The 72,089-nt window shown below is 39.9% G+C and overlaps 2 pseudogenes; both read right to left on the reverse strand.

Moving 5' to 3' along the window:
- Window positions 1–12,944: 12,944 nt before the first annotated feature.
- LOC129238579 (alcohol dehydrogenase class-3-like) lies at window positions 12,945–45,359 on the reverse strand (annotated as a pseudogene).
- A 283-nt stretch (window positions 45,360–45,642) lies between these two features.
- Window positions 45,643–45,761, reverse strand: LOC129236596 (5S ribosomal RNA; annotated as a pseudogene).
- Window positions 45,762–72,089: the final 26,328 nt, after the last annotated feature.

Consider the following 72,089-nt stretch of genomic DNA (forward strand, 5'->3'; position numbering starts at 1 on the left):
TTTTTCTGGGAGCAAATCCATTTTTTCACACCTTATCATATTTAAATATTGCGGAAGTAAAAATTTTAGTTAATTATCTTTTATTTGCGTTATTTCAATAACAAAATTAGCCTAGTTAGGATTATCCAATTCTGATCAAGTGTGCATCGTTTTGTTCGATTTTTTTAATCTATTTTGAAGACAGTTTGTGAATTCCGCGATTGAAGAACTTTTTCTCTGTATCTGCAAGGAACTTGATCAACTCCTTTTCACATGGCCTCAAAAGGAGCAAGTTTGGACTACAAGAGATGCCCAGGGACAAAGAAAATTTTGCAAATACTTAAAAAGGTTTTAATCGTTTGGTGCCAAGTTTGAAGTAAATGGCGAATGCGATAGAAGTTCCCATCGAAACTCGCCAAATCTGGCTGCTTCTGATCGATTTTCTACTTCACTTTGGCCAGTTGTTGACAGTAGGGATCCGAATACTTCGAGTATTCGGCTCAATGATAGCAGCTCATAGTTGATGATTGGCTTCCAGTGCACAGCAAAACCTTCTTAGTCATTAATGTGGGTTATCCAATTGTTTGGGCCGACTCATTGTGATTTGACTTCGATGTTTTTCGGCTGATGTACTCTCGTGGCATCTATGAATCGAACTTTTTGTTGGAACCAGCCTCTTGCAAATGATTCCGCATCGTTTTGTGGATGATAATCAGTTTAACGTTAATAAAAACTTTGACTCCCTTTGATTTCGACGGCCTAAGTTGTATATATTTAGCGACATTTTCGAATGGATTCGTTCAAGTGAAATTGGTGCTGTGCATTCCACGCTATGTTGGACAGGGTTGGGTATTTTGCACGACCACTAAATTTTTAATGGTAGTTAAAAGAAGGGTTTCATTATCACTAAATCTTCAGTTTTTCAGTGCTTTATCAAGCCGTTTAATGCTTTATTTTTGGTGCACTATGCCCAACCCTGTACAATGCATCGAATGTACAGCGACACTTTCATTCGAACGAATTCGTTCGAAAACGTCACTAAATATTTACAACTTAGGGAGTCGAAGTGACAATTTTTTATTAACGTTAAAAACACATTTTTTTGACCGCCTTTTCGGACATTTCACTTTGGCCTTAGTGGTAGAGAAGAATGTAGCAAATTTTCTCTTTTTATGTAAAATTTTCGGTAGCGCCTTAAACAAAATTACCAAAGAACTTTTTTGTGGCTTAAAGTACCTGATGAATAGCTCATTACATGGGATAGGTTAGGTCAGCCTGGTGGACAATAAGCCACGCACAGACCTTTTGGTCCCTAGCGATACCAGATGGAGACAAATCTGGGATAGTCACATAAACTGTTTCCCCTATAAACCCTAATTTTGTTGAAACTATTCAAAGGCGCAATTATAATATTTAATATCAAATCCTTCCATCAACAGTTCAAGGCACTCTTTCCGCAATAATTTTTACGGTGTGACAGCTTTTAGTGTCCAACCCTTTTCAATCCTCCGACCACATATTTCAATATCCACATTTTGTAAGTACATGTGTGTGTCTGTGTGTGAGTGTAACCCTTTCTGAATATGAATAAATGACAACAATGGCTTTAGACATTTTCATGCAAACACCCATCCATATGCGTAGGGCATAGCGAGCGACTGGTACCAGCGGACATTACAGCAATTTTAATAAAATTACACAAATCCACGGTTGCTGGCACGCGTTGCTATTCGCTGCGCCCTCCATAAATGTCTACGCAATTTTTTTCTATTCAATTCACATTGCTTTTGTGGAATTTTAAAACATTGTAAAATTGAATAAAATTTGCTTGCAGCACCGAGGCGCGCAGTAATATCTTGAAGTATGTAGGTATCTGTAGCTGTGTGCGAGTAGTGGTAAAAAGGGTTTTTTCCGGTTATACTCGCACATACATACCTATAAGCCTCAATATGGAAATGTTTCGCTGTTAGAATGCAGGAAGGCAAAGAGGGATAGGCGCGCTGCGCTCGTCGGCTTAAACAACTTTGATCTTGGCAATGGTGCTGAAAATTGTTTTCAAAACATCAACACGTTTCTATTCGAATAGTTGGGTGAGAGGAATATGAAAGCATAGATGGTAGATGATAAAAATATTAAAGTGTGAATTGAATGGATTAGAGGATTTGCATAGTTTGAGAGGAGTAGTTTAAGGTAGACGAGAAAAAAGGGAAAAGAATATGGGTAAAAGAAAAAGTAATAATGAAATATAAGAATTTCTTAACAGTTTTTTATTCAACTTAAAAATAGATTCTGTGGAAAAAGTACCGGAAAATGTTCAATAAAACGCAAAGTAACTGTTTAATCATCATAATTTATTTTGTCGCCTTCAAAATAGGCTCCATTCGAAGCACTACACCAGCCAAATGGCAACGATTAGTCCAGTCACCAAAGCGCCTTTCAAATGCGTTTGAAGAGATCTTCTGCCCCTTCAGCGAATTATCCTCAATGGCTCTATCGACACAAAACGGCATACGCGAAGTGGCAATTTAAGTGTTTGGAAAAGGAAAAAGTCAGAGGAAGCTAAATCCGGTGAATACGCTGGTTGGTCGATGATATTTGTCGAGTTTTTGGTTTAAAAAGTGTTCACAATATGAGCCTTGTGAGGCGGTGCGTTATCATGGTGCCAGATCCATGAGTTTTCTATCCACAAATTGGGCCGTTTCCTGCGCACATTCTCTCTCAAACGTCGCATAGCTTACAAATAATATTCTCTATTTACCGTAAAATCATTTGGAATGAATTCCGAGTGCACAACACCATGATAATTAAAGAAAACGTGGAGGATGACTTTCACTCTTGACCGACTTTGACGTGCTTTCTTGGGCTTCGGCTCATGTGGATAGCGCCATTCAGCTGCCTGGTTGCATGTTGACTGGTTTGCATATCAAACTCATATACCCACGTCTCATCAGCTTTTATGAAGCGCTGGATAGACATTGGGTCCGAATTTACTTGCTCATGCATGTCTTCAGCCACCTTCTTCCGATGAATTTTTTGAAATAAATTCAACGCTCTTGGAACGAGTCGAGCACCAACGCGCCTAAAAATGTTGCGAATTCATTCGTGAGACACTGTAAGATTACGAGCTACCTCACAGCCAGTCACCATTTCTTGTGACTTTGTCGACGTTTTCATTCGTTGATGGGCGACCAGATCATGGCAAATCTTCCACGACTTCTCGACACTCTGCAACATTTTCAATGATTCGGCACACAAAATCCCCTTGAAACACACAAAATTTAAGACAAATTCTTTGTGCGATATTTCTATCCATAGTAAAAATCGCCGAAAACACCTGCGGTTGGCTGATATAATTAAATGCCAAAAACCAGCTAATTGACTAATCACGCCCAAACTCTGCGGCACTATAGAGGACAGTTGTACCAACATTTCAGCAAAAAAAAAATAGACGCATGTGTGACGCGCGCTTTTTCAATGAACAATCCCCTATTATTTGAGTGTTTGGCCAAGCGTATCTTCCTATTTGTGGAGTGAGTCTTGATGTTTTTCAACAAACGGGGGATATACAGCTTTATGCCGCTAGAAACTTAACAACTGAAAAACGAAATTCTTTCTCGACGCACAAAGTCTCTCATCATACCAGTTCGTAATAAAATGGTTCACAGTTCACAATTTAAACTTCTTCTAAGAAGAAATTGAAGCTATGTCAGTGGAAAGTTCATCAATACTAGGTAAGTAGAAGTGCTTGCGACATTAATAAAAGCTACATGCGACTTTATGAAACATAAATATGTGCTTCAAAATTAAATAACACTTTTAACTACACTGCATAGCCTAACGATAGTGCCACAAAATTTGTGAAAATTTAAACAAAATTTCCTAAATTAGAAGTATTCGCCTCGATCGATGTTATTTAACATTTTTTAGCCAGCATTAGCTTAACGAAATATTTGAAAAACTCATTTATAGTCATCGTTCTTAACAGTAATGCAGCCAAGGCTTTGAGTATTTGAGTTTTCATACCTCAGCTAGTTGTTACAGGAATATCATGACGATCTGTAGCTTACGACAAGCAGAGACAAAGTAATGTCCTATGGAATTCAGGAAATGGGATCATCGACAAACTGGAAAGAGTTGATTCATGAATTGTGTCAGTGGTAATGTAACCTTTTGGGGTTGTTTTGTTGTAGCAGTATAAAGAATACACAATAAATTTTTGGGGAATGCTACTCAAGTGAAAACTTTTGGGAACTGCCTGTCGGAGTTAAGTTAGCTGGGAAAATTAAGGCAGGTTAGGGCTGCCGTGTATTGGAGATTATGAGACAAGCAAAAATTTCGGGTCATTAGAAATAACGCAAAGCCATTAGTTGGAGTTGACTCCTAAGTTTGTTCGTAGATTATCTCAACATTGTAATAATACTTGCCAACAATGGTTACTCAACACGAACAAACGCGAATAATGATGAAAGAAGATATCTTTAGTATCACTTTCACCGAAAACAGCACTAGTTCAAGGGGTTGGAGTTTTATTTCATGGAGGGTTAAAGTTTTAAAACGAAAGTGCAATTAGTTTACTAAAATTGTTATTAACTATTTTGCCACTGTATTTCGTCGTTGAAGAAGCGTTCCGCAGTCTTTTACGCGACTCGTTTGACAAACAGGTATTTTCTAAGATTCTGTTGTAGAGCAAGCCCAAATACGCAAGCAAAAATTTTTTCTTGAAGAAAAAGGGAAAACATCAAAACTTAGTTTTCATTTATTCATTAAAAAAAAACTTAAATACTTATTCATTTAATTAAAAAAATTTAAACGCTACCCGAATGGTTAAAAAAAGTGTATTATATATTGTAGAAATGTCCGGAAGGGCTGCTGATGAAAATTTCTTTGAGTGGCATTTTCCAGAACATGACGATAAAAATCAACCAATGAGGTGTAATAATTTGGAATAGATTTGACGCACTTATTTTACATGCTTCAAGCGCAATATCAATCTCTGCATCGCTCACAAAAAAAAGGGTGTTTTCACAAGGTATTAAAGTAGATTTTTCTTGAGAAAACTTTTATTATTAGTTTTGAAGTGAAAACACAGTGAACTAAAACGTACATCAACCTATGCAGAGAATGAATAGAAAAAGCCAGAAGATTCGCACTCGACTCTCACTCTTACTCTCGGAGAGTACTACCCAATAAACCGGCATGCACGAGCAAAGAAGCAACATTTCTCGTTATTTACGTACAGCCATGGAAGAAGAAATCGGTAAGCGGCGAAACCACAAAAAAACCATTGGTAAGGTGAGGAAAGTCTCGTTGCCGCGCAAAGAAAGGATGCTATCTATAAGGCCACGACCTATGTGGGTCGCTACCGCGAGCTGAAAAAGAAGGGAGACGTATTATCAGAGTGAAAAAAACGAAAGCCCGAAACACCTGAGTACATGGAGCTTCAGATGTTGGCCAATAGGAAAAACTCCCGAAATTACTTCAAGCCCGCGGCGTTTTCTTAAGAAACACAAAGACGACGATCTGGTCACTGACATCCAGAGCATACATAAATTATGGAGGGAGTACTTCTCGAGCTTGCTAAATAGTGTCAAAAGCGCATGTCACAGATAATGGGAAGACCGACCGTGACGAGGTGAGAGTAGTTATAATGCACCTAAAGAATAGCGGAGCCGCGGGAGGCAACGAACTGAGCTATGCAAACATGGCAGCAAGGAGCTGGTAAGATCCTATGCAAAATATGGTCGGATGATATCATGCCTGCCGATTGGAATTTAAGTGTGCTCTGCCCAATCCATAAGAAGGGCGATCCTGCAATCTGTGCCAATTACCGCGGGATTAGTCTTCTAAATATCGCCTATAAGGTTCGAGCGAGCGTATTGTGTGAAAGGGTGAAGCCTACCGTCAACCAACTGATTGGACCTTATCAGTGTGGCTTTAGACCTACCAACGACCAAATATTTACAATACGTCAACTCATGGAAAAGACCCATGAAAGGAGAATCGACACGCACCATCTCTTCATCGATTTCAAAGCTGCATTCGACAGTACGCAAAGGAGTTTCTTGTAAACCGCGATGTTTGAATTTGGTATCCCCGCAAAACTAATACAGCTATGCAAGATGACGTTGCTCAACACCAGCAGAGCCATTAGAATTGGGAAGGACCTCTCCGAGCCGTTTGATACCAAACGAGGTTTCAGACAGGGTGAGCCGATATCGTGCGTGGCGCAGAAGCGTGGACGATGACAACATCCGATGAAGCCACGCTTGGAGTGTTTGAGAGAAATATTCTGCGGCAGATTTTAAAACCTTTGTATGAGTTTTACGACCACGCAGACATAGCGTAGCGAATGGATACAAACGCTACGGCTTTGAAAGTATTCGATGTGGTACCAGCTAGTGGTAGTAGAGGAAGAGGAAGGCCTCCTCTGCGTTGGAAAGATCAAGTGGAGAAGGACTTGGCTTCCCTTGGTGCGCCAAACTGGCGCCGGTTAGCGCGAGAAAGAAACGACTGGCGCGCTTTGTTAAACTCGGCCAAAATCGCGTGAACGATTATCGCGCCAAATAAAAAGAGAAAAATACACTTTGGAAAGGGTCTTTATATGTAATTGTGAGCAAATTTTACACACCAATAATCATCAGTTTGGAAAACTGATCGATTACCTTCCGTTCCAGCAGAGTTTAGGTGCAGAAAATGCGGTCAGTGAACATTTTCACTGCTAAGTCACGCGACCGATTTTCTTTTGAAATATTGGGTAAAGGAGGTGTGGCTGCTGATACTATTTTTGTGTTTGCTCTAGTAATAAATATACTGGTGATTGGATGTTGTATATGTGAGATCCCGATCGCTGTAGATGACATGCCTTTGAAGCGTAACGATCTTTTTCTATCTGACACCAAAAATGTCTGCGTTCGTTCCGAAAAACAGCACCCTTGATAATACTTGTATGTCTAAAGAGTTTGATGTTGACAGATCGACCGTCGGTAAACAATTACACACGATGGGAATGCTCCAGAAAGCAGATAACTGGCTGACACATCAATTGAAGTAGAGACGTTTGGGATATTCAGAGACGTTTGGGGACGCATGAGAAGCTTCTTGAACGGCAGAAAAGAAAAGGTTTTCTGCATCACATCGTCACTGGCGATGAAAAATTGATCTATTACGATAACACTAAGCGTCGAAAAAGATGAAGCCCGACAGGTGAACCAGGTACGTCGGCACTGAAAAAAATATTAATGCTTCAAAGGTTATATTGTGCATCTGGTGGGATCAGAAGGGTGTCATCTATTATGAACTCCTTAAACCATCTGAAACCATCACTGGCGATCGCTACTGACTGCAGCTAATGCGTTTGAATCTAGCTCGCAGAGAAAAGCGGCCTGAATGGGACGGTAGACATGACACACTGATTTTGCTGCATGACAACACCAGGCCACACGTTGTTACGTCGGCCCAGAAATTTATAGAGGAAAAGATTTGGAAAATTTTGTAGCACCCGCAGTATTCTCCAGCCATTGCACCTACGGATTGGCATCTGTTCCGATCAATGCAGTCAGCTCTTATTGGAGAGCGGTTCACTTCTTATGAGAGCAACGCAAACTGGCTCAATGAATGGATCAAGTCAGAAGAGCTCGAATTTTTCGTCAGAAGAATCCGTATGCTGCCTAAGAGATGGGGTAGAGTTTTAGCTTCCCATGGCACATAATATCAGGTATTATTTAATTTTTTAAATAATTCCTAACTTTGGCTAAGAAAGGAAGGAAACTTATTCCCATACCCAATAAGTAAATTAAAGCAGTACAAGAAAATTCAAAGAAAATTATTATATTTAAATACAGCACACGCTTTCATATCAGTACCACATTCGTACTATTTTTTTCCAAAGGAACTACCCCACATTGTGCCGGCTTCACCATTTGATTTCAGGGTAACTGGGCAAGGTTTTGACTTCTTGACCGCCACATTATGCCGCGCATTTGGCCCCAGCAAGCAAGCAAGTAAGCAGGCGAGCATGTGTTTTACGAAATTATTAAAATCCTTAATAGGAACATAAATAAAACTTAAACCGACCCCTTGTCGCAGCAACGCGCATACAGGAGGAAGTACATGCAAAGAGATACCCGCAGATACCCGCTGATATTAGCAATGTCATTAGCGCGTATATCCCTCTGAGTTTTCTCACTTCAGGCGGCTCAGTCGGGGTGGCTTCGGGCATACTTCAAAGCATGAATACATATCTATATGAACATGAACGCACACGTGCATATACATACTTACATGCAAATACATTCCCATCTGTTTTCAAGGCTAAGCCGACTATCCCTAAACTTTTCATCCCCTACGCGCCCAAGCGGCACCAAAAGGCACCAACAGCCATACAGCGTAACATAGCGCGTAAGCCAGTAATTTTGTAACAGCTGACTGTAGAATTGTGTGATTGTGTGATTGTATGATTGTATGACTGTATGACTGTATGACTTTCGATGTGCAAGCGTGTGTGCGCGTGTATGTGCGCGTTTCATGGCCTCCTGCTGGGAGATAAATATCGCATGCGTACTCGTACATTTGTTTATCGTCTACTGGTCATCTTGAGAGAGAGAGGGCTATCAGAATTCATTGCATTTGTTGTTGCTGTTGTTTTTACATTTATTGTCCCTTAACAAATTTGTTTGCTGGTTTATTTGGCGCTAATGTCGTGCGTACAGCTCATCTATTAAAATTACGTAAAAAGAGAAAGTACAAAAGCAACAATAAACAAAATTTGAATCAACTCGAAGAAAATCCATATAATAGTAAGTGCCCTTCACATGGCGCGCACACACGCACAATGGCATGCTTTTGCTAAGGACAATCACACACACACACACACTCACACATAGACATGTACATTTGTGTGTATGCCATAACATTCGTCTCATATCCCCTCATTCATCCATCCACAACTACTTAATATCCTTTTGTGCTGCAGTCAACGCAGTTGCAATGCATCAACTTGCTGTCCTCTGCCCTCGTTGTTTAACGCTAAATTATTTCAATATTTTGACAATCCTCCCTCGGCAACATTTTCACAACATTTAAGCGCGCACTTTAGCGCATTTTATAGTTTTTCATCCTTTAATTCGTAATCTATTTTTTTTTTTTTTTTTTTTTTTTCATTCTATTTTTCCTTGCAAGCCACTGTCGGCAGCTCGTCTCATCGCTTGGACTGCTGCATCGTGGCTGTCCGCTTTGCAACTATTTTGAGGGTTGAAACTAATTTTAAGTAGGTGGACAGCGCTGACCGCAATAATTCTTAGCGCGGGAATTTTTGGCGAAAATTTATGGCAAATTCCGCCCCTCACTCAGAGTTTGATAATGAATTTTTATTATGCAGCGGAAGCGCTTCGTGAGTACTGGACTGAGTGACTGGCGCACTGTGGGTTGCGCGTCCTGCAGCATACTTTGGATGCATTATTTTTATCTCAGCCAACAGTCACACACAAATGTGCGCTTGGAGTAGTTGTTTGTTGTTTTTAAGTTGCATAAGTATGCGTGCGTGTGCGTGTGTGTTTGTATGGATACATTAGATGTTGAATATAATTAATTGCTTGGACCTTCAATGAGTGCTGAACTATCAAGACACTGCAGTTGCGAATAAGAAGTTAAGAGTAATAAAGAATTTAATTTTATTTCCACACCACAAATTCACTATTTAACAAAATCCAATAGTGACAGTATTTATGCAGTTGTTTATAAAAAAATGTATAAAAATTTAAATTTATTTTTTCAAAATTAATACACGCGTTAAGTAAGACTACAACAACTACTATAGTTTCGGTTAGGTTAGGTTGCTTCTCTAAGACCAGGCACTCGATGGTCCTAAAGCCAATAGTGACACCTGCATTGGATTCCAAACCCTAACTAAGTTGCTTGAACCACTTGAGGACGGTAACGACCAGGTCAGTCCACAAGTTCGTGCGTTTTTTAAACTTGGTTTTAAAATTAATAAAAAAAGATGTTTAAAGTATTTATTAATCAATAATATATTTTCCTTCATTATTTACAATGTCTTCCCAACGTTTAGGCAAATTTTTAATTCCCTGCTCAAAAAATTTTTTGTCCTTGGAGTCAAAGTACTCTTCGATATCCCTTTTTATAGCTTATTTTGAGGAGTAGTTCTTGTTACTCATATGGGATTGAAGTCCACGGAAAAGGTGATAATCACAAGATGCAATATCCGGAGAGTATGGTGGATGCGGCATTAGCTCCCATCTGAGCTCCTTCAGCCTGCCTAATGTTTGCCTTGCGGTATGAGGTCTTTCGTTGTCGTGGTGAAACAAAACTTTGCGTCTATTCACTAAAGACGGCCGATTTCTATTAAGTACCTCATTCAGGTTTGATTGCTGATGGGAATAATAATCAGCAGTTGTCATCTGGTTTGATTCCAGAAGTTCATAATAAACAATACCAGTCATATCCCACCAAATAGACAAGAGAATCTTCTTGGGGTGAAGGCCATCACTAGGGGTCGGTTCTGGTATTTCATCTTTATCTAACCATTGGCGTTTGCGAACAGGATTATTGTAAAGAACCTATTTTTCATCACCAGTAACGATACGGTTCAAAAAACTTTCATTTTCAAGCCGTTGCAGCAGCTGAGAACATACATTTACCATCTGCTGAAGGTTGGCGACGGAAAGACTTTCCCAGCTTTGAAACCTCTCCCAACTGAACCAGGTGTCTGTGAACTGTTCCATGCGATGAATTTAACCTCTGAGCTATCATATTGACTGTCAAATTTGGCTCAGCTTCCACGAGTTCGAGCAAGGCGTCGGAGTTAAAGACTTGAGGACGACCAGCGCGCGGGGCATCCTCCACGTCGCAGTTACCACTTCGGAATTTTGAAAACCACTTTTGCGCAGTCCTTACACTCACGGTATCTTCTCCGTGAACATTGTTTATTTCTGCAGCAGCAGTTGTAGCATGTTTACCACTTTTATAAAAAAAATACAAAATATGCCTCTTTTACGCGTTCGAAGATTCCATTTTATTTTTAAACAACACGTGCTTCTTCCGGGATTAAAATCACTTGTTGAATGCACAAAATATCAAAGAAAATATATCTAGTTCCGTTATATTCCGCGAATAATTTTTTGTGAGCAAAATTCGTACAAAAGTGAAATTATGGATAAAATATGCACGAACTTATGGACTGTCCTGATAGTTCTTCCAGCGAGACATTTTTAAATTTCCCAGGTCTTCAAAGAAATAATAGCCACGATATTTGGCACGGCTGCTTTGAAGTGCAGGACATTCACAGAGGACTCAATATCTTCTTCATCTCCGCAACTCCTGCAGAAGTCATTGTGAGGTACACCTAGTCTGCTGGCTCCGGTGCCAATAGTGCAGTAACCCGTCATGGTACCTGTGAGATCGTTAGAAGTTGTTCTGTTGAATCCAAGCAGAAATTTCCTCCTCTAAAGATTTACTTTTGTCCAGAGCGCTTTGAAGATACTGCAGTTAGTAGACAGAAACGACCTTCTATTGGTTTCTGCGATTACACTCAAGTCAATCGCGGTGTACAAATCGCTTAGAGTGATACTTGTTTCATTCACCACTCGCTGTAGGTCAAGCTAAGAGCTTTTCCATACACATTCAATCGCTCTTTCATTTCCCTTCACTCCAGAGAGGCCGGGAACCCAGCAAAGTGTGGTGTGGTTCTGTTGGATAAGCAAGAGCGACCTCCTGAATTCTTTAACACATCTTGGATTTTTGGCGCGCTGAGGCCAATGACTTGTCTTAACTTTTAACAAAAACAGTAAGGTTTGCTTTGCTGGAGGTAAGTCCATCAGTCTTATCGTCTTTGCTGCTTTGTCTATAGCGTAGATCTCAGCTTGGAAGGCACTACACAGGTCTGGAAGACTAAATGAGCAATTTGACAGCAATTGTTCCAAGTACACTCCCGATTGAGTGCCATTGTCCATCTTTCATCATCATCATATCATACATCCAGTGAATCGTTTTGACGTCTAGACTCCATATTCTGCCATAAAGACTTGACAGGTGGCCGCAATTAAAGAAGCAGCTGGCTGGCTACTTACTTGCGTAATACCTGTTAAGAAGGTAAATATTTACTCCGATAGCCAAGCAGCAATTAGGGCCCTAGGCTCTATTATGGTGCATTCAAAGCTGGTCAGAGAAAGCCTGGTCTCTCTCTCGATTGCATCAGAATTCTTCGACTTAAAGATATTTTGGGTACCTGGTCATAGTGATATTGCAGGAAACTGCGAAGCCGACGAGCTGGCCAGACAAGGGACCTGTGAGGTAATGTGCCCGCGAAAGTAGAGGATCGGGATCCCCTTGAGAACCTGCGCTCTACTCCTGGAAAGATGGGCTTTGCACCAACTCAGCGAGCGCTGGGCAAGTACACGAATGTGTAGGGTCGCGAAGTCCTTCTGGCCATGTTTGGATAGGAGGCGTTCGAGGGATATTCTGGGGATGACAAAATCTCATCTCTCAAATTTCGTGGGCATCCTCACGGGGCACTGTCCGTGAGGTATACATGCCGTGAGACTCGGAATTATTTCGAGTCCTTTTTGCGTCAGCTGTATGGAGGATGAGGTGGAATCATCTCAGCACCTACTCCTTAGCTGCCCAGCTTTCGCGGGACTAAGATTCAAGCATCTTGGTTCTCACTTCTTTTCTGCGCCTGCTGATATAGCAGGTCTTGATAACAAAGATCTGATGAACTTCATCAGCAGCATAAAGGTTAACCTCAACCGCAGACTAGTCACCGTTCGTAGTCCACAAACACTCAACCTTCCCCATCCCTTCCCTTTCTCCCCTTTTCCCTTCACCTCTTTTTCCCCTCTTGCATTGGTATCACAAAGGATGAACCAAACTTCTTTCGTCCAGGTGGGCCCTACTCACTGTGTAACCAACACTACCTAGCCTAACCTAACCTTTGGTACGTCTGAGACACTCTAACAACCATCAACAGCGCTGCCTTTCCAAGTACGACCGACCACTAATTGGAAGGGCCGCGTACTGATCTCTTGTCCAGCTGCTGCAACGCCAATAATAACAGACGTGCCGCAACTTTTGTGTGTCGCTTCCAGTGCGGCCCGCATCGTGTCCACATTACCAACACACTCAAAGCTGTAATCGAAAGCGCCATCCAAGAGGTCAATAATTCTGAATGGGTCTTTTATCAGCGACTTCTTTGGGATTAATAAAATCAGTAACCCCGAATTTCGTGGCAGTTTCGAACTTATCGGGATTGATATCAATGCCGCAGATTAGCAGCGCCTGCTTTGCGGCAACCCATAGCGGTAGCTAGACCAACAGCGCCTAAGCCCCAAATTCCGCAAATGCTACCCGGTTCCACTTTAACAGTATTGATTGCAGCACCATAATCTGTAGGGATGCCGCAACCTAAAAGTCCAATCTTGTCAAGTGGGGCCTTTTCGTCAACCTTGCAGAGTGAAATATCGGCAACTACCGTGGATTGTGAGAATGTCGATGTACCCATGAAGTGGAATAATTTCTGTCCTTTACAAGTGAAACGCGTAGTGCCATCCGGCAAGACTCCTTGGCCTTGAGTAGAGCGCACCTTTTGGCAGAGATTCGTCTTATTGCTCTTGCAAAATTTGCACTCGTTGCACTGTTGGATGTACAGTGGAATAACATGATCACCCGGTTTGAATGCGATAACACCTTTGCCAACACTTTCTACAAAACCAGCGCCCGCATGCCCAAGTATAACAGGAAACACTCCTTCTGGATCGAATCCACTCAAAGTGTATGCGTCGGTATGACATACACCGGAAGCTACGATCTTAATACGAACTTCATGTGCCTTGGGCGGTGCAACGTCTACGTCTTCGATGACAAGCGGTTTTTTCGCCTCCCATGCAACAACTGCTTTGCAAGTGATAACTTTCCCTTCAGTTGATGCATTTTCCAGAATAATTTACTGCAGCTTCTAATTTATTCTCATTTAAACCAAGTCCTTCAACCCAAAGAAAGATTATTCAGTATGAATGTCGTTATCCTGTGAATTGCGTTCTTAAAAAAAAATTTACAAACTAGCGGACGTGCAAAAATGAACAAACATTTTTTTACCCTTTTTTTTGACTTTAAAGATCCGAAAAAATACTAAAAAAATTTTTCGAATGATCGAAGTACGCAAGATAACGACATCAATTCTAAGTCATTTACAGGCCGTAGTTCGTCTACCGTTATGCGATCCCACTCTCGACGCAACGCTTGCTCTTGGGACTACAAAGTTTTGGCCTTTGCTTCCAAAATCGACCATATGCTGTAATCTAGCGGGTTCAGATCCGGTGAGTAGGGTGGCCATTCTTGAGAAGTAATGAAAAAGGGAAAATTGGCTTTGCACCACTCTTGGGTTGTTTTTGCTACTCATCGTCACCAAAGTGCTGCTGGGACCAGGGAAGAACAACTGCTTCTAATACGTCTTGACGGTAAACTTCTTTATTGATTTTGACTCCTTGGTCTATGAAAATCAGAGGAGTCTTGCCGTTGGCGCAAACTCTACCCCATACCATGACAGATCGCGGATTTTGACGATATTCAACAATGGACGAAGGTCCGGGGGTTTCTGTAGACCAGTTTCTGTCATTTTGATGATTGTGAGCTTGTTCAATGGTAAAAAGCTTCTACAGTTATTTTTTGTCACCCTGTAAATTTTATTTCATCAAAATTCATTTAAAGAAACAGCCAAAAAACACCATTTTACATAAGGCCAGGCCCCTGTTGGAGCATTGAGAGTCATCTGTGCGTAGTTGCCTGTTTTCCTGTATCTACTCTGTATATATGCGTGATAATTTAGGTTAGGTTATGATGGTAGTCGATCCGTACAACCAGCTTACTTATAGTTCCATTGTGATACCACCGTGCGACACGGTGCCACCTGATTTATTTTTCTTCGTGTGACAAATTTGTGGCTCTTACGAAGCGAAGGATTGATCCCATCTCCACGCTAGACAGTTCTGTAAAGAATTTAAAAATGTATTTACCTAGAAAACATGCTCTGACTTTAGCTAAGGCTGGACAATTGCAAAGGAAGTGCTCAACTATTTCTTCCTCTTTCTCATCTCTTCAACTTCTGATAGGAGGTATGGATGGGAAATACAATACCAGCCGCGGACTAAAACAAGCACACACCTGATTGGAGGTGCAGATAGATATCTTATCGCCAGCCTAGGGTAGGTGCGCTAGCAATTTACATATGAAAATCCTTTTGCTAGCGAATCGTCATATTTCAAGGAGATTAGTGAGAATAACTCAATTTTTATAAAAACCAAGCGGCCTTGTCACTGGTTTTTCTGCATCTTTGCCTCAGAAATTGGTTTTTATTTTTTTTTTTCAATTTTTTTCCCCCATACTAATACCCAAAGTTTCATTCATATTCAACACATCTGCTTCGCTTTTAACTGTATTACGACATTGAAATATGTACTTTATATGCACTTGAAAATATTGAGTCTGTAAACTCAAATATGCTTGCCTACTTCTCGGCGCTGAGAGTCACTTGTACTGATACAAAATTGCACTGCAACGTACGCTAAGCTACAAGCCGCCTTCAAACACGCAATTCAGCACGAATAGAGCGGCAGATAAATCACCGATACGTGGCAAATTAAAAAATGGAAATCCATCGAAATACTTTTTGGAGTGGCAATGAGTGCATTCGAATGCCGGCAATGTAGATTTGGATGAGATTAGAGGATGGCTTGCAGACAGTCGTCAGAATTGGTAATAGGCAGCGTGCAACTTGCAACACATGTGGCACATTAAGCGTGACAGATAAAAGTAGAGAGTAGTAGTACCACACACACACATACACACATGTGCCTACATACAGATATGTCTGTATATGTGTGTACTTGTATATTAACTTATGGGAGTGCCAGAGTAAAAATTCAACTCAAGTATGCGCATACATGCATGCATATGTATGAATTAGTTATATAAGTGTGTGTGTACTTAGCTTCGCGATAAGCGGTACTTTCATGACACTGACATTTGTGAGTTTATCAACAATCAAAAATTGATACATACAAGTCATCCATTCCCCCTTCGACCGGCTGCAGTGAACTTCGCTACTTTTTAGATTATTTATGCATGCATTTTAGTATGAATGTTTACATGTATGTGTGTGTGTGAATGTACCTATGTATGTGTGCGCGTGCAAACAATCACATGAAAATTGCGCACAATGCGACTGGGGACGCCAACTGTAGTGAAATTATGAGATTGCAATTTTATAGATTGTTGCTGACGTGGCATGTGTTGTCATTCTGAGAATTTGAAAATTACCCAACAACACCCCTTGAGCTGATGCTACTGATTGCATTGTAGTTAATACTTTATAGACAGTTGTTTGGGGAGTTGAGCATTCGCATCGATTTCCAACGTTTTGCCACATGCTATGCGCTTGTGTGTGTGTGTGTGTGTGCATTACTTTGAGGCCGCCGTACAAATCGCTTCGCCACGGCTTATCAACATTTTGTAAAGAAATTGAAACAATTTACGGATTAAATTTCCAATGCACACTCAAGCGTTTTCAATATTTTATAAGCCGCTCCCAATGTGGTGTTGGCGGCAGTGCAGTCAGGCGTTCGCAAAATTGCAGCAAACACCGAAAAGGAAAAAAAACAAAACAACAACAAAATAAAGCTAAATTGTTGAATATAAAATTTATGAATGCATAAAGCCGGATGAATAAGCGACAGTGCTGCAACAACAAATCAAGTATTTCAAGCAAATACATTCAGGCCTCTCAAAGCCTTGTTATGACTACAGGGTCCCTCAAATGAAAGTTCTCTTTTTAAATTGAAATTAGCTTTATTAGGGTTTTTCAGTAAGAGCGCTTCAACTTTTGAACTTTTTTGAATAAAACACAAACGGTTTGACTTTTTTAACTAATTTTTTTTTATTATCGAGTTTGAACATATACATTTAAGTATGAAATTCGATTTCTTTTGCATGACCACCGCGTGCACGTTTTACGAAGTCCAATCGTTGAACCCAATTTCGACCACTCTTTTGCATAAATCGGCCGAAATTCCAGCAATTTCGCGTTCAATATTGGCTCTGAGCTCACAAATCGTCGCCGGCTTGTTACTGTAGACCTATGACTTCACATAACCCCAAAACGGGACGGCTTGTTAAATGGACCGTAAAATGGCCGCAATGCTCTTAAAGTAGCAGCAACAGAACGATTATTTTCATAAATAATTTGCACGATTTGCAATCGTTGCTCAAGTGTGTAGCGTTCCATGATGAAATTTATACTAATGAAGTTTACAAATGACAAGTGAAAAATAAAAAATATTGCGTCGTTCGCCCTCCCTATCGGAAAAAAGTTGAAGCGCACCTATTGAATATTTGGCTGCTGATCGGAGACTATGCATTCGAGAGTATACAAGAATTTACCTATCAGGGTATCAAAATATTGACCAAAAGCTATACATCATTGACAATACGAGGGCGGTTCAATAAGTATCCGTGTTTGATGACAGAGAGCGTTACTGAGGGAAGTTGGTATTAGCATCGTGTGTTACCATCTATCAAACGACGGCAAAACAAGTTTCAGACTAATTCAGAGCCTAGTTTGAATTTGGCAGCAATTCGAGTAAGAGGTGTTTCGTGATTTTCGCTAAGATGGAAAAATGGCAGCATCGTTCGATACCTTGCTTTTTGTTTTTGGATGGAAAAATGCGAAGGGATAAAAGCAAAGTTGGATGCTGTCTATGGGGACGTTTTGCCATCTAGGACCACAGTTAGATTTTGATTCAACGAATTTAAGCGTGGGCGAACATCCGTTTTTGATGAGGAGCGCCGGGCAGACGTGGTTACCGAAGAAATCATTCAAAAAGTCGACGACATGATTCTCCCTGACAGACGAACGAAAGAGCGCGAAGTAACAGAGGCCAAGTGTGTGTCGACCGGAAAATTGCCATTAATTGCCAATATTTTACATGATAATTTGGCAATGAAAAAATAGTCGGCCCGATGGGTACCACGATTGCTCAAAAGCAACAACAAGCGGATGCGGCTGTTAACTTCGAAGCATTGTTTGGAGCAATTTAAGCGAGATTCGAAGGAATTTTTACATCGAGTTGTCATCGCTGATGAAATCTGGACTCATCATTACACACAAGAAACTAAGCAACAATCAAAACAATCGATTTCTCCCAGTGAATCTGCTCCACAGAAGGTGAAGACAGCCCCATCCGCCGGAAAGGTCATGGCGACTATTTTTTGTGATGCGAACGGTGTCGGTTTTTTTAGAAAAAAGAAGAATGATCACTGGACAATACCACAGTGAGTTATTGGACCGCTTTCACAAAAAATTTAAGTAGATCCGACCGCTTTTGGCGAAAAAGAAGGTGCTATTTCACCACGATTACGCACCAGCTTTTTCATCCGGAGTTGTCGCCGCCAAACTGCATGAATTGCATTATGAATTGCTGCCGCACCCTCCGTATTCACCCGATCTGGCTTCTTACGACTTTTTCTTGTCCGCTAGCATGAAGAAATTATTCGCGGGTGAAAAATTTAGTTCGAACTAGGAAGTCATCGCCGAGACAGAGGTGTATTTTGAAGAGCTCGAAAAATCCAATTTTTGGAGGGGTGAAGAATGGCCGGAGCGTGGGGGAGAAGAGTATCTTTCTAAAAGGAGACCATGTTGAAAAAAATTTTTTTTGGGAAAAATGGTGTCTTAATTTCTAACAGGGGTACTTATTGAATCCCCCTCGTAAATGATAGAGTTTTAACATAAACTAAGTCTTACTTTTCTAATTTGAATCTGCTTAAGTCTTTTTTATTACTGCGCTACCAAAAGTTAAAGATATGCAAAACCTTGATCCGCCACGTGCTTACTTATGGTTGCGAACTAAGGACGCTAAAAGCTACTGACATTAATCAGCTAATGGTATTTTAAAGAACAATTTTGCGAAAAATATATGGACCTGTACGACTGCAGAACGATACCTATCGAATTAGATATAATCATGAGCTGGAACTATTGGCAAAAAACGAAATTGTGATAAGATGTATAAAATCTCAGAGAATAAGTTGACTCAGACACATGCTTAGAATGCCCAAGAAGAGAACAACTCGAAAGTTAATTTAATTACACTCTATAGGGGGTCGAAGAAGAGATGGCTCGACAGCGTGCAAGTTGACCTTGAAAAGCTACACGTGCGATGATGGAAGGAGGTAGCCTTAGATAGAGACGGACAGAGTGCAAGGTTGTGAATGACGCAATGGTTCATCAAGGACTGTGGTGCTAAGAAGAAGAAGACATATTTTGAATGAGAATTCATTATATACTTACTCGTCACTGTTGAAGCTTAGCCAGCGGTGCCCGCATTGTCGTAAGAGCGGCTCTCGATGCCCAAGCATCCACTCTATATCTTATCTAACTTTATTATCATGGTTTACTCCCATCTGAGAATCTTTGTGCCACAGCCCCAGATATTTATTAAGATAAGAGGATCCACAATTTATGAAAATAAATGGCAATTATTTTCCAAAAGCATTCAAAATGGAGGAGGCGATCCAGCCTCCCTTAGTCCCAAAAAAAGAAACGGCTTATCGTTTTTGGTATACATAAAATACCACAGATATTCCAAAAAGTTGCACAGTGTGTATAGCTCTAAATGCTTGTGTACCCGTATTTGATCAAATCACGCCCATTTCCACGCGTTTTTCATCGGTGGCTGCTTTGACAGATTAATCAACTACCAACGTGGATAAGCTTTGAAATTAATTAAATTTAGCAAAAAATTATCAACTAAAGGTTTCTTTAAGGCCTTTAGGCCAACCTAGTAGTTTGAAATAACTTTCCAAGAAGCTCTGAATTCTCCACAATCTAACGATTTATTAAAAACTAACAGAAGTGGATAGACGAGCGCCGAAAATTTTTGAACAAAATAGGATAAAAAATCATTAGCATCTACTTGCCATGAACTTTTGATGTGCTGAATAAAATAGTTAGTCAATAGTTAGCAGGAGAGCAGAAAAACTAAAGGAGAAAGCAAGAGGAGCCTCCTTGGTAGAGGAAGCGCAGTTTCCATTGGAGAAGACATCGCGGGAATGCTAGAATAGGATTTTACATAACGAATTCATTTTAATTTCATCCTCAAATCCACGTACATAACTACGAGGAGTGTTTAAGAAATAAGGTGAATTTTAAATTTTCGTGGCCCACGGTTTTAGCAATACCTCATATTTAGTTTGTTTGTGAGAGGCATAAATAAAACAAGTGTTTTGCGCGATCAGCGATTTTCTGCTATCGAAAAAAATGGATCAAAGAAGTTGCATCAAATTTTGTGTAAAAAACGGAATTATGAGGACCTAGTGGTCTAGAAATTTGAAAAAATCAATTTTTTGTTTTTTTTTCGATATTTCAAACGTTTGGTATCTTAAGAATATACTGTGAAATTTTCATGCAGAAATACCCACTATTATAGCTTCTACGGTCCATTAACTATCAGGTCAGTCCTTAAGTTCGTGCGTTTTTTAAAGGTGGTTTTAAAATTAATAAAAAAGGTGTTTTTAAAGTATTTATTAATCAATAATATATTTTCCCATATTATTTACAATGTCTTCCCAAGAATTAAGCAAATTTTTAATTCCCTGCTCAAAAAAATTTTTGTCCTTAGAGCCTAAATACGCTTCGATATCCCTTTTTATATCTTGCTTCTTTTGAGGAGTAGTTCTTGTTACTCATATGGGATTGAAGTCCACGGAAAAGGTGATATTCACAAGGTGCAATATCCGGAGAGTATGGTGGATGCGGCATTAGCTCCCATCAAAGCTCGTTTAGCTTGCCTAATGTTTGCCTTGCGTTATGAGGTCTTGCGTTGTCGTGGTGAAACAAAACTTTACGTCTATTCACTTAAGACGGTCGATTTTTGTTCCATAAGTTCATAATAAACAATACCGGTCATATCCCACCAAATAGACAGGATAATCTTTTTGGGGTGAAGGCCATTTGTAGGGGTCGGTTCTGGTGTTTTATCTTTATCTAACCATTGGCGTTTGCGAACAGGATTATTGTAAAGAACCCATTTTTGATCACCAGTAACGACACGGTTCAAAAAACTTTCGTTTTCAAACCGTTGCAGGAGCTGAGAACACACATTCACTCTCTGCTGAAGGTTGGCGACGGAAAGTCTATGCTTTGAAACCTTTCCCAACTGAACCAGGTGCCTGTGAACTGTTCCATGCGATGAGCTATCATATCGACTGTCAGGACGACCAGCGCGCGGTATCCTCCACGTCGCAGTTACCACTTCGGAATTTTGAAAACTACTTTTGCGCAGTCCTTACACTCTCGGTGTCCTCTCCGTGAACAGTGTTTATTTCTGCAGCAGCAGTTGTTGCATTTTTACTACTATTATAAAAAAAAATACAAAATATGCCTCTTATACGCGTTCGAAGATTCTATTTTATTTTTTAGCAACACGTGCTTCTATCTGCGACTAAAATCACTTGTTGAATGCACAATATATCAAAGAAGATATAAATAGTTCTGTTATATTCCGCGAATAATTTTTTTTATGCAAAAATCGTATAAAATTGAAATGATGGGTAAAATACGCACGAACTTATGGACTGACCTAATACTTAAATTTTTGAGAAAACGCAAATATTTCTCTGGGAACTTTTGCATTAGATAGTTTTAGTTAAAAAAAAACTGGTTCCTCAAATTTTTAAGGGGTTAGGGGTAGGCAGAATTTTCAAAACACTTAATTTTTTTTCATGTTCTTAAAGTATAATACCTTAAAAATGTTGTGTGACCATTTCAAATGAATCCGATAAATACTTTTCAAGTTATTCAACAACTCACAAAGGCCGTGGGATAGCTCTTCAGAAGGGCTACGACACCGCTAAACTAGAGAGAGTGTAGGGAACTGCATGTATGAGTATCACTGGTGCGTGTAGAACATGTCCCACTGCTACGCTCAACGTTATTCTGCACTTACTTCCAGTGGATCTTCAAGTTAAATCCATTGCTGGGCAGAGCGTTATTAGGTTGAAGGAGATTGGCCTCTGGAGACAATTTCCTGTAGGATATAGTAGCATCTTGAAGAAGATCTCCCCTCCCTTCTCTGTTATTCGCACTGACCTCTTCATCCGCAAACTGGGTTTTGAGGGTTATGCTAGGACTGACGGATCCAAAATGGAGTCTGGAAGCGAGGGTTTATTCTAAATCAGCCAGCATTTCGGTCTTCTTTAAACTGCCGGAAACAAGCAGCGTTTTTCAAGCAGAGGTCTTCGCGATCCTGCAGGTATGCGAATTGCTTCGGGATCGCTGTTGCGAGGGAGGCATTAATATTTTTCCCTATAGTCAAGCTGCGATCAAGGCCCTGCCGTCGGCGTATTGCAGTTCTCTTCTGGTGAACTCCTGTAAGGAGGAGCTCAAACGTTTCAAACGTGCAGGAAACATTTGCTTATCTGGGTTCCTGGGCACAGGAATATAGAGGGAAATGAAATTGCCGATGAGCTTGCCAGGAAGGGGTCGACAGAACCGGTTTCAGCAGCCCCCTTCTCAGACATCGATGTATCCTAGGCCGTCGTTAAAGGGAAACTACACAATTTCTTTCTAGAGAAAGCGCAAGACAGATGAAGGTCTGTCTCATCGTGTTCTATTTCGAAAACACTGTGGCCTCAATACGATAGAAAGAGAACGCTTAAGGTGATGGGAATTCCCCGCCATTCAATTTCCAAACTCATCGCGGTGTTCACTGGTCACTGGGTGAGCGGTATTCATGCGGAGAAGCTTGAAATTCCGTCGAACCCCTATTACAGAAGCTGTGGGGATCCTGCAGAGAAAGGGACTATGGAACACTTTCTCTGCATATGTCCGGCTCTGGCGGTTAGGCGCTTGAGATTCCTTAGCGTGCCCTTTGGGGATCTTCTTCTTTATTTGCCAATTCGATTCCGAATATAGGCGATCATGTAATTTATATAATATATATTACAATTAAATATCGAATTACAAAAATATTTTACGTTTAATACAATATAAATTTGTTATAATTTCATGATAAAGGTCTCGATTTCTGTCTCCAATAAAGTTCCTGCATTGCCTTATCCAGAGTCTTATATTTCTCAGCCAGGATAGTTATTTTCTGCCTATGCCTCGTTTGCCTTCTATTTTTCCTTGCAGGATTAGTTGAAGTATATGATATTTGTCGTTTCTCATGATATGACCCAAATACGCAGCTTTTCTTCTTTTTATGGTGGTTAGTAATTGTCGATCATGCTGAATTCTACGCAATACTTCAGCATTTGTTACTCTATCTGTCCAGGGCATTCTTAGAATTCTTCTATATATCCGCATTTCAAATGCTTCTATTTTATTCATTTCAGTGGTTTTAATGGTCCATATCTCCATAACATACAGAAGTACAGACAGCACGTAACATTTAACGAATCGAATTTTTAATCTAATATTGAAGTCATGATTATTAAGAACCTTTTTGTACTTATGGAATGCAGCCCTAGAAATTTCAATTCGAGCTTTTTATTTCTTTTGAAGAATTCCAATTTTCGTTAATCCAGCAACCTAAGTATTTGAGATTTTTTACTCTTTCTATGAGCATGTCATTAAGTGTTAAGCTTGTGTCAACATAAGTGTTTTTTCTGCTGACAATCATATATTTAGTTTTATTAATATTGATTTTCAAGCCGAAGTTTTTACTGCAACGCGTAACAACATTGACTAACTCCTGTAGTCCACTTAGACTGTCTGATAAGATAGTTGTGTCGTCAGCGTATCTGATGTTGTTAATGTTTGTTCCATTTACTTTAATGCCAGTTTGTAATCCTCGGAGTGCTTCTTGAAAGATTCTTTCGGAGTAGATGTTAAATAGTAATGGTGAGAGAATACATCCTTGTCTAACCCCTCTTAGTATAGGTATGGCGTCTGTAGTTTCGTTCTTTATGTTAACTTCTGCAGTTTGCTGTCAATAAAGATTGCATATACATTGAATTTCTTTTGTATCGATATCCATGTTTTGTAGAATCTTGGGGATGACTTGAAGAAATTCTCCAGCCTAGATCCCTTTTCTCTCCTTCACTACGTTAACAGCACTGGATGGATTCCCTTGCCAATAATTTTCCTTTGCACAGGTAATGAATGGTCCACATTATGGTATCAAAACGGCACGTAAGTGCTACTTGAAGTATACCTGGGGTATTCTTGCCATCTTACCTACCTACCTACCATCCCAGGAATTTTATAGCTCTTACTACTACGTAGATGGTACTTATTTACAATTTCTTCTCACTAGACACGGAAATATATGTCTGTGCGGTAGGCAAACAGACAGACGGAGCGGCACTCACTTGCAATGGAAACAAAGAGACAGCCCAATAAGTAAGCAGTCAGACATCAGGGCACTCAAAACAAAACATTGTTTTCGCATAGATATCCATGTATGTATTTAAATGTGTGAGTGTGTGTGTGGGATTTTGAGTTTTCCTGCTCACACAGCGATGCAACCGATTGGAAGATCCAGTCGTAACCGATATTTTCATTGCGCAATGATACAGCGCATCGAAACTACATCTATTTATTTACGAGACTGGGTGTTACCCGCAGCAGTAGTGCCTGATGTTGTTGCTGCTCATCGTTGTTTGTGCGTTTGTAAGCATAAGCGCACGTTACGAATTACTTACGCTCATATGAGTTTTCAATAAAAATAAAATTTCTGTAGAGTTGTTTGTTTTTTTTTTATACAAATTTACTCATATTTGGCAACTGGCTGCAGCGGGCATTTCCTGCTGGTTTATGCCCCTTGAAATATGTAACAATATTTTAAATGCTCACTTCAATAGCCGTTTTTCTTTTACTACATTGCACATTTGCAGGCTATTACAGAGACAAAAGTGCAATAAAAATGTAGCATTGGTTTAGTTGCATTGTAAATTGTTGTGGCATTGCTCTTCACTGTGCGCGCTTGGTCTGTGCCCTTCGCTGCTGTTGAACGCCTTTACTATGCTGTGTGCGTACTTACATGCATATATGAGTCTGAATGTAGTTTAGTTTAATGCTAAATGCGTGTTTGTTGCTATTTTTGTAGTTACTTTTATTGCAGTTAGCTTTAATTTTATCTTTATTGTTGTTGCTGTCATGTTTACCCTTCAAACACAATGCGAATCGATGCGTTTTCCACAACAAAAGGGGCGCCCATTGCCAAGGCACACATCCGTACTTTCATATATTTCACTATGACTGTACGCATTTGTGTCTGTGTGTCCGTGTGTCGATATGTGGGTGCGTGCGCGTAGCCGAAGCGAGACAAGTTGCATGCATTCCTGTTTATTTATATCTGTATATGCTCACATAATTCACTTCGTTATGCTTTTAAAATGGCAGACGGTAATTTGTTGCACTTTGTTTTATTTTCATTACAATTTTTCTTCGGAATTGACTGTGCACATACACACATCTACTCTTCACTTGTGTTCTCGCACACACACATCTACTCTTTACTTGTATAACCCCACACACACACATTCACATGTTAATTGTTTTCCCAAACATTAGTCAACAAATTTCTTATACGCGTAACTGCGGCAGCACGCAGTTCTCGGAAATGTTTGTGTGTATGTTTATGTTATGTTTTGCTGTTCTTGCGCCATAACAGCCATAAACCATTAGGAAGGGTGCGCCACAAACGCATTTCATGTTGTGTTACATATTGATTAATTATTCTTCGGTAGCGATCCGTGATGTTGATTTGTTTTAATTGTAGTTTTTCTTAATTATGATTAAGCGCTTTTCTTTGGAGCGTAACCCTTTGGAGTTTTTTCCTCACAAAAAGAGTCATAAAAGGTTAAGCCACATTCAATAAGATAAATGTATTAAAGTTCGCTTTATATTATTAACTGATACGCACTCAAGAGCCGCTCGTGGAAACTATCTCCTATGCAGCAGCAGCTTAAAGCAGTAGAGTCCTCTGCGTATGGAGGCAAACAGCCAATCGGAGAACAAACTTTTTTTGTATCTTTATATTTGTATATTTCTAAAGTCAAACTTCTTAGGAGTCGATGAACGAGCGAGAATGGAGAGTACAATTTCAAGGCCATGCAACGGTTTCGGCACTTTCGTTCCGCGAGTGAGAAAAAAGATATAACGTAGAGGAAAAGGAGAGAGAGAGAGCTATACCTTATATATATCTTAAATACACTTTAGGCTATTTTTCCTGAGATTTTATTGTGGTTCTAGTGAGAAATAACACTACCTACTTTTTGGCGCTTGTTTGTTGGTACAAATTTGTAGGAAATCTACTTTTGGTGCCTACTTTTTGGCGTTATATTACCTTGGGGTCTATTTTTGGAGCGTTTTTTGGTCCCACATTTTTTGGGGTTTTTTTTGGCGCCTACTTTTTGGCGCTTATATCCGTTTCCAGGCTAGTGCTTGTGCGTACTATAAAGTGCTATCCATTCTGGCGTCGGATTTATTGGTATTGCCTTGCGATAATTTGCGCCGTTGCTGCAGTCCTGAAATCGCTGCGTTTGTGCGGGTGATAAATGCTCGGAGTAGTGCGCGTTGTTGCCACGGTTTGGGTCCGGGGTTTACCTACATCGGTCGACCCTTCTCCGTTTTTTGGATATTTTGTCTATTTGTATTCTCTGCAAATGTGAATTTATTTAGATATATATTCTTTCCCTCTCTCTCTCTCTCTCTCTCTCTCTCTCTCTCTCTCATTCTCTCTTGGGTCTCTCCCTTTTTCCTTATCTGCCTTGAAAGTTTCACTTCTGTTTTATTAGTTTAAGGAAAAAGAAATCCATTATTTTCTCGGTGGATGGCTGTAGTGATCGATGTCTCGTAAAGTATCGATCAAACAATTTAAAGTTTGTGCTCGTTTTCAAGGTGCCATTCCACACTAAAAAAAATCTTCTGCTGCCTTTTGGTTGTTCATTCAGTTGTGAGTTACAGGGTGTTAAAAATGGAGCAGATGCAAGTGCAGCAGAGAGAAAATTGGATAAATTTATTTTTATAAAATTCCGTGTATTTATGTACTAAAATATTAGGTGTACAACTAAGTTCTGTCACATTTCAGTGTTTTCAGTTAAGGTTTTAACGGGTTTGGCAACGTGACTTTTTCATGCCTCTCAGCGTAGACCAGCCGCTTTTCGCGCAGTATTTGGCTCAATCGCATCAATAGAAGTCGACACCGATGAAGTCAATCTCCAGTGATGGTTTCGCTTGGTTTTAACAGTTCATAATAAATAACACCAACTTGGTCCCACCAAACACATAGCAAAACCTTCGCAGTGTGAATATTCGGCCGAGGCGACGACGTAGAAGCATGACCCGGCAGTCCCCATGACTTTATTTTCTTTGGATTGGTGTAATGAATCCATTTTTCATCACCCGCCACGATGGAATGAAGCAAATCCTTCCTTTTTTGCCGCTGGAGTAGTTGTTCGTAGACGAAAAAACGAAACAACGACGTTCAACATCCCTTGGTTTTAATTCATAAAGGTCCAAGTCCCCTGTTTCTGAATCATTCCCAAAGCATGCAATCGCTTGCAAATAGATTGGCGGGTAACTCCTAATACTGAAGCAAGCTCTTCTTGCGTTTGACACCGATCCTCGTCGAGCAAAGCCTCCAATTCAGCGTCTTCGAAGGTTTTTGGCCTTCCTTCACGCGGACGGTCGTCAACATTAAAATCCCAGTCTTTGAAGTGACGGAACAAATCTCGGCAATCTCGGCGCGTTGTTTCACTTAAAGCAGCATCTCCATAAAGTTTTTGTAGCTCTCGATGCGCTCAAGTCACCGTTTTTTTTCGAATGCAAGAGGAAAATTAACACTTCCCGCAAATGACGATTATTTGGCACAAAATCTGACATTTTCACAAAACCAAAAGTATCTGATCCCAAAACAAAATCACTAATGTGTCGAAGCAGTTTGTTTACCACATGTCTAAGCTTGGTTTATGACGTTTAGGTTATGTGAGAATCGACTACCACACTCTGCTGGCGGCATCTATTGACGAACAGCTGGAACTTTGTTTCGCAGGTAATACTTTCGCCAAAGTATTAAAAAAAAAAAAAATATCACGATTAACGTGATCGCAACGAATATGAAAATACCTCGAAAAATCGAGTGTTTTAGCCATGAAATACTTTTTTTCAAGATTTCTGCCAAGAAAATACTTCAGATTATAGAAGAGTTTAAACCTAAAAGAGTGCAAGACATGAATTGGTATTTGCGAAAAAATTTTGGGCATGGGCTAATTTTGCAAGAAATAGAAAGGCTGAGAAGATAACAGTTCAGCGACTACAAGTAAATGCTGATGGTGCTTTTGTGGCTTCGATAATCACCACTGAAATGTTTTAACAAATATTTTCGTAGAACATTTGAGTACTTAAGAATGAAATTTCACATTTTCGTAAAACAGGGAGGCATTACATAATTATTATTAAGGTACATCGAAAATTGAATTCCATGCACGTACGACGACGATCGACGGTGTCTAATTTACGTTCGTAATAAGCCACTTTAAGCTACTGATGAACCCATATCCCAGATGTGTGATATTTAAACCCGCTGCATCCGCCGGTGTAGCGAAAAATTGAGAGCCCAAATGTCTAAATTTTTGCCCGACGAGAGCAGGGCAACTGAGCAAAAAGGTACTGAGATGATTCCAACTCGTCCTCCAGATAGTTTCTGCAGAACGCATTTGTGGCAATACCAAATCTCATCGCAAGGACACCTATCGGTAAGGATACCCACCAAATTCGAGAGTTGCGGCTTATTTGGACTTAGAAGTTTTCTCGAGCGTCCCCGATCTCCCCGTGGCCTGAATGATGTAGCGATTTTGCATGTTTACGCATTAGTTCAGCGCTCGCTGAGTTGACGTGAGGCCCATTTTTCCATGTACAGACCTCAGACTTTCAAGAGAACCCCAATCCTCTTATTTTGCGATGAAACCGTCTCCAGGTCTTCTTGTCTAGCCAGCTCGTCAGCCCAGCAGTTTCCTTCTATGCCGCTCTGACCGGAATCACAAATGAGCATGATATGGAAGTATTCGGTTGCAATCGAGAGAGAAGCCAGGCATTCCCCGACTAATTTTGAACGCACAAACAACGAGCCCAAGGCTCTAATTACAGCTTGCCTGTCGGAGTAGATATTTACCTCCTTTACTGTAATTACCGAAGTGAGCAACCACTTCATTGCTACCTTAATTAGGGCTACTGCCGGTTGGAAAACCTCTCAGCGGTCCGGAAGCCTAAAGTTGAGCTTGATGGCGAGCTCCTCGCAGAATACTCCCCTACCAACTATACTGTCGAGCTTTCCGCTATCCGTAATGGCAGCTCCTTCTTCATTTCGAATAAAAGAAGGGTCGATAATGCCGTCAGTTCTATATGAACTTTGTGAACAGATTTTTTTTTCATAGTAAATTACCACAATTTGATGACTTGCCAAGCCTTATATATATAAATATAAGTGGGGCGTACACCCTTTTTGGGTATTTGGTCGAGCTCCTCTTCCTATTTGTGGCGTGCGCCTTGATGTTGTTCCACAAATAAGGGGACCTACAGTTTCAAACCGATTCCGAGGAGCTTATGAGGAGCTTTTCATGGCAGAAATAAACTCGGAGGTTTTCTTAGGACGTGCAGTTTGACTCCACTCGACTAGTTTTATAGAAAGCGTTAAATATGTGAATTTCGCCAACAATTCAGAGCTGATTTAAGAGCTGAAAAATGAAGTCGAATTTGCCATTGGCGGGATAAATGCCGAAGCTCGCGAAAATATACTGAAAAATTGAGCTGACAGGTCCAAGGCAAGACTTACTTTACTCATTTCAATAAAAGAAATGTGTTGAGAAATATTTATGAACCTTTTAACTACAACCAAATGAAATAAATTACAAGTCTTAGATGGACCTCCTCTCAATATTTGCGCTCATATTCTTGAAGTTTGCAAATAAAGTTTGGTCTTAGCCACATTTGGCTTGGTTACTTAGTCACTCGGTATCTTTCAGCCAAGTAGTTGGTTTTTGTAAGATTTAGTATTGTGAGCTTTCCAAATAAGAAATTTTAAAGACGGCAAGCATCATAGTGAAGGCACTCAAGCCACACCAAGAAAATTATGCTATGTACAGTCTGTCAAAAAAGTACCGGAAATTGTTCAATAAAACGCACAATAATTGTTTAATCATCAAAATTTATTTTATCGCCTTCAAAATAGGCTCCTTTCGAAGCAATAGAATCGATTAATCCAGTCATCAAAGCACCTTTTAAATACGTTTGAAGAGATCTTCTTCAGCTCTTTCAGCGAATTCTCCTTAATGGTCTCTATCGACTCAAAGCGGCGCCCGCGGAGTGACAATTTAAGTTTTGGGAAAAGACAAAAGTCACAGGGGCTAAATACGGTGGATACGGTAGTTGTTCGACGATATTTGTCGCGTGTTTGGTCGAAAAGGTGTTCACAATATGAGTCTTGTGAGGCGGAGCGGTAAAATGGTGCAGGATCCATGAGTTTTCTTTCCACAAATTGAGCCGTTTCCTATGGTCATTCTCTCTCAAACATCGCATAACTTCCAAATAATATTCCCTCTTTTTACCGTAGAACCATTGGGAACGAATTCCAAGTGCACAATACCATGAGAATCAAAGAAAACGGGTAGCATGACTTTCACTTTTGACCGACTTGGACGTGGTTATTTGGGTTTCGGCTCATGTGGATAGCACCATTCAGCCGCCTGTTGACTGTTGACTTGTTTGAATATCAAACTCATATACCCAAGTTTCATCACCTGTTATGATGCGCTGGATAGACATTGGGTCCGAATTCGCTTGCTCAAGCATATCTTCAGCCACCTTCTTGAGTTGAATTTTTTGAAAGAAATTAAACTCTCTTGGAACGAGTCGAGCACCCACGAGTCTCATGCCGAGTTGATGGTGTAAAATGACAAAAGAGACAAATTCTTGGTTCGATATTTTTATCCATAATGAAAATTGCAGAACGCACTTGCGGTGGACTGATATAATTAAATCCCAATTAAATCACGCCCAAACTCTGCGATACTATAGAGGACAGTTGTACCAACATTCCAGCGAAAGAAAATATATACATATGAATGTGTAATGCGCGCTTTTTTAATGAACAATTCCCGATATTTTTTTTTGACAGAATGTAAAGTTGAGTTTGGTTGGATAGTTGAAGAGGTGATTCATATAGAATATTATAACTAGCGCTTCCGCACACTCTTTTTTTTGAAAAAAAGTTGATGCTCACAGTCAAAATTTGTATCGTGCACCAACTAATAATTTAGTCAAAGTAGCATAGGTAGGTAGGTAAGATGGCAAGAGTACCCCAGGTACACTACAAGTAGCACTTACGTGCCGTTTTGATACCATAATTTGGACCACTACCTGTGAAAGGATTTAGGGAGGGAAAACCGTCTACAGCCGTCCAGTGCTATTGATGTAGCGGAGGAGAGAAAAGGGATCTAGGCTGGAGAATTTCATCAAGTCATCCGCAAAGGGGATCTCAAGGAATCTCAAGCGCCTAACCGCCAGAGCCGGACATTTGCAGAGAAAGTGTTCCACAGGTGTGACAATCTGCAGAAATGGCTTTCAGGCTAATGCCAAGCTTGCCCCCGTCCCGTTAAAACCATGGCAGGACTCAGAAAACGCTCTCTATTCGTTGTCATTAAGTTGGCCGCGTAGGCTCAGTTGATTTAATCCTGACTAATACCGATCTGGCTCTGAACACAATTCTTCATAAGAGATTGTGTCAACCCTCGCATGGCCTCCCTGTTTACATAGATAACCATGGGATCAAATAGGTAACTACGCATACGAGTAAAGATAACGGCTCTGAGTGGGGACCCAAAAACTAAAATATGGAGCAATTAAACACAAAAAAAGCAAACGAAACCATTGATCTAAACAAGAAAGATCAAAACAACAAAGAAAAACAAAACAAGCTTGCCTCGGAGGACATAGATCCCTTCAAGAAAAGCTCACGCCTGGCTCATTCACCGGCAAGATCTCCTTCGGACCGGACTTGCCGAGTCGAAGAGCCACAGAGTATTACGGGTGCTGGCTCACCCACTAACAGATCAGCACAGAAACAAGATCTGGAAACGAAAAACTCGTTTAGCAAGCTGGGGGAACAAGTAATAGCCCTCGTGAACATGCTAAACGAAAACGAAGGAAAGCGCCGTACCATCCATCAACCTATGAGGGACGTTATATTTAGCATAAAATCCCTCTACCAACGGGCTGCCGCAGAAAAATGTCGTTGCAACTCAAGGGGATGCCCTGCCATGAGAATAGTACACAAACGTCACCCAGGCCAAGAAATGCAACAGGAACTAAACGCCAAAAGGCTAGCACTGAGGATTCTCCGAGAAGTAAAACGGAAAAAGCAGAAGCAGTGAGAAGAACGCAATCGGTGGTGGAAGTTCATGTACCAGCTTCTTCTCACCAGTCCAGCAGAAGCCAACAAATGAGTGGACACTGGTAAAAAACAAAAACCCAAAAAAGGCCAAACAAGTTATTAGTAAAAGTACGGGAAGAGTAAGACCCGATGCCATAATAATTGAAAAAACGGGTAACTGTTCTTACGCTGATATTTTAAAGAAAGTGAAAAGCGACGAAAAATTCAAGAATTTCGCTGAATCAGTTTCGAAAATAAGGAGAACCCAAAAAGGCGATCTCTTAATCGAACTGACGAAATCGTGTAAAAAATCTACTGATTTCAAAACTATCGTGGGTGCCACCCTAGGTAGCGAAGCAACAGTGAAGGCGCTTACTCATCGCATCACAATAGAATGCAAGGATATCGATGAAGTGACCTCCAAGGAAGAGGTGCATAACGCGATTAAATCTTTGCCTGGTTTTGACGACGTGGAGTTGGCAGATATAACTGGACTCCGAGCAGCCTATGCGGGCACTCAAACGGCCACCATTAGCCTGCCAGCTCTGAAAGCCAAAAAGCTAATGGAGATTGGCAAAGTCAAAATTGGATGGGTCGTCTGTCGCTTACGAGAACGTGTCTCTTTACAAAGATGCTATAGATGCCTAGAATACGGCCACATGTCGCGCACCTGTGCTAGTTCTTTCGATAGATCTAAGCAGTGCAGGAAATGTGGTGTTGACGGTCACTTCGCTAAGGATTGTCAAAATAGCCCGAAATGTGTGCTCTGCGAGACTGACAGAAGGGAGAACATCAACCATATTACCGGGAGCTATAGGTGCCCTGCATTCAGGAGAGCTCTAACAAATAAAAGCAAATGAGAATTGTTCAGATAAATCTTAACCACTGTGAGGCCGCCCAAGACCTATTATCACAAAGAGTTAAAGAAATTAAAGCGGATATTGCCATTATAAGTGAGCCCTACAGGTGTGAAAACCACAGCACTTGGGCCTCTGACAGCAAAAACTGCGCGGCCATCTGGCTTTGTGGAGAGCTCGCTTTCCAAGAAAATAATAGCGCTGGCGAAGGGTTCGTGCGATCCAAAATAAATGGAATCAATTTCGTCAGTTGCTACGCAAGACCCAGTTTGACTACAGTGCAGTACGAACAGCTTCTTCAAAACATTGTTCTGGAAGCTAGTGGAAAATCGCCTTTAATAATAGCGGGCGATTTCAACGCCTGGGCAACCGAATGGGGTAGCCGGCGCACAAACAAAAGAGGAGAGATGCTTCTTGAAGCATTCGCTCCTCTCCACATTACTGTTCTAAATAGCGGGTCAACTTTCACCTACCGTAAGATGGGAATAGGGTCAGTCATAGATATTACCCTGGCAAATGATTCCCTTGCTCAAAAGATCAAATGGAGGGTGAGTGAGGGCTACACGCACAGTGACCACCAAGCTATCATAATGGACATCAATGAAAGGAGGCTAAAAATTGCACCCAAGCCGACAGGTCCAAAGTGGAAGGACGCGATGCTTGATAGCGAAGCCCTAACATATATGATTGAGCAACTACAAACACCTGCTGGTTCTGCTGAGAATAGGACGAAACTCCTAGTAGAAGGACTAAGAGAAGCTTGCGACGCCTCCATGCCCAGGCGAGTAATGCACCAACACATATACCCATGCTACTGGTGGAACGAAAATATCAAATCACTAAGATCTCAATGCCTCCGCGCTAGACGCAAGATGCAGCGCAGTAGAGGGAGACCTGACTTTGTTGAAAATGTTCAAAACCTTAGATCAGCCAGGCAGGCGCTAAAAAAAGCCATTAAAACTAGCAAGCAAGAAAGTTTCAAGAAGCTTTGTGAGGAAGCTGATATCAACCCCTGGGGCACCGCGTACCGGGTGGTATTATCCAAAGCGAAAAGCGTACACACACCCCAAATTACTTGCCCAATTAGGCTCCGCAAAATTGTTACTACTCTTTTTCCTCAAAGATCCGAAAACATTTTGCCATCCTACATACAACACGAAGCAAGCGACATCCCTCGTGTCACCGAGCAAGAACTCCAGGCGGCGTGTAATAAAATAAAGCCTAAGAAAGCTCCAGGCCCAGATGGCATACCAAATAGAGCCCTGATATTAGCAATTTCCAAACGTCCGGACATATTTCAAGCAGTCTTCCAAACCTGCCTTAACGAAGGCACTTTCCCAAAGAGGTGGAAGAAGCAAACACTTGTGCTTTTACCCAAGGGCAACAAAAAGCCTGGCGAGCCCGAGTCTTACCGACCAATATGTCTACTAGACACAATGGGGAAAATTCTGGAGAGAATTATTTGCGACAGGCTGTCGTCTTTCGCTGAAGACAAAGGTATTCTATCCACTTACCAGTTTGGCTTCAGAAAATCCCGCTCAACAGTGGATGCTATCAAATGCGTGGTAGATTTAGCAACAGAAGCCATTGAAGGCAAGAGATGGCGCGGCGGGAAAAAAGAATACTGCGCTGTGGTAACTCTGGACGTTAGAAATGCTTTTAACACAGCTAGTTGGCAGCGTATACTAGAAACCCTCGCAAAAATAGGGTCGCCTAGTTATATAATCAAAATAATTGAGAGCTATTTCAGGGACCGTAAACTGAGGTATAGAAGTGACAAAGGCGTTGAGGAGTATATCGTATCAGCAGGGGTTCCTCAAGGATCAGTTCTGGGCCCACTGCTATGGAACCTAATGTACGACGGGGTTCTAAGACTGAATATGCCCCCCAGAACTAAAGTCATTGGATTCGCGGATGACATCGCGGTGGTAATGGTAGCAAAACATATCCACGAAATTGAGAGGATCGCAAGCGAATCAGTAAGCAGGATCAAGACTTGGCTAAAGTCTATGAAGCTGGAATTAGCTGAGCATAAGACCGATGTAGTTCTAATAAGCAGCAGGAAGATAGTAGAAACTATAAGTGTAAATGTTGGGTCTGTAACCATTACTTCAAAACCTGCTATAAAATACCTAGGAGTGATGGTTGACAGCCGTTTAAACTTCAAAACACACCTGGAGTACGCTGTAAAGAAGGCATCGAGTGTGCAGGCCTGCCTGTCGCGAATCATGCCAAACAATGGCGGACCTAGCCACAGCAAAAGAATGCTATATAGCAGGGTAGTCAGCTCGGTTCTTTTGTATGCCGCACCGATCTGGGCTGATGCACTGAACTTAAATAGCTTCACAAAAAAACTGACAGCCGTCTATCGGCTAAGCGCTTTGCGAACTATCTGCGGCTTCCGTACAATTTCGGATGATGCTTCCTTCGTTATAGCAGGGCTAGTCCCCGTGGACATCTTGGCGAAAGAAATGCAGAGAGTGTACATAAGGCTATCTGAACACGACAGTAGAGCAAGTCGTAAAACTATTGCAGAGGAAGAAAGACGTCGTTCGATCGCCCACTGGCAAGACCGGTGGAACAGATCACCGAAAGGTAGATGGACGCATGGGCTAATACCCATCCTTACGACGTGGTTAGAAAGGAAGCATGGGGAAACAAACTTCCACCTAACCCAATTTCTTTCAGGGCACGGAGTATTTCGAAAATACCTCCATAGATTCGGCCATGACAGTTCCCCAAACTGCCCAATCTGCACGGATAGGGAAGAAGACGCTGATCACGTCTTGTTCCAATGCCCACGCTATGCTCCCGAAACTTGTGGTATTTTAAACGGAGAAAATATTATAGATTTTATGCTAAAATCGAGCGATAACTGGAAGCGAATCTGCGCGCATGCAAAATATATCCACAATGATCTAAGACGCGCGGAGGTTCGTAGACGAAGTAACTAGCAGCCTATGAGCTAACCAGCCCCGTGAGGTAATTCCTTCCTGGTCAGTTCCGCGGGGAGAGTGGTAGAGTGGAGAGGTGTTTAGTACGTAGGTGTAGCTGTGAGGCTACAAGTCGTGCATACTGCTATGCCGGTATAGCAGTACTCATGAGAGTTTCCTCTTCATGGGCGTCATTCCGAAAAAAAAAAAAAAAAAAAAAAACAGGATCATAACTGGTGTTCGAATTTTATCAAAATATAGTAAATATGAGGTCATGCGGCTTGTCTTTTGTCAAATTGATCCAATATAGGCTGGCGCTGTAGCCATTTAGTCTCGTTTCTGGTACGTCATGTAGAAGAAGAACAAAATTCCTGAAATTCATATCAGTTTTGAGCAAAAATGTAATCGCTTCTTCTATTATCTTAACGAGTAATCCATTTAAATATATCCAGTAGCTTTCACAAAAACTGTAGCAGATTTATTTTTGAATTGATAAAAGCATGAAAAGTGTGTAAGCGCGTCAGTTTCGACAGCTTTTCCAATTCATCACGCAATGAACAGCATAAAACGAGGGGTAAACGATGGCAAATTTGCAACTCAAATGGCATCAACACTCTGCAGCAGATAAAACTCATTAATTTGACAAAAGAGGAAATGCGTTGAGTTAAGTGACGACATCATTTAATTGAAATCCGCATGGCTTTAACAAATTCGTTGGTGTTCGAGGGAGGGGGATGATGGCTTTGAAAGCAGCCGAAAATAGATAACATTTAGAAAGGATTTACAATCAAACAAATTATCAAAAATATTTGCTACTAGCAGATACTCCATCGAGCGGAAACCAAGAAAGGGAAGGAGGAGAAATCTAAGGGTAGCTCAAAATCTCTACATGAATTATGCGCTGATAAAACCTCTTAGATGCCTTACTTTTCGTATATTTAATATTAAAAAAGTTTTTGCTTACTTATAAATAAATACTTAGAAATAAGGACGCGTGTGTGTGTGTGTACGCACGATTGCATAAAATTCATAAAATGTACATTCCTTCTCATTGTTTTTGAGTTCAAGGAATAATAATAGGAGCGATGCATGCATCCATATTTATTATGTATTTATAAAGAGAAAGAACGGAAAAACTTACAAACAATTGAAAGCCATTTAATTTTGTATGCAAAATTTTTTTAAAATTTTCAGAGCGTGCAACATACGCATCGTTGAACTCTTGCAAACATCGGCGCAGCAAAATCATAAGTTCTTTTGTATTGCCGATGGTAATGTGAATACGCAAATTTATATGCTTGGATTAGGGATGTACATTTTGAAGTGAAACTTCTTAGACGTCGATGGACGAGCGAGAATGCAGAGAAAAATTTCAAGGTCATGCAACGTTTTGGGCATTTTCGTTACGCGAGAGAGGAAAAAGACATAACGTAGGGGAAAAGGAGAGAGGGAGAGATATACCTTATATATATCTTAAATATACTTTAGGATGTTTTTCCTGAGTTTTTCCTTGTGGTTGCTAATTTCTAGTGAAAAATAACGCTTAGCGCTTGTTTGTTGGTGCAAATTTGTAGGAAATATATTTTTGGTGCCAACTTTTTGGCGCCCTTGGTGCCTACTGTTTGCGCCGTTTTTGGTCCCAATTTTATTGGCGTTTTTTGGTGCCTACTTTTTGGCGCTTATTTCCGTTTCCTGGCTTAATGCTTGTGCGTACTATAAAGTGCTATCCATTCCGGCGTCGGATTTATTGGTATTGCCTTGCGGTAATTTGTGCCGTTGCTGCGGTCCTGGAATCGCTGCGTTTGTGCGGCTGATAAACGCTCGGAGTAGTGCGCGTTGTTGCCACGATTTGTGTCCCGGTCGACACTTCCCCGTTTTTTGTAAATTTTGTCTATTTGTATTCTCTGCAAATGTTATGAATTTATTTATATATATATTCTTTCTCTCTCCCTCTATCTAATTTTCTCTCGGGTCTCTCTCTCTCTCTCTCTCTCTCTCTCTCTCATTCTCTCCCGGGTCTCTCCCTCTTTCTTTGTCTGACGATTCCGGAGTTTCGGGATTTTATTAATGCAATCATGGGATATCGGGATTATTGCTGGTATTTAGATAGTCATTATTTTGCAAGAACTTCATTTCGAAAGAATTACATCAGTATTGCTGAAGAAGCTCTGCTACTTCATAATAAGGAAAAGTTTTAACCCAGTTCAGAAACTTTTTTCCAAATTAAAGTTTTTCGTTACACTTTTATGTTAAGTACTTACATAAATATAAATAAAAATAAATTTTTCATTTAATTTATTCAAAAAAATGCTCTCTTAAGCGCTGTAGAGTGTTATACCCGATGAAGGAAAAATCACGAAAAAATGAAACATCTACAAAAGCATCATCAGTCCGGCAATGGCATATGCATCCGAGTGCTGGGCTGTACCACGTAAACTAGAGCTGAAACGGCACGCGGCAGAAATGCAGATGCTGAGGTGGACCAGCTGAACACTGCTGAACAAGATCAAAAACACCTTTATTTTTAGCAGCAAGAAAGTTGCTCCAATCAACACAAAGCTCCAGGAAAACCGCCTACGCTGCATAGTGATCCGGGTATATGGGCTAATCGGACAAAAATCACTACTCCTGTATTACTTTACCGATTTTAATTTAATAAAAGCAGTTGTGTAGCTCATGTATAGACTACAACTGTAGCATGAAAAAAAAGTTCTGGGCTAAGTTAGGAGGCAGGAAGTATAACCGAAAATTTTTGGAATATTAAACATTGAACTTTTAATAATATTAATTTATTTAAAACAATAATTTTTGCTATACATTTCAAAAAATCAAAATTATGTTTCCTCTTTAATTAGCTAGGAATATTTTTAACGCATTCACCAACTTTATATAAGGTTGTAAAAAAAGTCTTGCGGTATTTTTATTGAATTTTCAATTGTTCATAAAATTGGTTATAATAATGCGATTTAAGTCAAATATGCGTCGTTTTGTTCGATGACGAGTTCCCAACGAGATGCCAACATAATGCCCCTCTTATAGAAGCTCGCTTCCCTATTGTCAAAAAACTCGGAGAGCCAATTTTCACAGGACTCTCTTGTGTACAACTTCCGACTACCAAGCTCGTTCGCCATGGACAGAAATAGGTGGTAATCACTTGGTGCGAGATCCGGACTATACGGTGGATGCAAAAGAACCTCCCATCCGAGCTCCCGGATCTTCTGGCGCGTCACCAAAGATGTGTGTGGCCTGGCGTTGTCCTGATGGAAGACAATTCGGCCTCTGTTGATCAAAGATGGCCTCTTCTGCATGAGTGCTGCATTCAAGCGCTCCAGTTGTTGGCAGTACAGGTCCGAATTGAGCGTTTGGCCACAGGGGAGCAGCTCATAGTGGATGATTCCCTGCCAATCCCACCAAACACACAGAAGAACCTTCCTGGCCGTCAATCCAGGCTTGGCCACCGTCTGGGCAGATTCACCGCTTTGCGACCACGACCGTTCGCGCTTCACGTTGTCGTGAGTGACCCACTTTTCATCGCCAGTCACCATCCGCTTCAAAAACGGGTCGATTTTGTTGCGATTCAGAAGCGATTCGCATGCATGCATTCGGTCAAAAATGTTTTTTTTGCGTCAAATCGTGTGGCACCCATACATCGAGCTTCTTTTTGAATCCAAGCTTCTTCAAATTGTTTATAACGGTTTGATGACTCATGCCCAGCTCTTGGCCGATGCTACGGCTGCTACTATGCCGGTCTCTTTCGATCAATTCAGCGATTTTATCGCAATTTTTGACGACAGGCCTTCCGGACCGTGGCGCATCTTCGATCACCTCTGCACCAGAACGAAAACGTTGAAACCATCGTTGTGCAGTGGAAATGGAAACTGTATCGGGTCCATAAACTGCACAAATTTTATTCGCAGCATGAGATGCATTTTTGCCTTTATCGTAGTAGTACTGTAAAATATGCCGTATTTTCTCTTTATTTTGCTCCATGCGACACTATAACTCACGAACGACTAAAAGTAAACAACAATTAATCAAACACGTGTTAGCACGTGAAAAGAGCTTTCCAAAAAGCTCTAGCGTGAACCGATGCGACGAATGCAACTTGAACTACGCGCTTGCAAAGACAAGCTTGCGGAAATACCGCAAGACTTTTTTCACAACCTTATATAATAAACTTTAAATAATAAAAACAAAAATATTTTTCAGTAATACAAAAAAATATACTTAACATAGGAAAGGAAGAAAAAGAAAATTATTTAGTTAGTCACTATCTGAAATATTTTCTAAATCAAATTGATTTACATTTTCCTCTAAAATATAGGTTTTAATATCCGAAAAATTAAAAGAATGCGAAGTTGTAGTCTTTCTCAGAGAAGATATAAAGGGGTCTGATGTTACTAGTGAATATGTCATAACATGACATGAGACGACCAGAAGATCACGCAGTGAGGCAAGTGCTTCAGATGGAGGTAGAGAAAAGAGGGCCAGGCAGACCAACAAAAACTCGGACAACGACATTCGATGCAAAAATGTCAGCGAAGAGTCGGCTCAGAACCACGTGATCTGCAGACCTCGCACAAGGAGAGCCGACACGAAATAAGATAAGGCGAGGTTAAAAAGAAGAAGAATTTTTTCAAAGGTATCACACAATATAATGACACACTTAGACATTGTGTGGTTCCATTGTGATATCACTGGAACTTATCGTTACTTTATGAGCTTCCTTTTAAACCATCCGGTAGCTTTAATAAACGAGCAAAGCTTCGTTTATTTTAGATGCGCTATGTTCGCTACATCAGTTAGAAATGCCGGAGCTTATTATATAGGTAGGCTTTCACACTCACATAAAAGGTATCTGACTGTTTCGACTTCTTCTGTATTACGACAGCTTCGACAGAAATCGAAGTACGGGAGTCCTAACCTTCTGGTGTGGCTGACTATCAGACAATGACCAGTTAATACCTCTACTATGTTTCTTATAACTTCTCTGTTAAATCTCAATAGGATTTTTGAGCGACCGCTGTTCCAGTTCGGCCATGTTTGTCTGCTTAGCTCGCATGTTGTGAGGTTTTGCCAGCTTGTATTTACCTCTTTGATGGTTTCCCTGTCTATAAGTAATTTACAAGTGGCTATGGGCATGGGTATCAGCGCCTTATCCGGTTCGAGATCGAGCGTTGTACCGGTTCTTGCAAGTTAATCCGCCTTACAGTTTCCTGCAGTGTTCCTGTGGCCTGGTACCCAGATAAGGTGAACCTTGTAGCACTTAGATACGTCTTTAGTAGTTTAAAACATTCTAGAACTGTTTTTGACGAGTGCGTTTTTGATTCAAGCGCTTTTATTGCTGCTTGACTGTCCAAGTAAATGAAGACTTCATTTGTGGATAATACTCTCGTTTTTATTTCTTTAACTCCCTCTTTTATGGCAGTGACTTCCGCCTGAAATACACTGCAATGTTGTCCAGTTTTGAGTTTCGGTTGAGTAGTTTTCGAGAACATTTTACAACCGACTTTGAAACACGCGTTTAAAGTTTTGAGAACAATAAAAGCGGCTTGGAGCGCTCACATTCCAAAGACTGTATCTCCGAAACTATTATTCGGATCAACTTGAAAATTTAGGACAATATTCTTGAGATGTTGTAGAAATTAATAAGCCAAAATAAAAAAAATCGATTTTTTGAACCCACGAAACCCATGTAACCCCTTAACGTCATACATCCAAGTCTCAACTCGCGTGCGTGCACGACTCATCCAATATTTGTCAGAGCGAACTCCGTAGAAGTCATAAAATTATCAATGATTTGTAATCAAAAATGAAAATCATATACAAAATTAAGGAGAAAATAGCAGTTGGACGTCAGTTCAACAAATGATTCTTTCAAAATCGCTGTGGGCTTAGCAGCACCGAGATTCTGTAATCTCTATACACTAAGAGATAAGAAATGCGAACCAACAGATAATGGGAATCGATTAAGCCCACAACTTCGATACTCACATCTCCGAGAAAGGAACTTCTAACAGTTGATGGCGAATTATCAATCTTTTCAAACGGTTCCGAAATCGTAATGAGATCTAGGGTATTCTCTCAGCAACTCTCATTGGGAGAAGCCTACAGACTTCCAGACCATTGTGGTGCCTTCAAGCTGAGATCAATGCAAATGGTGTGGCAACAAAGTTGGTTAGCATGACAGATCTCCCTTCACAAAACTCGCTTTTGTTGTAGATAGTCAAGCTGCTACCAAGTTCGGGAATGGCTACCTCTATAAGTGATGAAGATTGCGGAAAATGTATATTATCTATTCGATAGAATTTCATCACACTGTACTGAGACCCGAGACAGACTGTTGTTCCGGAAAATTAGGATGCAGGTAAGTGCGCAAGGATGAGCTCTGAGGCAGTGCTTGAGGAAGTAAGTCGAAGCACGCAAGCCACTCTAATATTTCTGCTCTCGTAGGCTGACAAGAAGGAAAGAGAAACGAGTTCGTATTGGCTCTTACTCCATTAACGAAGTACATGGAGCTTGCTGAGTTTCTCAAAGCAGAACATACGGCTTCTCCTGGCAACACTAGGGTTTTGGCTATTTAACAACCAGATTTGGTTTACTACATAACGAATTTCGCAGAAGTTTTAGAGATGAGTAAGAGGTAGAAAGCATTCTGCAGTCCAAAGCAGATGTTTCAGATTTCTGCAAAACCGCTTATGCGAGGATTTGGACAAATTAGGTATAATCTCGCTTTCCAGGTCTAAAGCCACACTGAAAAGGTCCAATCAGTTGGTTGACGGTGGGCTTCAGCCTTTCACACAATACGCTCGCTAGAACCTTATAGGCGATATTTAGTAGACTAATCCCGCGGTAATTGGACAGATTGCAGGATCGCCCTTCTTATGGATTCGGCAGAGTGCACTTAAATTCCAATCGGCAGGCATTCTTTCACCCGACCATATTTTGCATAGGAGCTGATGCATGCACCTTACCAGCTCCTCGCCGCCATGTTTGAATAGCTCAGTCGGCAGTCCGTCGGCGCACGCGGCTTTGTTGTTGTTTAGCCTTGTTATTGCTAATCTCACCGTGTTATGGTCGGGTAAGAGAACGACAATTCCGAGAGTCAACGATTGGGGTATCGGGATCTTCACATTCTCTGTGACATGCGTAGCTATCACTGTTTAACATGTTCTCTACATAATTTAAGATTGCTCTGGACGTCACTCACCAGATCGCTGTCTTTGTTCTTACAGGAAAACGCCCCGGTCTTAAAACCTTCTGTAAGCCGCCGAACTTTCGGGTAGAAATTTCGGGCGTTATTCCTATTGGCCAGCAACTCAAGCTCCTTGCACTCACGTATTTCAGCCTCTCGTTTCTTCTTTCGGATAATACGTCTCTCTTCCTTTCTTAGCTCTCTGTAGTGATGGCTATTTAGCCTAACCTTCCTTATTCTCTCAACCGTCAGAGCTTTCAATATTTTCTTACCATCCCTAATGCGTTGTACAGCTACTGTACTTATGTAAAATGTATTTTTCATGCATTAGTTTATGTGTGGGTTACAACTATTGACAAGAAGCGTACACATTAAGTGCAACAAAAACACGAATTTGTAGTAAAGTGAAAAACGAAAGTCACGTGCCACCGATTTTGGGCGATTTTCGCATTTGCATATACAATTTTTTTCTCGTGCTACTGCTAAACCAACAACTGCCAATACGGGTAACAAGGGTTAAGAAAAACGTGTAGTACAACTAAATTCACATATATGTATTAATGCGTATTTCAAATTAAATTACAACTACCGCAAATAATACACAATTTAATCAACTGTGCATGAGTTTTTATGAATTTTTTTGGTTGTGAATTTTTTTCTTTTCTAGTGGGAAAATTTCATAAAAAAATGCACGTCTACTATTTGAACTGTTTAAAAATACAACGCACAATAAATACAAACAAGTAAGCAAAAAAAAAAACATGCAGGCATACATGTATACGCACACATACACACACATATACATACACAGAGTATTTATATTTAATCGCGCAAATATGCAAATCCCCATTTAAGTCGCAGATCATTATTGATGAATCGACAATGGCTTATTGGCAATTTGTTGACTAAAAGGCGTCAAGCGTGCAGATTTTTCAATGAGTTTATAAATGCCATACACACACACGCACATACATATATATATATAACTACACACATACATGCACGCATCTATGCTTAAATTTCCTACAAATCACCACACTTTTATGTGTGACTTGTCTACGACGTGCGACAAATGCGTGCGATTGAGCAGATTTGCAAAATGAAAAATGGACAGGCAGCGGTAGGGATGTGTCAGTAGCAGTAGGCATTTCATGAGCGGTTAGGTAATCGCGCAACAAAACAACAAAGCACATAGATTTACATATTTATAAATCGCGAAATCTGTGTGTTATTGACAGCTGAAGAGCAGGCGATGATGCAATAAGCAGCTTTGAGTTATTATAGAAATTTGTACGGATTTCGGTACAAGGGTACATAGCCGCAGGACGCGAATGGAAGCGCTCCAGCTCTGTGATCTGCAACGAATGAAATAAATATCGCCGTCCTAATGGTTAATGGTAGTAAAGGTCGTCCGTACCGTGTTAGGGTAGTCCCAAGCAAGTACTGCCAACCTGACTCCTGTTGTTACATCTTTGTATGTGGCAGTGGGCTGCCACTTTTTGCTTCTTAGAGCTGCGTCTTTCGATGTGGACGGACCATCATATTTAGGCCGCTTTTTGGCTGTTGCTTCGGGTGGTGTGTCCTCAACCGACCTTAGTCGTTTCGGCCCCGTCGTTGCTCTTCCGGTGTTTTTGGTAGTCATGGGCTGCAGCGTCTTAGCATATGCTTCTTCTCTGGTTAGCCCTTTTTTTAGGAAGTGTGCAAATCTTTTCCTACCCGCACCACTGAGCTTTTTTGGCTGTTCCGTTGTTGGCCCTTCGCCATCGGTGTTGTTCGGAGTCGTTTCGGCAGTTCTCACGCCTTTAACTGCGGGCCGTTCCTCCTTATTAGTGTGAGGCATGGTGGCCTCTTCCTGTTGAGGTATGACCACCTCTGTTTTTTGAGGTTTTTTGTTAGCCTCTTGGTTGAAACCTTCTTGGCCGCTTCCGCCATTTTTTGTTTTATTGCGATTGATATTCATTTTTGTTCCCACGAGTAAAGGGGTATATCGGTCACCTAAGCCAGTGCCCCCGGGCGCCCCAAGTCCGCATACTAGCGACTAGATCCCCCTCTAGCCAAGCATCCCTCGGCGTATGCTGTTCCACCTTGGATTGTGGACTTATACTTACCCAAGGAAGTTTACTGTTCCCGCCCGACTATATTAGCCAGGACCCCAACATAGACATGACCGTACTGGGGTATCCTGTTTCCAGTGGCCATCATGGGGAGGAATAGTCGCATAGTTCCGACAGTCTTGCAGTTACGGCACAAAGTCCACGGTGTTCCCAAGCGGTCTCCCATCCAAGTACTAACCGCGCCGAACGCTGCTTAATTTCGGTGATCGGACGAAAACCGATGTTTTCAGCGTGGTATAGTCGTTGACATCACCGTCCTAACATTGAAATATCTTTATTTGCTATTTTTAAGCTCGAAAAAAAAACAAAAAAAAAGATCGATGATTTGGTGGAATATTAACTATTTATAATATTAATTATCATTTATCACTGCTTGCCTTTTGAAGTATATGGAAAAATTTTCGTTATGATACAAAACTGGCTAATGTGCAATCCAATTTTGAATATACACTTGAGTTCGAGGCATTCAGATATCTCACAAGCCTTTGAAACATGCGTAAAACTTTTTATATATCAGCTATGTACATAGGTCCTCATATAATCAGTTGTAACTTTTTCGTAACTTCTTACTAAACTATTTCATTTTTATCTATTTGGTATGACTCATGAAACTAAATATTTTCAGTATAAATTTTCTGCAATTGCTCTTGGAACCACTAAAGTTAGGTTAAGATACATAGCTGCCCAAGCCAAAAGCCAATTGGGCAAATAAACAAATCCTCCATTTTGATGCCATACGGTATTGGGCAGGACTTGGTGCATTTCGTACCCTCCTGGACAGCACCTGTTTTCCGAGCTGTTGCGGGGGTGTCACCTCCGATTTCTTTCGTTAATGTTTCCGGCAAAAGACGACCTTTGCCAGTTTTCTCAGCTCGAATCCAACCTCTTCTGCAGCGTATCATGACGTCGAATAGTGAATGTAGCTCTGAGACTCCGGTCTTTATTTCCGTGGATGTATTCCTACTGTTCAATAGAACTGCTTTCGTCTTCCTAAGCACTCTCAAACATTTCTCTACGGCTTCCTCTTCTTCAGCACACATTTTGAGAATAAATTCTTATCGCGAATATGCGGTTTTTTTCCTTTCTGCGTTTGCTTCCTTTGCAGTTACAGGGGTTTGCGTCGGCGCATTGGGCAGATTTGCAATATCTGCAGCCTCTTTTGACGTTGCTCTTACGTCAAATTCTTGAGGCGTCATTTCAACTCCTTCATTTAGCGTCTTTGATTTCTCTATGGTTGGCAATGATCCGCTCGTAAGAGGCGTATTCGCTTTTTGTGGTGGCGAGCGGAGCAATGGTTTCCTTACGAAAGGGCTCTGCTCTAGATCACCATGAATAATGGGGTGGGCCGAAATAGTCAAGAGCGGGTGTACCCTCGGAGGCTCCACCCCAGCTCCCTGATGCCTGATCCACGCTTTACCGATCCCGGAAAACACGGACGGACCGGCGCTCGCACGGAGCAACGAAAGCTACTACTCCTTCGCCCAATAAACACTTCCGGACCAGGGTCCAAGGCGGCTGGTTACTGATATACATCGGAGCTAACGCATCGGCAGAGCGAACTCACATCACCCCTTTTTGGTCGTATTATATTTATTTACTTCGTAACCACTCATGCATTTTTTTTAACTTACCTTTTCTGTAACTACTCATGGACCCATTTATCATTTACAATTTCGTAACTACTCATGGAACTACTTCTAATTTTCCTATTATGTAACTAGTTCTAATTTACTTATTTCGTAACCACTCATGAACCCACTTGTGGTTTATCTTTTTTGCAACTACTCATGTAACTAGTTGCGATTTGGATGTGTTGTAACTACTCATGAGAACACTTACAGTGTATCTTTTATGCAACTACTCATGGAGCCATTTAATATTTTCAATTTTCTAACTATTCATGGAACTATTTCTAGTCTAGACTATTCTGTAACTAGTTCAAATTTAGGTATTTCGTATCCACTCATGCAATCACTTGTAGTTTATTTTTTCTGCAACTACTCATGTAACTAGTTGCGGTTTGGGTATGTCGTAACTACTCATGAGAACACTTGCAGTGTATCTTTTACTCAACTACTCATGGAGCCATTTAGTATTTTCTATTTTGTAACTACTCATGGAACTACTTCTAATCTAGAGTAGTCTGTAACTAGTTGTAATTTACGTATTTCATAACCACTCGTAAAATTACTTGTAGTTTGTTTTTCTGCAACTACTCATAGACCCATTTATCATTTACAATTCTGTAACTACTCATGGAACTACTTCTAATTTACCTATTCTGTAACTAGTTATAATTTACGTATTTCGTAACCACTCATGAAAAACTTGTAGTTTATCTTTTTTGTAACTACTTCTAATTTACCTGGTATGTAACTAGTTCTAATTTACGTATTTCGTAACCACGCATTAAATCACTTGCAGTTTATCGTTTCTGCAACTACTCATGTAACTAGCTGTAATTTATGTGTTTCGTAACCACTCATAAGAACACTTATATTGTATCTTTTCCGCAGCTACTCATAGAGACTATTATTATTTAGAATCTCGTAACTACTCATAGAACTACTTCTAGTCTAGGTATTCTGTAACTAGTTGAAATTTACCTATTTTGTAAGCACTCATGAAATCACTTGTAGTTTATCTTTCCTGCAACTACTCATGTAACTAGTTGCAGTTTATATGTTTCGTAACTACTCATCTAAACAGTTGTAATTTACCTATTCCGTAACTATTCATGAGACGACTTATTATTTATCTTTTCTGTATCTAATTATGGCCCAATTTTCTATTTATCTATTTTGCAACTACTCTTGAAACCACTTCCTATTTCTAAATTTAGCTATTGGAATCATTTTTAATTTATGTAACCTGTAACTACTCGGTAACCAGTTGCTATTTAACATTATGTGACAACTCATGGAACCATTGGTTATCTAACTATTCTGTAACTACTCATGGAACTAGTCTTAATTTTGCTATTATGTGTTACTCATAAAGCCACTCTAAATTTAGCCAATGGAACAAATTTAAATTTATGCAACCTGTAACTACTCATGTAACTAGTTGCAATTTAAACATTATGTAACTACTCGTAAAACCACCCACAACTTAGTTTTGTTTCAATTAATCATACAATCACTTGCAATTTAGTTTTTCTCCAACTGGTCATGTAACCACTTCACATTCGCCTATTTTTCACTACTCAAGCAACGATTTTATTAGTTAAATTACATAACTTGGTAAATAAATTACACAATAACAAAAAAAGTCATTCATCTGCATGATTTGATCCCAACGCTTTGATGCAAAAACTGAACTATAACTTTCCGTTCTCTGATTTTTTTTTGTAGTCATTTGCAATATTTTTCACAAATGCAATGGCACATCATTTCGCATTCATAACCAAGGCAATGCGACTATTGCTCAACATTTCTAATAAACGAAATGAAATGACTGTAAAAAGCAATGGAAAATATGCACACATTTACATAATAAAATGTCCTGTGAAGAAAAATAGAGAGCCAAGCGACATACAGCCACACGCAACTGACCATCGAAAGGCTTTCATCGTCCAGCCAAGGTTTTAAATAACAACAATTTGAAATTGCAATTCCGCGCAAATGACAAACAGCGTTGATAATTGAAATTTTAATTGTTTGCTTGCGCAACATTTGCATACAAATTTGTAAATTTGGCATACGCCAAAGCATCGGGGGGATTAAAAGTCTATGAAATGGCTACACGGTGCGTGTTTGTGTTGGTGTCAGTACATTCTAACTGCACATTGGCTTATAAGTCGCGCCAGCAGCAAGCACACGCAAATATGTTGATGGCAAAAAACAAAACAGAGTAAAAAAATTATCTATAAATGCCAAAGTACTGAAATCTGAAACTGAATTGAATTTCAAGGCAGGCAAAGTGCGTCCATTTAGACAAAACAGAGCACAACAAGGGGGCACAGGTGGAGGTGAGCCGCCTGCACGTCCGGTGTAATGCGTGTATGCGTGTATGTGTGTATGTGTTTGTGGAGTAATTTAAAATTAAAAATGACGCACCGCATAAAAATTTTCCTTCCAAACTCATGGCAATATTGCGGTAATTTTATGATGATGATGTAAGCGAATCATATTGCCCGAGGGGACTCGATGATGGCTGGTGAATGGGAAAAGTGGTTCAATGCGCAGAGTGGGCGTGCGGTGAGCGTAGCAAAGCAATAAGGTTTTGTGAGTAATTTTAAAATAAGAGGAGGCTATAAGAACGAATAGCAAAAAAATAAAATGTATGGATTTAGGAAAAAGTGAAAGTTATTAGTAAGGGCTTACTTGTGGACAGAGAAAGCAAAGGCAAGAAAAATAACACAAGGAAAATCAAAAAACTACAACAAAAAAAACAATTTTAGGAAAATCTTGTAAGTAAAAATTCACTTCTCCTCCAATGTGTAAAATAAACTTGTCCAAAACTTAAAGTACCAAAATGTCTTTTACTCAAAAAGGACCGATATTTGATGAATAAAACGCAGATGGTGCAATTGTGGTGCAAAAATAGTGCTAATGATCTAGCACGCCTATAGAGACCTCACACAATCTGAAGATCAAGTATACATATACAATATAAGGGGTGATCAGATTTGAGGCACTTTTTCGAATAGGGTTTTTTTGACAGATCAGGCGTGACTACTATCAAACTAGATCCATAATTTTTTTTTCAGCATTCATTGCCATTTGATCGTGCAAAGACTTACGCCATAACAACTTTTACAAATCGTCCTCCGAAAATCGACGCTCTGTGAAAAGTGTTCATTGCGCGCTCAGGCCAACTTATGGTGTACATAACCCCCCCTACCTATCGCACTATTCGGCAAACCATTGCCAAATTGAGAATAATTTAAATTATTGTATGTTACTCGACCGATAAGACTCGATAAGACTAACAAACGAACAAAGCGAAGAGAATATTGCGGCTGTAAATGACAGTTTTACGGAAGACCCGAAATAATCGATTGGGCGCCAATCTCAACAACTTGGTCTATCTTATGTCACTACTTGGGCGCTTTTACGCAAAGATCTTGGTTTGAAAGCAGACAAAATTTAGCTAATTCAAAATTTTACTCTAGTTTGACTCTTGAAGTTGACTCGCCGAAGTTCCACCTTGTGGGATCCGAAGTTTGTTTAGCGATGAGCCCCATTTTTGGCTTAATAGCTACGTCGGTAAGCAAAATTGCCATATTTGGGCTTAAGAGAACCGTTTGGAGCGCGCGTAGTGCTTTCTTCAAAGACGAGACTCGCGCCAATGTGAATGGGCAACAGTGAATGGCGAACTTTTTTGGCCCGGAACCCGTTCTAGCACTCCCTTCTGCAACCATCAAAGCAAACGGGTTATTCTAACCCACAAGCGCGCTTGGCAGGCTAAGAGAGGCTGCAGATAGACAAAACTGATGTTACCTATCATGTCCGACCGACTAGCGCAGATCCTCCTGTCACTAAGCAGAAGGATCTGTATTTTAGGAGGCTGGTTGACCTGATAACGGGCCACTTTCTATAGGCAAAGCACATGGAAATGGTAGGCATCTCAGACAGTGCACTCTGCCCAGTGTGTGGAGAGGACAATGAGACGGTGGATCACTTTCTGTACGTCTGCCTCGCCTTCGCTCGAATAAGGCTTGAGGTCTTTGGCACTTATGTGTTAAGAAGCGACCACTTTGGCACCACACGATCAACTCAGATTTTTTCGGAGATCGAGTAGATTTGAAGAAAATTAAAAAGGGTATCTGAATGCATTACAATGGATTTAATTGTGTCTGAGTGCTGTACTTGCTAGTCTGTCCCGACAAAAAAAAAAATGGCGAACGCTATCGCGCTATGATAAACGACCTTTTGATACCCGAAACTGAAGTTCGTGATCTACACTGCATTTGGTTCCAAGAAAACGGCGCTACTTGCCATACAGCCCATGAAACAATGGATTTACTGAGTCATCGTTTCGGTGAGCAATCCATCTCTCGTCTCCAACCAATGGATTGGCGACCTAGATCGTGTGATATTACACCTTGGACTATTATTTGTTGGGGCATGTAAAGTCTATAGCTTTGGGGATAAACTAGCTTCGATTGAGGTATTAGAAGCCAAGATTACTGAAGAGATACCAAACGAAGTCCTCCAACGAGCCAGTGGAAATTCGTGTTGCCGTTGCGCCCAACATTTCAAAAATATTAGTTTTAGGAAATAAATGTCATGAATGGTTCCACATAAAAATAATAAAGATTGCCCAACTAGTTTGAATTTTCGTTGTTTTATTTCTATTTCAAATTCACGTGAAATGGCTTTAAATGCAGTGTAACTTTTTTTGGTTTTTTTGGCGTTTCAGTATCTAGAAATGGAAAAAAATAGAATTCCACATTAAAATGTCCCATAAATTAAGACATATCTACTTTAAGGTAAATTAAATCTATTTTATTAGCAACAATCATCCGGTATTTCCTAAGCAGCGCTCAGCTGTTTGTCATCTATTTCTTTGTCATCCATTTGATTTGAAACCAACCCAAAACTTTTTCAGTCAAAAGAAGAAAAGGAATGAAACAGCAGTCAAAAGATGTTTGGCAGTCAACTTTAAGTTTGACAATACGAAAGAGGATCACAAAGCGTGTCGCTAGTACGCGAAATAGAAATCTCACATTTTTTTCCGTACGTCCTTTTCCCATGAACAGAAGATTTCTCTGTGTAAATCGGCACTTACGCTAATGGCAAGTGGATGTAGACGCTCATCCACTTCCTGTTAACTATCCGGCTTGCAGGAAAGAATTTATAGTGAACCACGCTAAGGTAACCAAATAAGATGAAAACCACATAGCAACTAACGAAATTCTGAATTTTGAATTGGCTTAATTCATTTTTTTTGAAGTTAAACTTCTTAGGCGTCGATGGACGAGCGAGAATGGAGAGTAAAATTTCAAAGTCATGCAACGTTTTGGGCATTTTCGTTCCGCGAGAGAGAAAAAAGATATAACGTAGAGGGAAAAGAGAGAAAGAGAAAGGTACCTATGTATAAACCTATGAAATGAGACTTTCATCTATTAGGCCATAGATGTCGCTAGGAGTATTTGTAAACCTTCTCAAATGTCTTGTTTTTTTCGTCTGTCATCTGTCAACAATATTCAGTTGCTTGTTTGTTACGTTTCATACAACAATGCATTTTTATCGCTCTTAAAAATGTCGAATTTCGTGCCTTCAAACTACGATTTGCGGACATCGTTGAGTTTCTGTTATCAATTGAAGAAAAACGCTTCTCAAGCTCATCAAATGCGTATATAAGCTTATGGTGGACATGCTCTAAGTAGAGCACAGTGCTTCAAGTGGTTTGAAAAATTCCGAAGTGGTGATTTTAGCGTGGAGAACGAGGACCGTGGCCGGCCACCGAAAAAGTTTGAGGACGCCGAATTGCAAGCATTGTTGGATGAAGATGATGGTCAAACGCAAGGAATGATGGCAGAGCAGTTCGGATTGACCCAAACAACCATTTCCAAACGTTTGAAAGACATGGGCATGATTTTAAAGGTCGCAAGATGGATGCTGCGTGAACTGACTGAATGGCAGCAGAGAACCGAAAAACCACTTGTGAAATGCTACTCTCCCGGTTCAAAAGGAAGTCTTTTTTGCATCGAATTGTTACGGGTGATGAAAAATGGGTGTATTTCTCCAATCCCAAGCGTAAACGATCGTATAGTCCACCCCGCCATAAGCCAAAAACAACGACCAAACCAAATCGCTTCGACCGCAAGGCAATGCTGTGTGTTTCCTGGGATCAGCATGGTATGATTTGGTACGAGCTATTGAAACCAGGTGAAACAGTTGACGGTGCACGCTACCAACGACAATTGGCCGATTTCAACAGCGCTAAACACCGAAAACGCCCAGAATATGTCGATCGGCGTCACAAAGTAATTTTTCTTGATGACAAAGTACCGCCACATCGAACAAGAGCGACCCGGAAATTGGTAGAGACGTACGATTGGGAACCGCTGGTGCATGCGGCTTACTCACTAGACTTGGCGCCTTCCGATTATTATTTGTTTGCATCACTGGGCCATGCACTTTCCGAGCAGTGTTTCAATTCTCACGAAGAAACCAAAAAATGGCTCGATGATTGGTTTGCGGCCAAGGACGGCCAATTTTTTTGACGCGGCGTCCACAAATTGCCTGAGAGATGGGAAAAATGTATCTCTAGCGACGGCTATTATTTTGAGGATTAAATTTGTAATAATTTTTGTTAATAAACGTTTGAAATGGAAAAAAGTCGCATTTTATGTATACCTATAGTTCGTATTGCCTTGCGGTAATTTGTGCCGTTGCTGCGGTCCTGGAATCGCTGCGTTTGTGCGGGTGATAAACGCTCGGAGTAGTGCGCGTTGTTGCCACGGCTTGTGTCCCGGGCGACCCTTCTCCGTTTTTTGTAAATTTTGTCTATTTGTATTCTCTGCAAATGTTGTGAATGTATCTAGATATACATTCTTTCTTTCTCTCTCTTTCTCTCTCATTCTCTCTCGGATATCTCCCTCTTTCTTTGCCTGCCTTGAAATTTTCACTTCTGTTATGTGTACTAAGCTACTCGTACTTTTTCTCACTTTTTTTGGATTTTGGCTTGTTTCTCAGTAACAGACATTCTGATCATTGTTGGTTGCGTATTTTACCCTTCGAAAAAGCTTTGATTCAAAAAAGCATTCCTTAATTTCCATTCCAATATTGTGATGTAGCCTTTGTTAAGAAAATTAGGCGGTCTTCTTCCCTACCTCAGCCTCTACCCAAGTACGCCACCATTATCGGCTCTCACCTACACGCCCGTCTTCGGGTACAATTTCCTTAAGGGGTTCCGGTAGTCTAAATTTTTGAAAATATCGATTTGTTTTTTTTTTTTTGGTATTTCGAAAGCATAGGCTTTTAAGAATATACTGTCAAATTTTTGGAAGGATATTCCCAGTATTTTAGATTTCACAGCCGTTTCCGCGGTAGAGTCAGATTTGTCACGCGGCGGCATCAATGGAAAATAGCCACTCTCAAAATTTTGAAAACAATTATTTCAGAACTAACTTTTCGGCCTGGTGTTGTCGAAAAAAGAAAAAAACTATTCAACATCAATGGCTCTCGCCCGTACTAGAATCATATTATTTTTCCAATTATTTCGTATTTTTTTGATTAAAAAACTGAAAACAAACCGATTTTCAGAGTGTCACATTCAAAACCGCGCATTTGGTCAATTTTGGTTTTTTTTTCTAGTAGAGGACATAGCTACAGTCATACTGATTAATAATTCTTGTGTTTCAGATAAATATTGGTAGTCGAAAAAGTCTTTTCGTATTTTGTCAATAGATGTCGTTGGAGTCATCTATCTCCAATGCTACCAATCACATTGTGTCATATCAATGGTGTTAAAAAGGTGACATTTTAAGCTTCATTTAACCAAAAAAAAATTAAATACGGAGAAGTTGAAAAAAGTTATAGCTGTTCAAAAATGAGTGAAAATAATGAAGAAACTCGCTATATTTTGAAATTTTTGTATAAAAAAGGGAAGAATGCCACGCAAGCCACCAATGAAATTTGTGAAGTTTACGGAGACGATGCTGTATCAGTTCGTGTAGCACAACAATGGTTCGCTCGCTTCCGTTCTGGAAATTTCGATGTGAAAAATGCACCTCGCTCCGGTCGACCTATCGTTGAAAAAGTCGATAAAATTATGGAAAAGATTGACCAGGACCGTCACATAAGCTGTCATGACAACGCCAAGGCACTAAACATTCATCATCAAATGGTTGTGAACCATTTAAAAAAGGCTGGTTACAAAAAGAAGCTCGATGTTTGGGTGCCACATGAATTGTCTGTGAAAAATTTAATGGACCAAATTAACATCTGCGATTCTTTGCTGAAACGAAATGAAATCGAACCATTTCTGAAGCGAATGGTAACAAGAGACGAAAAGTGGATCAAATACGACAATAATGTGCGAAAAAGATCAGGGTGCAAGGGTGGTGAAGCTCAACAAATGGTCGCAAAGCCAAGATTGACGCCTCGTGTTTGATGGGATTGGAAAGGAATTATCCACTATGAGCTACTCCAGCCTGCTCGAACGATTGATTCTACACGGCCAGAGCTGATCAGCAGAAAGGGCGTCGTCTTCCATCAGGACAACGCTAGGCCACACACATCTTTGATGACTCGGCAAAAACTGAGAGAGCTTGGCTGGGAAGTTTTGATGCATTCACCATATGGCCCTGACCTTGTACCATCGGACTACCATTTGTTTCGGTCAATGCAGAACTCCCTTAATGGAGTAAAGTTGGCTTCAAGAGAAGCCTGTGAAAATTACTTGTCGCAGTTTTTTGCTGAGAAACCACAAAAGTTTTACACTGATGGAATAATGTCTCTAGAAGAAAAATGGGAAAAGGTGGTCGACCAAAATGGTATATATTTGGTTTAATAAAGTTCATTATAAATATAAAAAAAATGAGTTGAAGTTTGATTAGAAATACGAAAAGACTTTTACGACTACCCAATAGAAGAGCCAAAATGAACAACACCGTCCGGGTCAAACTCTTTGGTAGGGTCAACTTCAGCGCCATTTTTAAAATTATTAAAATTAAAAAAAAAATCTTCTTTTTTTTTATTTTTGTATGTAAATTAAGTTAAATTAATTACCTTTTTTCATTTTTTTATTGCAAAAAAATTCCTGAAAAAACTCTAAATTTTCGAGCTCTAGACCACCGGGACCCCTTAACCTTGCTGCTACTTCCATCAGTCACCAAGGCTGCTGAGCGACATCACCAAAATCTAATTATACCCTGATTATAATTCACTAGAAATAAATTTATTCGTAACGAATTCCACACCTCGCATCCATTTATTTTAATTTTTAAAATTTCTTCGAACAAATTCACATTTCACTTAATTCCATTTATGTGGTAAAAATCATTTTCTGCTGCTGTTGTTGCTGGTCAACAAAGTGGAAAAGTGGAAAATGAAAACATAATGGAAATATGGTAATGATTTATTTATCTGCAGTAAACAGTGGACCGGCGGCTATGACGTTTTCCTTCACACTCACACCCAGACGCACACTTGCACACATACACACACAAACATGCACGCACACATCCCTACAACGCTTACATTCGTAGCCAAAGCATCCCCAGCAGCAAACGTGAATTGCCTTGGCCACTGCCTGCAAACCTCGCACCGCTACATTCACTTCAGTTTTTTTTTATTTTTTTTTGTGTTTTCTCTTTGGGGAGGTTGGAATGTTTGCTTACATGTCGCTGAAAGCTTATATGCCTGTATTGTTGTTAAAGCTGTGACATGCAATACCGCATGTCCCGCAAACATTTTTAAGCATATTACCTCCTCCAAAAAACTGAAAAAGAAAGGAAAGGGAGTGAAATCAAGTTGATTATGTTTGGAAATCTGCTGTGATTGCACAGACGCACCCACTCTACTGAATTGGCCATTTTCGACAGTGTTGACAAACAAAAAGGAAACTTTCTACACACATTCAGCAGTGTGTGTGTGTGTATGGCATACAAAATAAGGAAGCTCACAAGTGCTCTTCAAAGTATACGTGGAATGTTCGCCATGTTTATCGTTTCTTGCGGCTACCGGCTTTTCCGCCGTTTGACTAGTTGGTTGTGCCCACCCTTGGCATCCGCTTGTGGTCTCTTCTGTCACTACGCTTTCTGCTGCTGTCATTTGTGATGCTTTAATTTGTCCTATGAAAATATTTGCACACGTTCATATTGAAAAGTGTAATTGAATTAGAATGAGCGTACAAACGTGCCAACGTACAGCGGCCGTGGTTGGAGTGGGAAAGTGTAAATAACGAGCATTCGATTTTTACTGGATTCGTTGCTAATAGGGAATATGAAATATCTGATGGTAGACATTTTTTTATATATTTTTCTAAAGCTTTCGGTGACCCTATAAAATGTGATGTTACCGTTATATCACCCGATCAAATGCTCACGACATTTTATATCACCTAATAGATATTTTTGGGCATACTTCTGACAAAGTGTGGCACTCAGGACAGTTGCATAAACTAAAAAAGATACTACGCACTCCTCTCTACTTCTTCCTGGCATGATATGTATAACCCAGAGCCATTCTTATGTTAATATACAGGGCGGAACTTCAGATATTTATGAGATAAGGGCCATCGTTCCACAAAGCAATGTACATTGACCAACGTTTTAAACAATTTTCATTGCTGACATGCCACCTATGCGTATGACACTACCATTTTTCTGCTTCCCACTCGGCTAATGAAGCTTCTAAAATTGTTCAAACGCAGTTAAGGAGTCTGCTTAGAGGCTTCGAAAAATCGATTTTTTTTTCATAAATGTCTTCCCAAACTATACAAGAATGTGTCCTCAAAATTTCAGAAGCAAATTCAAAATATTTTCGCAGTTACAGAAGAAATTGTGAGCAAGCGTCGAGCAGGTATACGAGCGGATTTCTTATATACAATAACTTTGACGCGCGATTTCTCGGTTTTTTATTTTTACGATTTTTCCTAATTGGCGGGAAAGATAGGGAAAAAATTAAACCTTCTATCAAAACGAGATAGAGATTGTATTTGGAATTAAATTCTCTTCTAGGTGAACCTAAAAAACTTTAAAAAAGTTATGATTAACCCACTTTTTAAACAATCTAAAGTGAATTTGTTTTTCCAAAAAAATGAATTTTTTTTTTTAATATAATTAGCGAAAAATTGTTGAACTTCTCACTTTTGGTTTAATTTTCTTGGTTTTACTAGAAGCTATACTATACTAAAATAAAATTTTTTTGGGTTTTTGGTTTCAGAGGAAAATTGCGACCTGCATCTTTCCCGCCGCACGACACATGCACACTCGAGGCGCCTCGGCAAAATGCTTGTACCAGGCATAATATGGCATATATATTAATGAAAAAATTTGAGAACACTGCTGAGATATATAACAATAACAATGGATAGTTTCGTTTCAATCGAATATTTCTTTCCTTCCCAAAAAAATCCACGAAAAAATCGATTTTTTGAAGCCTCTAAAGCGGTGGGAGCCTGCTAACCTTAACCCTCTAATATGAAAGCCCTTGCTAACCCACGCTGTTCTTCGAAGTTAGTCGGTGAATGTAAGACAAAGCTGAACAGTGTTGCAAAATACAACAAAGTTAGTTTTATTTGGGTGCCTGGACATTGTGGTATTACAGGGAACGAGTTAGCTGATAAATTGGCAAATGAAGGCGCTGCAAGTATGCCACTAGGCCCTGAACCCTTTTTAGGCGGATATGGGCATTAGCGATCTACCTGAAGAAGAGATTTTAGCGATGATGAATGAACGATAACCTACCGATGACGAAAATACTGCAAGTGAAGAAGAATGCGATTTCGATGATGAGGATGAAGAAGCTGCAAATGACTAAATTTTTGATAAGAACACCAACGAATGTCTCAACACGCCAGATGCATTAATTAATGCAATAAATTTTAGCATTCTGGCTAATTTTGAAGTACATACAACTTCAACTGTCACTCTTTCATCAGCTTCCGCTTCAATTGGTGCAACTTCATCTGGTGTTTCTGTGGTACACAAATTCCTCAGAAGCCTCCCAAAATATGTGCGCATTCGTTATAGGGGGATAAGGTGCAAGGCCAGGGAAAAAAGTGATAATGACCAGCCAGAATTTTGAGCTACTTCAAATTTGCATTTTATTGTACCAAAACTCAATGGGCGTATAACAGCATACCCAAATTTTTTTGTAATGGTTCATATTAAAAAGTTTGAAATTCAGATAAAAATTTTTGAAATATATTTTTATAAAAAAAAAAATTATTCGAATTAAAAAATAAATAAATGAAAAGATGCGTAGAACTAAGATGATCTTTATTGGACTGTCATTCAAGATTCGGTTTGGTTACAGTGCTTAGCCTTACACAGATAGGTTCAGGCAAACATACAACCCGCAACAAATGATAGAACATTAACATAACATGTCGACCAGTTGTGTACCCTACCATTTTTTTTTTTTGAATATTCCTTATTTGGTTATAAGGGTGTAGCTCATAACTAAAAAAAAACGTATAAAACCTAGTTTGAAATTCTAAATAAAAATTATTAAAATTAAAAAATAAGAAAAAAACTTAAAAGTCTTTTTAAAAAGATTTCTAGAAAACAGTGTGGTACGCAGTCTTTTAAATTAATATATTTAATATTATTATACGTAATAAAAAGCAAGTTTGAAGTTGCTAAATAAATTTTTTCTTGACTGTACTGCGCATTTACTCCTTATAACGACTACATGACTTTTTTTTTATGACTGAGAAGTTTGTCAAATTTTTATAATTTTTGTATAAAATTTGAAAATTGAATTTATAGACATACATATGTACATAGATTTTGTTAGTTAACAATCTATACTTTTATAAAAAATTAGCACTAAATAAAAGAAATAAAAGTAGTCAAAACTGGTTAAAGTGTTGATTTTCTGTCATTTTGTTGCAGGGCGTACCTGCCTAACTTCCGCGGGGTGTACCTTTCCCCAACTTGAACTTAAAGTTTGTAGGTAGCGACTCTTAGCAAGACCACTTAAATCCGCACCATTTTATGGGGCTCAAGTTCGGAATAACGCGCCTGTTATTCAGTTAAAGAAATTCTGCTCTTCTCTATTTCATCTTGTCTACAGCTTTTCTGAAATCCATTTGTGAGGCTTACTAGACCCCCATTGATCGAGTGTCGTAAACTCGTTTTGTAACTCAACATCTCGACTCTTAATTGTTCATTTTAAAGCGATTATCAAATTTAATTGAATGCAATGCAAATATTTTAAATCATGTTATGTTATGCTGTTATGTTATGTTATGTTATGTTATGTTATGTTATGTTATGTTATGTTATGTTATGTTATGTTATGTTATGTTATGTTATGTTATGTTATGTTATGTTATGTTATGTTATGTTATGTTATGTTATGTTATGTTATGTTATGTTATGTTATGTTATGTTATGTTATGTTATGTTATGTTATGTTATGTTATGTTATGTTATGTTATGTTATGTTATGTTATGTTATGTTATGTTATGTTATGTTATGTTATGTTATGTTATGTTATGTTATGTTATGTTATGTTATGTTATGTTATGTTATGTTATGTTATGTTATGTTATGTTATGTTATGTTATGTTATGTTATGTTATGTTATGTTATGTTATGTTATGTTATGTTATGTTATGTTATGTTATGTTATGTTATGTTATGTTATATTATGTTATGTTATGTTATGTTATGTTATGTTATGTTATGTTATGTTATGTTATGTTATGTTATGTTATGTTATGTTAAGTTATGTTATGTTATGTTATGTTATGTTATGTTATGTTATGTTATGTTATGTTATATAAGGAGGTCTTTCAAACAATTCTTCCGTATCGTTAAAATTTTTATTACTGCCTTGTAAAAAATGCGATTTCATCAAAAACTCATTTAAAGTTTTTAGTACACTTCGAACTGTGAGAAGTCGTTCAAAAATGCAAAACACATAAAAGCATTTAAACATTTTTCCCACAATAATCCTTTTAGTATGTAATATTTAATGCACTACGGCATATTTTAAGTATCGATTCCTTTAAAGTGGCGTTAGAGGCTATAGAAGAATGCAACTAAAAATCGTTAGGAGATGTGTTATACCATACATTTTTGTAAACTCTTCCATTTTACATACAAACGCATACCCTATCTGCTCGTGAGTAGCTACAATGGCCTCCTGTTTCACATCACCAGCAGCTAGTAAACCTTTTAGTTCAACATTAAATCAATAACCACATTAATTTGAGCTCAGTATTTCTTGAAAATGTTTTTAATATTTTTACTATTAAACAGAAAAATGCCTTTAAAAAAATTCGCATTCCACATTCTACTTTTCTCTATTTTCCCATTGATTTTCTACATAGTATTTTATTTGCTACAAATATCAATTCCCATAAAATATTTTCAACTCATACCAATTCGTCAACACCAACAAATCGTCTACACAAGCCCACCCTCTCTCACTCTTGGTAGCTGTAATTCTCTCAACTCTTGTTTGCTACATTCCTTTACCTAGTGGATTTATTTCTGTGTTTTTTTTTCTAGTTTGAACTTTTTCCTTTTGCATTTGTGTATGTGTGAGATTTTCGATTGTTTGCAAATTTCCCTTGGGGATTTTGCAGCTCAAACGTTTGCTGATTACATTTAATTCCGTAATCGAGTGTTCACAGACGTTGCATGGTGGTCTTGTAACTGGTGTTAAAAATGGAAATGTTGTTGTTATCCACTGCTAATGTGATTGTTGTTGACTACTCTCGGCTGCAGAGTTGTTAAATATTTGCTCTGCTTGATGACTCTAGGCGCGCAGCTGTAGCAGCAGCAGCAGCAGAGGTTAATTTTTTCTTAGGGGTTTTTATATTCTGCCAAGTATCCTCTCTGCTATTCCTATTATACGTACATACATATGGATGTATTATATATGTTTGTTTTTGTAGGTATATGAAAAATAGTGCGTTTGCATGGAGTTCGTTGATATAATATGATGAATGTTGTACTGCGATTGCGATGGATTGATGAAGAAATTGGGGCTACCAATTATTCCAATAACACTGTACAACCAAATTTAACCTTTTCAAAATGAAAAGGCATGAACATTAAATTTCATATGGCTAAAATGTTATAAACAACTTTTTTTTCTTTGCTACCTTCCAGTCGCTGGTAGGTTGTTCGGGGTTGCCCAGCTTGATCAGGTCCAGGACTTACTCTGGATCAGAATGGAAGTCTGGTATCCAGGCTCTCGATCTTGGCCGGTTAGGGATGTCTTCTCGGGGGACCACATCAAGGCAGGCCCGCGGCCAAGGTTTCCCTATGCGATTAATCGCTAGGGTGTAGAGGTCCACGGAACGTTGATCAGCGCACCTTATTAGTTTGACGCGGGATTGAAACCATCTCGGATCCGAGTAACTGGGTGGAGGTCCTGGATTTCCTTTCAGGATGTCCCTGTACGCCTTCCAAAGACTCCTGTTTGTTAAGTGCCAGTTTGCTTGAGAGATCGCACCATCGTGGGAACTGCGATCAATCACCGCCCGCTACTTCCGCGAAAGACTTCTTCGCCGTGACATTAGTCATCTGAGTGGCGCACATCTTAGTTCGTTTGGCTTCAGCCGATGTCCCTTTACTCGATCGCTTGCGCTTGCCTTGTTCGGAGTCCATTTTGGCCTTCTCCCGGTGTTCGGTAATAAAGGCTTTAGCCCACACCGTGGAGTCTGACTGTTCCTCTTCTCTAATGTCCTTCAGTCTCTCCAGGATTCTGAAGGTCGGTACCCTGGTACAATAGTACCTTTCCGACCCACTTATATGCTTCCGGGAATGGGTACTACCCGGGGTAGGGATGGTGCCAAAAGGGCAGACATCAGAGGCCATTGGTTGAGCCATGTGGTCCGATGCTGCCGACATTGGTGGAGGTGTTTCTCCTTTCGGAGTTCCCGTGCCACCTGGAGTGACGGGGACAGCAAGGTCTGCTTGTCTTCTGACAGAGCACCTCTTGCAAGGATTTTGTTGCGAGGGGGGGTCTACTGCTGGCACCAGAAGTAGATGGCATGTCATCCTCAACTTGTCTTATGACAGGGCTGGGATTGCTGCCAGTAAGAGATCTCGCTGCCGTAGAGGCCATAGGTTTTATTCCGCTTAAGCTAGTGGTTTTTTTTATTGAAAGACCTGACCTTCCTGAGGGATTTGGTCTTAATTTTGGGGTTGCCTTGGTTGTCCAGGGCTAGGTTTTTTTTGCGCATATTCATTTCCATAATCGTCCGCACTGCTCGAAGGGGAAACGTCGGTCATGGCAGTCCCTTCTAGCATGGTAAGATCATTCTACCTCCTGAGATGACCCAGTTTCAGGAGGGCACCGTTAAAATACAGCCGGATGCCCCTGGCTGCAAACCATCCATTGGGCACGGTGACGCGTAACACCCTGGATTAGGGGGGTGCAGGAGAGGAGATGATGGGATACCAGGTAAGGGACTAACAGTGGGATGGTCGTCGGTACGGCGTGGTTCGTTAGTTAACCCTCACGATATGGGGGCTAAACTAGCACTTAAGCCTCATCCCCACGAAAGGAGACCAATTTGATTAGGAAGTTGGAATTAACTTCTGAAAATTTTTGTGCAATGATTTATTATGATTTTCGACGTCGATTATCGAGCATTGATCAACTTAGTTCGACCTTTGTCGTTGAAGCCCATCCTTAGCCTCTGTGAGCATCATTGGGCATTAGTGGGACCAGCATACATTTAATATTGCGTGAACATTTGGTCGCCAAGAAGATTTGTTTTCTAGGGATACCACATAATTTGGGAATTAAAAAGAATTCGTGTCAATTGGTTTAAAGAAACGGTGAAGGAATTCAGCCGGTGAGGTTCACACTACGTCTAAGACATCGTAACAGCTGACTAATCTGGGTTCTATGCATATTAGATTGAAACAAAACAGCAATCGCCAGTGTGGGTGTTCCAAGATAAGCTTAATATAACAAAAGTTGTTCGCGGAAGAAATACTTCAAAGCACGGGGTCGCCTGATTTTGCAGAATATCTGGTTATCTCGCTTTGGTCTGTCAAGCACTACTAAAGAAACTTAAAATAGGCAATTATGAGTGGTACACAACTATTTGCTTTCCACGAGTTTTCTCAGAGAGTGAAAAAAAAACCAACCACCAAAGAATAATCATCCTTCACCAAGCCTATGCGAGCTTACACAGAAAGTTTTTGCGCGCTCAAAACATCAAACCTATTTCGCCTTAGGATTTAGCACCTAATGATTTCTTTCACGCACAACACTTTTCAATGCCTAGCGGACAATAGCGTTTTTCAGTGCCTCGTGACTGGTGAATCTTTTAGTTCGGAGCTCGCTCTCGTAAATGGCGCAAAGAGAATAATCCATAAGGTTCGCATCTGGTTAATTTGAGAGCCATTGTGTAGATGTTATGAAGTGCGACACATTGCGTTTTAGCCATTCTTGGTTCCCGCGATCTTTGTGAGACGGTGCGGAATCCTGTTGAAACGTCCATGGTCTGCCATCGAAGTGTTTGCCTGCTCACGGCTTCAAAGCAACCTCCAGAATACTTTCGTGGCTACTGAGGAAATCATTCAATAAGTCCACGACATGAATCTTGTTGAAACGAACGAAAGTGCGTGAAGTAACAAAAGCCATAGGTGTATCGACCGGAATGGCGATTAATATTTTACATGATCACAAGCAACAACAATCGGATGCGACAGTTAATTTAGAAGCAGTGTTTGGAGCAAATTAAGCGAGATCCCAAAGAATTTTTGCGCTGATTCATCATTACTCACAAGAAACTAGGCACGAGCAAAAATAATGGATTTCTCTCGGTGAATCTGCTCCAAAGAAGACGAAAGACAGTCCCATCGGCTGGAAAGGATTTGGCGACGATTCTTTCCGATGCGAACGGCGTCATCCTCATGGATTTTTTAGAAAAGGAAAGTGTGATCACTGTATAACACCCAAGTGAGTTATTGGACCGCTTTCACAAAAAAATTGAAGCATACACGGCCGCATTTGGGGAAAAAGAAGATGTTCTTTCACCACGACAGCGCACCTGCACATTCATCCGAAACTATTGCCGCCAAACTGCACAAATTGCGTTATGAATTGTTGCCGTACCCCCCGTCTTCACACGATCTGACTCTATGCGACGACAAGAGGGGTATTTTGGAGAGCTCGACAAATCCTATTTTATGGAGGGCTTGAAAAAATGGTGTCTTCCTTTCTAACGCGGGTACTTATTGAACCCTTCTCGTATGTTCTATAGTCCCAAATTGGTTTAGACGTTATTCCCTATTCATGGTGTGATTCTTGATGTTGTTCCATAAATAGATCACATATTAACGACTCCTAATTTCGTATGCCGACTACAGTAAATAAAAATTCAGACGCAAACTTTAAAAATGGCAATGAGAGAAATAATTTCTGAGGCCTCTAACTCAAGCCACATCCAGGGCGTGCTGTTGATGTACAACGTAGCGGTTTTAGCAATTTTAACGCATGGATGCCTGGTTTGGGGGGAAGCTCATCGGAAGGACCATAATATCACTAAACTGGGGAGGGTGCAAAGAACTGCATGCATTGGCATCACCGGAGCATGTAAACCTTGCCCCAGTGCTGCCCTGAATGTCCTTTTGCATTTACTTCCTATCAACTTTTCCGTCATTTCCATCGCAGCTCAAAGTGCAATCAGGTTAAAGGGGGTAGGCCTCTGAGAAATCTCTCAAGGGACATGGTACTATATTTAAGTAGTTAACACCGTATTTCTCCGAAGTTCGAACAGATCTCTTTATCCGCAAACTAGACTTTGAGGGTCGTGCTAGGGCAATCTTTCCAAATAGGCAGGATTGGATCGAGTGCAAAATCTCCACCGAGGTTTGCACCTCTGTCTTCACTGACGGTTCCAAGATGAAATCGGGAGTCGGAGCAGGGGTTTTCTCTAAATCATTCAATTTATCCAACTCCCTTAAACTGCCGAACACTGCTAGTGTTTTTCAAGCAGAAGTCTTTGCGATCCTGTATACACGCAAAATGCTTAGGGAACGTGGGAGCGAGGGAGATATTAATATTTTCTCCGATAGTCAAGCCGCGATTAAAGCTCTGATGCCGCCATAGTGCAGAACGAAACTAGTAAGCTCCTGTAAGGAGGAGATCAAATCTCTTGGATGTGCAGGTAACATTTCTCTGATCTGGGTTCCAGGATATAGGAACGCAGGGGGAAATGAAATTGCTGATGAGCTAGCCACGAAGAGACCTTCTACCCAGTCATCGGCATCCTCCTGATAGTCGTTAAAGGGGAACTGTACAAACTTTTTTGAGGAAAGCGCCGAAAAGATGGAGCTTCATTTCTTCATGTGCTATTTCGAAAACCCTTTGGCCCTAGTATGATATATGTACGAAGGACTCAGAAAGTTTTTTGTACTCCTGACCATTCAAACTCGTGGCTGTGTTGACCGGTCACTGGACGATCGGCATACACGCGGAAAAGCTAGAGTTACCATTTAACCCCCATTGCAGATGGTGTGGGAACCTTTCAGAGAAGGAGACTGTAGACCATTTTCTCTGTACATGTCCGGGTTTGGCAGCTAGACGATTAAGGACGCTGGACGCTCCTTTCTTAGACAGCCTGGGGCAGTGCGCCAACCTAAATCCCATCAATCTTCTCCATTACTTCAACAGCTTTGGTTGGCTGAGGGTATCTGCCTGTTGGAGGTCTCGTAATGGTATCAAAGTGGCGCTTTAGTGCTACTTGAGTAGTGCCAGACTAGCATTTCAACCATTTCGCCTACATACCTAACTCTCTTTTTCATAAGCCACCTTCACAACTTTGTAATATTTTGGTGTTGTACGGTGTATAGCAATCACAAAAGGAGTAACGTCTACACACATAAATGCTTAGTTATATAGGTGTGCAGTTTGCAATTTATTACTTAGTTGTTTCCTATAAGTTTTATGTACCGATGGATTTAATGGTCCAGCACCGGTGAATTTGGAGGGAAAAAGAAGAAAAGAGTAATTCGTTCAAGGCTGAAAAAAAGTTTAATAAAGTATAAAAGGGGAGCAAAAGTAATGAGTAGAAAACAGGAAAATAGGAAAGTGGGAAAAACCGTTCACTCTTAGTGCACCAAATTTTCAGGAAAAAACGGACGGACGTCAAAAACATCAATACTGCAAACACAAATTTTGTTAAATTTTTAGAATTTTATGTTTTTGCATTTATGCCACACCCTAATTGTCACTCATTAAAGCATCACATAAAATTGCAATTAAAGACATAACTTTTAATTGAAAGCAAAAAATGCTCATAACTTTAAACGGCCCAAGCACACCAATTCAAATAGTCAATTGCCTATCGTTGCTGAACATTAAATCAAAGGCGAAAAGAAGCGGAAAAAAATATATAAAAAAGCAGGCAAGCTCTTCGACCACTTCGTGCAAGGAAAGGAGAAAAAAAATCGAAGTATAATAACAAAAGAAGCCAATTACAATGGCCATTGAAGCAATCGACATATGATATTGTTGCTAGTGCAAGAGCACGCCTTCCCGCCCTCGCATTTGACTAAAGGACATAGGGGGGCCGCGGTCACAGCGAAAGCCACAGTCTAAACTGCGTTGCACAATTGACGCTTCAATGGGCAGCTACAACAATGGCCATGGCACAGCAACAACAGCCATGCCAATAATAGCCAATGGCGAACAGCTGGTCAACTGGCGGATGGCAATAGTTCTATACATCTAAATGTCCATGGTATTGAATAAGGAAGTGGCCGGCAATTGTGGCAGCAAGCACAAGGACGTGGCACAAAGCTCCTCGGTTATCGACGTAAAAACATTCCTGGCGTTATGCTCGCACAATATATACAAAATCAATACCTACAGACACACATACACATGTACGGGTGTATGGCATGTGCGGAAAAAGTACGCCTGCCAGCCCTCCTGCAATAATAGATTTCTTTTGTGTGCGAGCGCGTGGCTATTTTGTGTAGAAGTGTCTGGCCGGAAGTGATCTCTATCACAGGATTTCTTTTATGTTCTACTCAAATGGAGCAATTCATTGAATGCGAATCACCAACGAAGTGGAAAGAGAAGTGGACCAGTACTTAGGTAGCATAAAGTAGAAGGAATTTACTAGTTAGACTGCTATAAATACATTGATTTGTGAAATTGTAAGTTCACTAAAGCTTTCTATATAATTTGGGAAAAAATGAAAATTTTTTAGGTTTTTTTCTCATCGCATAAATGTTGTAAAAAATTCAGAAAAATTATATTCAAAGGGAGTTATTGATAAGAAAAATGCTTAGCAATTATTTTTGATTGACAAATTTATCGAAAAAAATATTTCTCCCTTAGGCTTGAAATTCTAACGATGCAAAGGAATTACAACTACATTTTACAATCGATTAGAAATCGCGATTTAAAAAAAAAATCAAATGCTTTTTTGCTTGATTTTTATCTTCATAAATCTTAAATGCGAAAAATGTCTGCTTGAATTCAATAGATCAACTACCAACATCCTCACAGGTGCTTTAACGGTTCACTGCGCTATTGACAACCTAGTGAAGTTTAAATTTGTTGTCGCGCCTGTTTGTGGTTTTAAAACATGGTAAAACATATAAAAATTAAGATTCTTTCAGGTTTAACTATTTTTATTAATTATTCAAAATACGGCTCTGAACAATTAAATGTGAAAATTACATCATTTATATGTCCACATTGCGCACTTCTACAGATAAAATACGCCAAAAGTCGTTTCAGAAATGACTGTGAATTGTTGAGAACGTCCAGAACGAGACAATGCTGGAGGTTTTTCAGCAAAACTTTGTGCTACAGTAGCAATATTTTCAGCTGCACGTCCGGTTTTTGATATGCCAGTCCTTTTCATATTCTCGATAGAACCAGTTTCCTGAAAATGGTTCACCATAATTGAATTATTCACTCATTCGACTTATTATGTCCACCAAAAAAACTACGAATTTTGCGATCTATCATATCAGAATAAGTTTCCATAATTTTAACGCATTATTTCATCATCTTAAATGAAAAGTACCAAAAACTATGTAGTAAAAAAAAATAAAAAAATTTCCGTCTAGTATTTTTCACTACTGACATCTGGGCATCATTTTTGAAAGACTCATTAGTTATATTGCCGTGCAACAATTATTACGCCAATTTATCGATATATTCATACAAAAGTTATTTGCAAATTTCGATTTTAATATGTTTTTAGCCTGCTCGCCTTTAGGAAAATGACGATGACTTATTCGATTTCGCGCAAAAGTCAGAACAAGATTTTATACCCGAAAATTATTAAAATCTCAGCATTCGAAGTGCCATTTACTCAATAATTGATAAAAATTTTAACTGAAAAAACAAATTCTGAAGGTTTGGGAGTGTTTGGGGCTGACTGGAAAAAGATTTAGATTTAGGTGCGTGCTGACTTTGGCATTTAAATATTCTGCGGAGTGCGGAGTATAAAATTCAACGAAACTCAAAATCTTGGGAATGTAGTCACAGCAAGGTAAATGTTTTTGTTCTATCATGCGGAAAGATTATTATTATTAATATTAGACTACCACGTAGTGTAATGTAAACAGATCTATTGTGACGAAATTTACATTAAAATGTTCAACCGGTGACATCATATTTGCTGATAAAACCACTCACCAAGAACAAAGAGTTTATGCAAAGTTAGCACCGATTAGAGATTTGTGATGCAAATGGACTTGGCAACGAAACTTCTGATATGTGCCCTAATAAAACATTAGGATCAACGAACATCTATTGGATTTGTGTAGCAGGTGCTCTTTGTGGCTATATATGACAATGGAGACCGACAAGTACAGTATGAAGATATTTGCTCTTTGTGACTATAAAACCAACATTCATTGGAGTAGGAAGGTTTATACCGACAGCGATATTAGTGTGGTACCTGAAAGTAACCGAGATTACATAACTTTATTTAATTTATTTAATAAAAATTTTTTTTGCTTGATCTGGAAATCTTTAATGGGTGAAATTTCACCCATGAACATCTTATTTGTGATTTATTTCTGAAATGGATTTTTGATCGCATTATTAGTAGAGCAAAAAACAATAATACCGTTGAAGGCCTTGCTTTTCCCCACTCTAGTGAAGTAAAGCCTCTTATGAGAACAGAGAACATTAAAGGTTTTTTTTCAAATAAAGGTATCTAGCAGCTTTGTATCTGATGAAGCCAGTTATATAGTATTAAAATAAGGAAAAAAACATATAATTCGATACATTTTTCAGCACCGCTACGACTATAGAGAAAAATCAGAGCAGGTGGGCCAAAAAAAATTGCGTAGTTTATGGACAGTACCGAAAGCAATAGAAAAACGGTGATTCGAACCATTCCGTTCCGGTTATGCAAGGTGTCATTTGAAGCCACCCGAACTGACGATTTATAATTTTTGCAAAAGTTGTCATACTGACGTATGATCGTATTTGATACTTGTTAACTAGAAAGCTGCAGTATATAAGTATCTACAAACAAAAAAGTAATGGAGCTTTCGAAGGTCAAATTAAAGAATTCCAACACCCAAATCACATCTCCTTTTTTACTAAAATATTCAAAAACAAAAAACACGCCTTGGTCAGTCAATCCACGAAATTATCGATCAAGTAGGCGGACCGCTTTGTGAGCATATATTCTATTATTCAGGAACTGACAATCAGCCATTTGAGATCCGTTACGTAAGACTGGTCTCAAACAATATGTAGATCGATTTATGGAAACTACTTGAATTGACGCAATAATATTTTGGACCAAGTTCACGTCACCGAAATTTTCGCTTAAACCTAACGAATTCAACTCATTTTCGAAGGCAATGGTAAATAGCGAGAAAAAGTGGGGCACATACGGGAATAGCAGGTAAAAAGGATTGTGCTCAAATCGCATTGAGCTGGTCCAAACCATCACAAAGCCCGGTTTAATGGCTAAGAAGGTTTTGATGCATGTTTAATGGTATTGGAAGAGGATCTTATACCATGAGCCGATCCGATCAGATTAAATATTCTAGTTGTTATTCGTTTGAAGCGTAAAGATCCTTTTTTATCGGACGTCAAAAATGTCTACGTTCATCTCGAAAAAACAGCATTTACGGGGAGGCATTCTTCATTATTACCTTTTAAAGAAAAGTGCAGCTGAAACGTGTCGAGTGGTTTCGACGCTTCCAAAGTGGCAATTTCGACATGAGTGATAAAGATCGAACGAGCGAAGAGGCATCGAAAAAATTCGACAGATACTCACCTACAACAATTATTAGAGAAAGACGGATGTCGAACCCTAGATGAAATGTCTAAAGAGTTGAATGTTGACACATCACTCGTTGGTAAACGTTTGCAAGCGATGAGGGTGGTCCAGAATGCAGGTAACTGGGTGCCACATCAATAGAAGGAGAGACGTTTGGGATATCGAGAGTCGTTTTGTGACGTGTGAGATGCTTCTTGAACGGCAGAAAAGAAAATTTCGTCACTGGCGATGAAAAATGTAGGCTGATAAGTAAACCAGGTCCATCGACAGCAAAAAAAAAAAATATTCATGCTTCAAATGTTATTTTGTGCATCTGGTGGGGTCAGAAGGGTGTCATCTATTACGGACTCCTTAAACCATCTAAAACCATCACTGGCGGAGATCGGTCCAGAAATAATTAGAGGGACTGCATTGGGAAATCTTGCCTCACTCGCCGTATTGTCCCAGACATTGCGCCTTCGGACTACCATCTGTTCCGATTAATGCAGTCAACCCTTATTGAAGAGCGGGGCACTTCTTACGAGAGCATCGCAAACTGACTCAACGAATTGATCAAGTGAAAAGAACCCGAATTTTTCGTCAGAGGAATCCGCATGCTGCCTGAAAGATGGAGTAAAGTTGTAGCTTCCAATGGCACATAGGTACTTCACATAAAATCATGTTTTATTTAATTGTTTGACGGAATCTTATTCCCATACCC

This window comes from Anastrepha obliqua, chromosome 1, assembly GCF_027943255.1.
Source record: "Anastrepha obliqua isolate idAnaObli1 chromosome 1, idAnaObli1_1.0, whole genome shotgun sequence".
NCBI lineage: Eukaryota > Metazoa > Arthropoda > Insecta > Diptera > Tephritidae > Anastrepha > Anastrepha obliqua.